Genomic DNA, 64,014 nt, shown 5'->3' with positions numbered 1-64,014 from the left:
CTGGTCCAATTATAAATATTTAAAGCATGTAATGTAAGGTATGCAATCAGGAAGAGCATCTTATGTAGTACCTGTATTTGTTTGAACACTAGTGCCATATTATGCTGATGACTCCAATGAATTAATCCATTTAAACTCAATCCTGGCAATTATTTCTTTCAAGTTAACACTAGGTTCTTATCTCTTGCAGAGCCCAGATGGGTTAACAGTGGTGTCAGCTGGGGCAGATGAAACTCTTCGCTTTTGGGATATTTTTGGGCCACCTGCTACTGATACATCAAAGATCTCACATCTGGATAACCTTTTGTCCCTGAAGATATCCGCATTAAGATAACATTTTCTTTTACGAGCTTGTTTGGTTGCGGACCAAAGAGCACTTGTTGGAGCTTATTTAACTCATTTTTTAGTAGCTCCAACAAGTTCTCTTTAGTCCGTATCTGAAATCAATCTAAACCTGAAAGTCTCATTATTGTTTCCCTACTGATTTTTCCCTACTGATTTTTCTAATTGTCCCTACTGATTTTTTTAATTGTCCTACTGCTGTAGTTTTCAGTTTTCATGATGTCTAATATCTAAATCTTATGTGAAGGTTGATTTTGAAACACAAATTGCTGCAAGAGACTCACAGGAGAATGAAGATGGTGCCCACAAAAAATCAAATGATGAAATCTACTTGGAGGTTGTTGGGGGTGCGAACAAGAAGGGGCGGATTTATGGATTAGGTGCAGAGGCTGTAAAGTTCAAACGTTCTAAGGCCACGTCATCTCTTGGCGTCTCACCCTCAGAGTATGAGACAATGAGAAATCTTGTTTCTACTTTAACAGAGGAGAACAAGAAGCTAAAGGGAAAAATGGAGACATATGATGAAAAATTTGCAAACTTGGACAGATTCTTGGAGAGCTTTCCTCAAAGCATGGCTTCACGCTCTGTTGAACAATCACCTACAAATCAGCATAACATAGATGATGAAGAATTAGAGGATGATTTGGATGGCATTTGATTTAGATGAATATATGTATTTGATACTATGTTTTTAATTATACTTGACATTTTACCATGACTATGTATGGATTCACTACTATGGTTATGTAGGTTGATGAACATGATCTTAAATATTAAACTTCAAATCAATAGTATATTTTGAATTACTTCTATTTGGGGAAAATATTCAAATTGAATTGTTATTGCACAGGGGAAAAAAACTGCTAAAAAAAATAATTTGTCATTTACACAGTGGGAAATTAGCGATGGATTTTGTCCCTCTCTAAAATTTATAAATTAGAGAGGGAACTTTACAGGAAGTTAGCGACGGCCAATTCCGTCGCAAACAGCGACGGAAAGCTACGTTCCATCTTAACTAGCGACGGAACAATCCGTCGCAAATAGCGACGTCATATGTATTCCGTCGTAAAATGCGACGGACTAATCCGCCGATAATAGCGACGGAAACATCCGTTAGTCATGCAAACGCATTAGCGACGGAAAAGTAATACATTTGCGACGATATATTTCCGTCGCTAATAGCGACGGATATCATATTCCGTCGTTAATTGTTTAGCTACGCCCTTTTGCACGGCGGATGAAGATCCGTCGCTAAATGATCAGCGACGGATTTTTGCTTATTTAGCGACGGATTTTGCCCGTCGCTAAATAGCTTTTTTTTAGTAGTGTATTTTAATGATGAGAAATTTTCCTCTGCTCACAAGTGTCCCAATCGACAAGTGATGTTGCTTCAGCTGGAAGAAGTTGATGACACTCAAATTGATAATCAAGAGATGTCGACTGAGGAGGAAAGCTTGTTTGTCTCCAAATGCTATGAGAGGATCAAATGGTGTGGGCACTATTCATTTTACTTGCCAAATAAGGAGCATACAAGTCAAGATACAGGTGGATGGAGGTAGTTCTGACAACTTCATTCAGCCTAGAGTGGCTCTAGTGCTTAGGTTACTAGTGGAACCAACTCCTAACCTTTGGGTTTTAGTGGGAAATGGACAAATTTTGCATGCTGAAGGACTCATACAGTAGCTACCACTGCAAATTCAGGGCCAAGAAATGAAAGTACTTGTATACCTATTACAAATCTCTGGTGCTGATGTGATTTTGGGATCAAAATAGCTAGCAACATTAGGTCCCCATGTAGCTTATTATTCAGCTTTGAGTTTGAAATTCTTCCAAAATGGTCACTTCATAACCTTGCAAGGTGAAAGTATTGTGGAAGTAACACAGGCCAGCTCCACCATTTCAAAAGATTACATAACACCAAGGCAATTGAAGAGTGCTTTGCAATACAATTGATTCAGCAAGATGTTCCATAAGATATTTTGAAAGAATTACCAGCCAATATTGACCCTGACCTATAAATACTTCTGCACATTTATGCCCATCTTTTTGTCGTTCCTACTACCCTACCACCTCAGAGAGCACAGGATCATGCTATACCATTGCAGCCAGGGACATGCCCCATTAAGGTTAGGCCCTATAGATATCCACACACACTGAAAGAACAGATTGAAAGGATGGTACAAGAGATGTTGGATCAAGGCATCATCCAACCAAGTAACAACCCATTTTCATCACATATACTTCTGGTCAAGAAGAAGGATGAAAGTTGGAAGTTTTTCATCGACTATGAAGCATTGAATACCATTACTGTGATGGACATTTTTCCAATGCCAATAGTTGATGAACTGTATGGAGCTCAGTATTTTTCCAAATTGGATTTGAGGTCCGGATAACATAAAATTCTAGTTCAATCTGAAGATCGAGTGAAACCCGCTTTTAGAACACATCATGGACATTATGAATGGCTAGGAATTCCATTTGGCCTTACAAATGCACCAGCTACATTTCAGTGTCTAATGCACAAAGTATTTCAATTTCCCTCAGAAAATTTGTTCTCTTTTTTTTTATGATATCTTTATATATAGTGCTTCTTGGTTGGACCATCTCAAACACTTGGAGTCAGTGCTACAGACATTGAAGCAGCATCAGTTATATGCCAGACTATCCAAATGTTCATTTGGAGCCACAGAAGTGGATTACTTAGGCCACACGGTATATGGTAAGGGAGTTTCCATGGAGACTACTAAGATACAAGCAGTGCTCGATTGGCCTACACCAACTAATGTGAAGCAGCTAAGAGGATTCCTAGGTCTCACAGGTTAATATTGAAGATTTATTAAATCTTATGCACATATTGCTGGCTCTTTAATTGATCTTTTCAAGAAAGACAGTTTTATTTGGAATAAGGACACAGAAGCAGCCTTCGTTAAGCTCAAAAAATCCATTACTGAGGCTCTAGTGTTTTCCTTACCTGATTTTTCTCAACCATTTATTTTGGAGACTGATGCATCGGGTATTTGTGTGAGAGCTTTGCTGGAAATAATTCGCCACCCAATTGCTTACTTTTCAAAGAAACTAGCCCCTAGAATGCAAAAGCAATCAGCATACATCAGAGAGTTGCTAGCTATCATTGAAACTCTGTACTGGACATGTGCAAGAACCTAATATGCCATGACCCTTAATAGTAACAGAAATGGGACCTGTTCTGCAGTCGATAAAAGTGTGTTGGCGAATCATTCTGTCATCAGAGGTCAAACTCAGATTGAGAAGATACTGGTCCAATGGGAGAATGGTCTGAATAATTTTTCTCGTCTCCCTCTCACTAAGACTCTGAGACAGTTTCCTCCAATAGAAGAACAATTTTCCCTCTTGAATTTACTGTTTGGTTACTTGCATAGCATTACATATTACCAAAAGGAAACTAACAATTGTCCTTGTGTTCTTGTGTCTAATATTTTTTTGAAGAGTCAGGCTTGCATGTCATGTCCTTGATGATCCATGGCCCTTCCACCGAATAACTCTGTCTCTGTAATCTTTGGTACTACTGAAGAAACATGCCTTGTGTTTTGTTTTTGTGAGGAGAGAAGCCATGAAGCTTAGAGAATTCAGCCTCTTCATCTTCATGGAGAAGATGATGGTGGTTGTTCTCCTTTACTTATGTATGTACAGGTGTTTCTGTTGTTTTGTTGTTAGCGATAGGGTTAACGTGAAGGAAAACACTACGAGGAAAGAAAAGAGATGATAATCATGGAAGTTATTTAATTAAAACATGAAACCATGAGTTTAGACTCTTAATTAAACTAGAGTTATATATTAGGCTTAATAGCTCCAAAGGCCCCTGAAATTGTACCCGACATGAAAATAAGTCCCTAAATTTTTTTTCCGATTCCCGGTCCCTAGAAAAATTTGTTTGATCAAAATAAGTCCCTGAGCGTGTATACGCCGGAGAAGACAGTGGTTGCCTCCTCATTGTTTCCACAAACCATGAAATAACATGTTTAAAACATTCCTGAACCTTCATATATCTGATCTGGGTGAAGAAACCGAGAAGCTCCATAAATTCCGGCGAGAAGAAATCAACTTGCAACTGACATTTTCTCTTCAACCGTGACGACCCTGTAAGATCAAGTTTTGATCTAGTAGTACAACTCTATGTTTTGATGATTACAAGTTAACCTTTTGATATGAACAATTGTGGTACTCTAACGTGTTTTTCTGAGTGTGCTATTTACAGGCTCTGACCTCAACTCAATCTCACACAAATCAGAAGCACTGTGTATAAAGAGCGACCCAAGCAACGCTTTCGCATTCACCATGTTCAGTATGAACAGTGGAAAAGCTTCAGAAGTTCTGAAGTTATACAAACTCTGATGTGGACTCAGTCACTAGAAGTTCTGAAGATCCAGAAAGTCTGATAACCAAGAAACACTGAAGGCTCAGATATTCTGATGGTGTAGAAGACTCTGAAGATCCAGAAGCTGATTAGTGAAATTCTGATGTCCAGAAGCAAGATACTCTGAAGACCATGTACTTCCCTCTGAGTTCAGAATCAGAAGAAACAATGGTCAGAGGATCTGGGCTTTCCCTCTGACTCTGATCAACCGGCTTCACAAGTTCCAACATGAAGCTTTCTCCTGATTAGAAGTCTCCTAGGTTTAAAGGTCAAGTCGCTATCCAAGTACAAAAGCAAATGTACCTTCCTGACGACCTACCTAATAGTCTCAGACACAGCAGAAGCTGGATTTTCCAGAACTGCCCTCCAACGGTAGCATTTCCCATGCAACGCTCAACCCTAATCCTTGGAGTATATAAAGAGGCTGAAGACTGAAAGAAGCGGCAAGAAGCATTCACATACGCGCAAGAAAAATTCAAATTCTTCTAAGCTTTCTTTCATCTGAAATTCATTGAGTTTACTATTAGCTTTTTAGAAGCAAATCTCTTGTAAACATTTCTTTGATAAACAGTTTGTTTAGTTCCTTTAGGAGATCAAGGTTGATCGGATCCTAGAGAAGACTAAGAGAGTGAATCTTAGTGTGAGCTAAGTTAGTGTAATTGTTAGTCACTTGTAGGTTTCAAGTGCAGTTGTAACTCTTACCTGATTAGTGGATTGCCTTCATTCTAAGAAGGAAGAAATCACCTTAACGGGTGGACTGGAGTAGCTTGAGTGATTTATCAAGTGAACCAGGATAAAATCCTTGTGTGCTTTTCTATCTCTTATCTTTAGCACTTAAGTTCTCGAAAGATTTGTTAAAATCTTTAAGGTGGAAGCTTTATCTTGAAAACGTTATTCAACCCCCCCCCCCCTTTCTACCGTTTTTCATACCTTCAGACCCAGCCCACGAAACCACCACCAATGAGTTCCTGAGGACGAGACGAAGTCGGCCCAACACCCCGGTCGCAGCGCCGCCATGACCACCGTCATCAACCACCGTCTTCTCCGGCGTATACACGCTCAGGGACTTATTTTGATCAAACAAATTTTTCTAGGGACCGGGAATCGGAAAAAAAAATTTCAGGGACTTATTTTCATATGGGGTACAATTTCAGGGGCCTATGGAGCTATTAAGCCTATATATTATATGTGTATTTGAACGATAAGTTGATCATGAGGCCAGAACTGTAATGAGAATAAAAGGTTAGATTACGGAAGTTTCTAAAGTGAAAGAGCTGAATTAGAGGCTTAGTTTTGAGTGATTAAGAGAAAATGGCTAATCCCTTCTTGTGGTAGCTATTGGTCAGTACGAGGATAGGACTTAGAATCATGCATCTTCATAATCAGTAATGCTGAGTTTAATTAAGTATGTATCTTAAAATAAATAGTTTTCTTAATTTAAAGTTGTGTTGCCTTGATCCCGAGGTTTACAGCCTTTTGTTTAAGAAAAAAATAAATTGGCCTCATGATCAACTTATCTATTTATAGAGGAAAATTCGACTAATCTACAACGGTTAATAACTCTCGCCACTGTAACATTCTGATCTAACGACTGATCTCATGCTAACAACACAAGTCTTTTCAGCGCGCTTTGTCCTCACTTACGCGCTTCCTGGAAAACATTCTCACGAGGTCACTCATCCCAATATTTATCCAAGGTAAGCACACTTAACCGTTGAATTTTTATGAGTTGGGCTCCCGAAAAGAAGATTCATCTTGTTCTCATGAATAGTCCCAATCAAATTTTTTATGTCTTCATCAACTGTATAGTCTCATACATATACCGTTTCAGAATACCTCTTGTTCGGGTATGAGATCGGCTCATTCCTGTGTCCCTCCGCCTAGAAGCCTTCCAGGAGTCGCTCCATGATCGTACTTCACTGCACCGGCGATCACTCCCCACCCTCGTCTGCCCTGGGTGTCACAGGCCCACCAGCTTCCGCTTGGTTCATCCCCAAACCACACTGTACTGCGACATGCCAGCTCTGATACAATTCGTGTGCTTGCCTTGGAGCAATATTGGGATGAGTGACCTCCTTGGAATTTTTCCCGAGAAAAAGCACGTTGAAAAGACTCGTGTTGTTAGCGTGAGGCCAGTTGTCAAATCAGGATGTTACAGCCACTGCCCGCGTTTCCCGGAATAGTTACAATTCGCGGGGGTGTTGGAAGTTACTCCCTCTGATCAGCTTAGAAGCTTTGGTTAAGCTGAGCTTCTTGCTTTGGTTGGTTCTTCGAGCCTTAAAAGCTTTCACTATATTCAAGGGGAGAACCATTGGATAGTATTTTTCACGTGTGGGTCTTCTAGAACCTCTGCAAAATGTCTTTGTTGTGGGCTTGGGACTTGTGTACATTTCCTCGATCTTGTCCAAATTCAAGCCTCTAGCCAATTTCTATCCAACTTGATTGGATGCTCACATCCCTTCAGGTAAAGTCCCAAATGACTCGTCTACCACGCTGGCAAGTGTTCCGTCTCGACTATTTTCTAGTTGTTGCGTATTTTTTAAGGCCAACAAGTATATAGAATTTTCACTGCACATTGTTAGAATACGAAAATGTATATAGCCGTTGCGTATTTTAATGCCAACAAGTATATAGCCGTTGCGTATTTTTTAATGCCATCAAGTATATAGGATTGACTCTATCGGTCACCGAGCGACTTACAAAGGGAGATTGATGGAGGACCGGATTGATGAGCATGGAGATTTGACGAAGGGAGTGTTACAGAAGTATACACAGAGCTTTGACCTGCCACCTATGGTGCGTTATGGACCCGATACTAGGATGCGACCACACTTTGGAGGAATGTAATTATAACTCATGGGACAGGATAGGTTCCCGACATTTTTACATTTTGGGACAGGGTAGGTTCCCGACATTTTTGCTTTTTGTGTGGTTCTATGTTATGGGAATCAGAGGGAGTAGTCGGACCTTAGGAGGTCTGGAGGAGGTCGTTTTGGGCTGACTCTCCCACACTTTGGAGGAATGTAATTATAACTCTTACCCATTGAGCATTGGACGTGTACATTTAGCCTTCGGGCGCACTTTCTATCACTTGCAGGTACTTGTGGCACTTATGGTTACAGTAGGGGTTGTATATACATGGTATATTAGTTTATGTTATAAGCTTTGGAGTTAAGTCCTTGTTTGGATAAGTCTTTGTTTTAAAACGGAAAAAAAAAAATATCTTGCATTTTCCGCATATAGTTTTAGGACAGGTTACTATTGCGGCACCCGTCGGGATGTTACAGATCTCATGATTTGAGCTTCCTCTACCCCTCTAACCAGTGGTATTAGAGCATGATTCGTTGTAACTTTTATTGAAGGCATGGTAGAGGTATCAGACAAGCGGAAATCGAGTTCTTTCTTAGAGCAGGTTCGATCCTTGACTTATGTCATCATTATTCCTCTATTGAGAACTCTTTTGTTTCCAACTTTACTCATTGGAAGCAACTACCACTACGCGTGAGCCCATGCACCGCAACTCACCTCCACCCGTCGTCGCCTCCTCCACGTGTAACGGTGCGTCCGACCTCTGTTCCAGCTGGTCAAAACCCAAAGCTGGGTTACCAGCAACCGTTGTACTCTCTACCCAAGAACAAGCGCAGTCTCCTCCTCCTTACCTCACTCACAGCAACCGTGAAATCAAGAGCATCTATGACCTAACAATCTAGAGTTAGATCATTGCCGCCCCTCAGCTCTTCTAATAAAAAGTTTAACTTCAGCACATAGTAGGTTGGTCTGTGCATGCTCCACGCTTCAAGCCCAAACAAGATCTTGCGTGAGGGGGCATATTAGAGATCTCGTACGAGTTCGATGGAAACAAGGTCATCTTCTCATTCGTTCGCGTCAGCGGCACGAGGTCGCATCTTTTCTCCAACTTACCACCGCACAGAGATCGAACCCAAACGGGTTTCAATGAGGATGAGCTTGCCTACTTCTGCCTCTCTTCTTTTCTCTTCTTCTCTAACGCAATGACAACAGTGGAAATTACAATGACTCTCATTAGTTTTCCTTTTGTATCTAAAGGGTATTTTTTTGACAAGCTTAAATTTAAGTTATGTGGAGTGTTAGAATATGAAAAAAGCTATTTTATAATATCTTTTTATATCTCATATTATTTCTTATTTAATTAGATTGAGAATTTAATTAAGTAAATATGAAAAATATATCTTGTAATATCATTTTCATATCTTAGATTGTTCCTTATTTAATTAGGATTAGTCTATCAATTACTATAAAAATGAGTAAGTATTTTATCTTTTAAAAAATCAATCATTCACAATTTAATCCCAGTGCATTCAGCTTCTCTTCTATTTTTTTCATGTTTTCTTTACATTACTTTTATATACATGATATTAAGAGCTTTTACCCACGTGTGATGGATTATGTGTTAGCAATGAATTCAAACACACACATAATATGCTGATACAATGTGAAATTATACCGGCGAAGTTATGATTTGGGGATAATAAATAGAAAACAAGACAAGCTATGTTGAAGAAAATGGCTATGAAAAAAAGCAATAATCAGGAACATGAGTTAGATTAAAGAAGGTTACCTCTAACTTTGAATTTTCTCCACCACCAAATAAGCGTGAGAGTTAAAAGGATCAGAAAAATTGATGCAACCATGCTTCCGACCACAACTACCATTTTATGAGAACCATCCTTTGCATAACCTTTTGATTGAGTGAGAAATGAAATAAAAGAGTTAATGAAAAGAAACTATTAGGCAGACTTAATTTTATGTATCTGTAATTTTCTTCTAAGATTAATTTATTTTTTGTTCCATTCATTATTCAGTTTTATTCTCTATAGATATTTTTAGCTAATTAAATTCATCCACTTTTAGAGTTAAATAAATTTGTCTATTATGATTGTTCTCTGCAAATATAGAGAATTTGACCAAGTGTAAAAGGTGTCTGGTCTAAGGTAGTGTTTGGCCTAGCTTTTTTGTAGCTTAAAAGCTCCTTAAAAATAAAAGTTGGGCCAAACAGTTTTTTAAAGAAGATCTTAAAATAAAAGTTACTTAAAAGTTACTTATTTTTTATGAAGGAAAATTTGAGAAAAGCTCTAAAATTAAAAGTTAACCTGAGTAACTTTTATCTAAAAAGTTACTTTTTTTTATTCATATGCATCTATTCCTCTTCAACCTCCCCTCCACCAAGCAGTTCTGTCTCACTCCCTATTCTTTGATTGTAGTCGCATCCTAAATAGAACGACCTCAATTTCAACTGTTCCCTACAGATCGACGCTGCTCTTTTTCTCGCCTCTCCCAGATTTCTTCTTCTTTCCCTCTTCTCCTTCCTGCCTCCATGTCCCATATTTCTCCATCTACATGTCTTTGTGACTGCAAGTTATTTTTTGTTGTTAAGAATTGGGACGGGTTTCATCAAGACATAAAACCAAAGACAAAAATTTCCCCTAACGCATTCTTAGAATCATTGATATCACCATTCACCATGGTCTGCTATGTTTTAACGAAATTTTCATGGAAGACGGAAGATTATGTTTTTAACCTAAAATTTTCATGGGATCTCCTCCTCTAGATTCTCCCGAGATGCCAGGGTTTACCAACGCAGATTCTAGAGAGGCGAGGCATTCGGAGACAGGGAGTCAGAGCAGGGTCCTATGCCAGAGCTAGTGTCAGTGCCAGCAGCCGGTGAGGGAGTCAGTGAGGAGGATCCGGAGGAGGAAGATCCGAGGGGATGAAATTGTACGGTCCGAGTTTCTGATGATGATGCTTTATGTTTCCGCTTTTGTATTTTGATTATTTGTATCAGACTATGTGTTTGAGGGCTCTGTGTCCTCCTTATGTGTTGTCTGCATGACTGTTGAACTATGTGGTGGATCCGTCCGCCGACCATGCATGTTATGTATGTTTGTGTGGTTTGCATTATCATTCTCCGCGTTCTTAGGTTAAGAGGTCGATTACCTGGGGGTGAAAGGGAATGCTCGAGTACACTTTACTCTTGCGATCCCGACCTAACGAGACAACAGTGAGGTAAAGAAAAAAAATGTTCAAAACTTACGTCGCGTGCTCACTCCTAAGTGATGGAGTAGGGCGAAGTCGTCACTCATGGAAGGGGGACGTGACAAGGGTTGGTATCAGAGCAGTGATTCGTCGGCCTAGGGTTAGAGCCTACTAGGGAGTCTAGAATAGGCAGTTAAGGTCGTAGGAAACTAATCACCTTGTGAATTTCAGGAAAGAGATGGCAGCAATGGCTAGGGCTCTTGAACAACTCACCGCTTTCCTGACCGAGCAAGCGGAAAGAGCCAGGAATGGAAGTGGACGTCAACCAGCAAAAGAGGATGTCTACCACGGATTGGACAAGTTTCTGAAGCGAGATCCACCAAAGTTCGAAGGGGGTTACAACCCCGACGGAGCAAATGAGTGGATCCGGGAACTAGAAAGGATTTATGAGACATTGGTGTGCGCTGACCCACGTAAGGTTGCTTTTGCTAGTTATTTGCTTTCAGGAGAAGCTAGGACATGGTGGACTGGAGTAAGAGGGAGGATTACTCCAGCGGACGGAGCCATATCCTGGGAGATCTTCAAGAATGCATTCCTGGAAAAGTACTTCCCAGCGGATGCGAAGGGAAGGAAGGAGATGGAATTTTTGGAACTGAAGCAAGGTACGATGTCAGTTGGAGAATATGCAGCTAAGTTTGAGGAGCTGTGTCGGTTCCACCCACATTGTAGTGCAGCGGCTGATGAGACCTCCATGTGTGTCAAGTTTGAGTATGGACTGAGGCCGGACATCAGGACTGCTGTGGGACATGACCAGATTCGGAACTTTGCTACCCTGTTGGAAAAGTGTAGGATTTTTGAAGAGAATGAGAAGTCCAGGAAGGAGTACTTGAAGGGACAAGGTGTTAACAAGGCACCGAAGAAGTAGGAGGAGAGAAGGAAACCATACTTTAGACCACCAGAGCAAGGAAGGAATCGGTTCGGAAATCGAACAGGAGGACTTGGATTCCATAATAGGGCAAGCGGATTCAATCCTAACAATCCATTTTGCGTAAGGAGCCGAAGGAATGGACACCGTGCTCAAGAGTGTAGAGCAGTGTTAGGGGAGCAGGCTAGTACGCAGGCTAGCGGAAATGGGAGTCAAAACCCTACCGCCACAACTGGCGAGGGAAATAGCAGAGGTGCACCTGCACCAAGGGACAACCGGAAGTTTGGACGACCCACAAATAAGGGAAAGGTGTTTGCTATGTCGCTGAAGGAAGCGGTTGAAGCACCGGAACTTATCCAAGGTACGTGTTATGTTAATAATTTTCCTTTAAGTGTTTTATATGATTCGGGTGCGACGCATTCGTTTATATCACAAGAGAGGGTCAAAAAATTAGGAATACCAGTGACAAGTTTGGCATGGGACTTGGAAGTAAGTACCCCGACTAAGAACACTAGTAGAACCTCGGAAGTTGTAGGAATTGTAAGTTAGAAACCTTAGGAAGAACCTTTAGACATGACTTAGTATGCTTACCCCTAGAAGGACTAGAAGTGATATTAGGGATGGATTGGCTGACAGCCAATGATGCTACCCTAAACTGTAGGAAGAAGACGGTCACTTTTGGAACTAGTGAGGGAGACGCTTAGCGAGTAAAGCGAACCGATAAGGTAGGAAAAGCGTCCGAGTACGAATCAGACATACTCTTAGGAGCAAGGGAGACGGATAAGAGTGACACAGGTATAGAAGGGATACCCGTGGTAAGGGAATTTCCCGATGTATTCCCTGAAGAAGTGTCTGAGTTACCACCGGAGAGAGAAGTTGAGTTTTCTATAGACTTGGTTCCTGGAACAGGATTGCCGAGAACTCCAAGCAAGAATGATGTTATTTGGGTAATTGTAGACCGACTTACCAAGTGCGCGCATTTCATAGCAGTAAACATGACATACTCACTAGAAAAGTTAGCGAGAATATATGTGAAGGAAGTCGTGAGGCATCATGGAATACCAGCAAGCATAGTTTCGGATAGAGATCCGCGGTTTACATCACGGTTCTGGAAGAGCCTACACAAGGCCTTGGGAACGGACTTGAAGTTCATTTCAGCATATCACCCCCAGACGAACGGACAGACAGAAAGAACCATTCAAACGCTGGAGGATATGCTGCGAGCATGTGCTTTAGAGGAGCAAGGCAGTTGGGAGGACTGTTTGCCATTGGTAGAGTTTTCGTATAACAATAGTTTTCATTCAAGCATAAGGATGGCACCATTTGAAGCATTGTACGGAAGGAAGTGTAGAACCCCGTTGAGTTGGTTTGATGAAGGAGACAAGTTAGTATTAGGACCCGACGTAGTGCAATATATGTCAGAGAAAGTGTAAAGGATCAGAGAGAAGCTTAGGATAGCACAGGATAGACAGAAAGCTTACTATGATCGTAGGAGAAAACCCTTAGAGTTTGACGAGGGAGATCATGTTTTCCTCAGAGTTAATCCAGTTACAGGAATAGGAAGGTCGATTAAGTCGAAAAAGCTTACACCGAAGTACTTAGGACCTTATCAGATCCTTAGAAAGGTGGGAGTATCAGCTTATCAAATAGCACTGCCACCATCTTTGTCAAACTTGCACGATGTATTTCACGTTTCCCAAATGAAGAAATACATCCCCGACCCTTCTCGTGTGATAAAACCTGAACATATACAACTCAAGGAGAACTTAACATACACTGCCGAACCTAAAAAGATATTGGATAGAAGGATGAAACAACTTAGGAAAAAGGAAATCCCATTGGTAAAAGTAGCTTGGAATGAAGGGGAGGATGAAGAAGCTACTTGGGAACTAGAAGAGGATATGAGAAGGGCATACCCTCAACTGTTTAGTATATTAGGATGTGAATTTCGGGACGAAATTCTCAAAAAGGAGGGGAGAGTGTAACATCCCACCAACCAGGTAAAGACCTCGTAGACGATACGAAACCTTAGAGAGTCGGAATAGGTAAAATATGAGATGATAGTATAAATATAATATATATATATATATATGCGTGTATGTGTGTAAAAATATGATATTTTATTGTAGTACTTGATTGCACGTAAATCGAGATGTCGGTCAGTCGACTTTAAAGCGACCCGGCAATAGAAGTACCAAAAACACGGTCATGATAACTCCAATTAGAGGATGAACTCGAGATAGAGGTAGGATAAGGCTAAATAGATTATCTGATCACATCTCTTGACAATGATAAATAAATTGTCTCAGATTGATCGAAACCCAAATCGAGCTAAAAGAGTGATACTTTAATCACTCAAAAGAGATGATATTGAACCTTGAGAAGGGAAATACACTCTAATTTAGCACTAACAGACCTGACCTGAATCAGTGTAATATTTAAAATCCATTATCAAGATATATAAGGCTGGCATTATCAAGATATATAAAATCCATTACCTGTTTCGGAGGCAGCCAATCGAACATACAGATCTTGCCCTGCATCTGGAAGTTGTCTCAAGTCGAATAGATCCCCAAACCAGAGGATACATCCACTTCCTTCCCCAGTAATGTTTGAGTTTGCATAAGCCGTACATGAACAATTTTCCCAGCACTTTGCATTGCATTCATCAAGTGTCATACTTGTATTAATCCAAGATGTATGAGTATCCGGGACCTTGACATTTTGAAATTTGGTGAAACCATCTTTACCCCTCTCTCTGCAGCTCCATGGTTCAGCGCGCAAGCATCCTTGACTCCAGTTGTTTAAAGCCCAATTTTGAGGCGATTTAGGCGTGAATCCACTTAAACACTCACATTCCGGCGGCGGCGGGGACTTGTCCACCACGGAACAGCTCCCAAATGAGCCACAATGCTTATAGCTGTCACACCTATCTCTCGGAACACTCGTATACGGCTGCCATCTTCTGTTTTCTTCATTCAAAGTGAAGCGCTGAAAAGCATAAACAGTTTGGTTGATGACACTTCTTGAAATCAACAACGGGTCCATGGGGTTGTATTTGTAATAAAACTCATCCTTTTCACGCACAAAATACACCTTGAACAATGGAGGATTCTTCAAAGATGGCGTGGCACTGTAGCGACGGCCATTCCAAGGGCCAGTTCTGTAGAGAATGGTTGAGCCATTCCGTATCTCCATTTCAGGAATCTCAGTTTTGAAGAAGCCATAAGTAAGTGTACCAGAAGATGGGTCATCCCAACTCTTCCAAGCAGTTAGGTGCCTATTAAAGCCACTCGTTAGGTTCCAACCGAGCTTCATTCCAGGTAGAAATGTATCAGTCGGGTAGTCAAAGCTCTGCCACAAGTATTCCCCAGAATCACTCTCTTTCTCTTTCTCATCCCTAAAACAAAGTTGCCAGAAACTAAGAGTTGTGCTACAATGACACCTGAACTACCTTTTGTTGTTTGATTTGTTGAGTTGTTGACCAGTGAGCCGTGCCATTCTTGCTGAGAAGGACGAGGTTTCCCTCTTTGGTTATGCTCAACTTGCCTGAGTTTTCATTTGCTAACGGATTGTCTCGGTTAGCAACCCAGACCACTGTTTTCACTGAGACATTTCTGAACCAGATTCCTAAGTAGCGGTTTGTGGAACTTCCTGGACTGAAGAAACCCAACTCATATGTTCCACCCTGTGAGACCAGTGTTGTTCCATCCGGAAGAGACTCAAACTGGGTCATGGTATCACCAGTTTCACAGCAAATTTGGGAGGTCAAGGAGAGTAGCTATACAACAAGAAGCATGAAAGCTAAAATGGCCATTCTGTGGTAATTGTATCACAACCACACAGAGCTTAAGAAATATAGATAGATATTTAAGAAGGAGCCTTTGCTTTGAGTATAAAGACGAAGACTATTGCTTGACTTGTTAGCTAGTTGACTTGACTTGGTCTCTTATGTGTTGGATCGTTTGTCCACCGCATCAGCAGATTAGTACAGTAGGAAGTTTCGAGGTAATTGTAATGGCAAATCCAATTAATAGTTATTTTCAAAAGCAAGAAAGGCAAGACCAATGATTTTAATTCAATAGTTTTATTCACAACAATTTTGTTTTTCCAGGACATTACATAATTGATCTCATTTCTTATTGGAGTTTTAGTCTTTTCCAATTAACTTCTTGTAACAGGTCCAAAAAGAAAAACCGAGTTCTACAAGTGTATATGCCTTTGTATTATAGGGCATAGGTGCTTCTTCCACACTTTTATTTCGCAATTCAAGTTTTTCTGCTTTTCATTAAATGATTGTCCAAACATACGGTTCCTTCCAAGTTGATGATGCCTCCACCGCAGGAAGGGTGAAAGTGAATTATTAACAACAATGTTGCCTGATAGTTGAATTACGCCAAGAATGCATGGCCTATAAAATGCAATCATGCAATGGCACCGTAAAAATGGATATCCTCTAATGTCACAAGAAAATGAAGCGAAACATTGAGTCAAATATCTATTCATATGTATTAAATCCGGTTCATAAGTTTGTCTCTCTTTATAAACATATTACAACCTGACAGTTTGATGCGAAGTTTTACATAAGACCCTGATTCTCGCTAAGACTCATTGAACCGTATTTCCCTTCAATAATTCACTATGGACCGACCCACAGCTGAATAATGGAGGAATTGGATGATAATATTAACTGAGGTTCGAGTTCAGAATATCTACGTTGAGCTGCTTCAGTATCTAAAAAAGGATAAAAATGAAAAAGAAAGGAACAAGAAAAATATCCAAGACACAAGAAAGTTAAATATCCTTAACCACTATCTTCCCCTCCCTCTTCCTCTGCCCCTTCCTCTTCCTCTTCCCCTTCCCCTACTTCTTCCTCCTTCAAACATTGAATGACTGCCATCAGAATCCCTTTCATATGTGAACATACTCATTCTAATATCCTGTGCCTTAGTTTCCTGAGAACCCCTTTGTACCTGAATAACATATAGGGCATTGGAACAGGTGATGCAAGGGTAAGTAAAATGATGGAAAGTAAGACAAAACAGCACGAAACTCACAAACATTACTAAGAGAGATTACACAACTTACCCCAGAATCTTCAAGGTTAAATTGATTCTGAAGCTGCCAAGCAAGATCCTCATCACGACTAACATCTACAACATCGTCTTTAATAGAAGGCTTTGCCTGGGACTTTCTTTTTTCATATTCATCCAGAGTAAATACAACTGGATCTTCTTGTCTCCCTCTGCCCCTATGTTTCCAACCCTTAGGATTCCGACCATCCTGATATGGGTTATTCAGTTTCTGAAGTAATTTTTGGGCAGCAGCTTGATTTTGCACAGGAACAGATTCCACAACTGTAACAGAGAACAAATAACTAACAAAAATGGATTCCATCATTAAAAAGGCATGTAAATTGTTTCATCATTTGAGTGTTCAATTAAATTTCAATGACTTCTGGTTCCTCTACGTATACTGTACACAGCAAGTCTCTTAGTGAATATATCAAACTAAACATCCAACAAGCATATCCCTTCCCAGAGCATTTGGATGCGAGTTCAATTTATTATGTTGACACTCCTTTAACACTTGGCAAGAAGCCATTCCAACCAACAAAAAGTCGTAAGAGGGGGAAAATGTCAATTCCTGGTGCACCTTTTCTATTCAGGTTTTAATTTCAGAAGCAACTCAAGATTACCATATCATACATACAAAAAAGAAGGGGGAAAAAACAGAAAAGGCAGCACCTTCTTTCGGCCTTGTCCCTGAACTACTAGGTTTGTCGTCAGCTCTTTCTGGGGGCAATTTGGATCTTGGATTTACGTCCAACATATCTGCTTCCTGATTAGTGTTTTGTTGGATACTAGTTGGCCTCATCACAGCTTCACCAACCACAGCAATGGGCTTACCACCTCTAGAGTTATATTCTGCAAAACCTGCAAGAGGTCAGCTTCTTCGCCAACTCTTTAAAAACTACTCATGCATTCTGAACCGAACAATCCTTTTCAGGTTTGAAGGTCTATTATTAGTATCACAAATAAGGTATCAATATCTGCTCAAACATTTCATTATAAAATCAAGACTCAAGTAAATTAGACTGACTTCCCTTGAGAGTTATGAAATCTAAAACATAGCCATTAGTTTTGGGTATTAGTTATTACACTGATCTTCCTTGGAGGTTTATAGCAATGGGTGGAAATTGGCAAACACTGATCTTCCCAAGAGATGCAGCAAGCCACTTTGTTAATATCAAATCAACCATTCAACCAGCCAATCCCTTAACAGGGCATTTGCATGTGGGGTTTGAATAAGTTCCGTTTATTATGTTGACACTCCTTTACACTTGGCAACCAGATGCCATTCCAATCAGCAAAAAGTGATAAGAGCAGCTCAAGATTACCATATCATACATACAAAAAAACGCAAAAAATGATCGAAAAAGGCAGCACCTTCTTTCTGCCTAGTCCATGAACTACTAGGTTTGTCGTCAGATCTTCCTGGGGGCAATTTCGATTTTAGATTTACGTCCAGAACCTCTGCCTTCTGCTTAGTGTTCTGCTCAATACCAGTTGTCCTCATCTCAGTTTCACCCACCACAGCAATAGGCTTATCACTTCTAGAGTTATAACCTGCAAAACCTGCAAGATGTCAGCTTCATTGTCCTCAATGAAAACTACTCATGCATTATGAATTGCAAATAATCCTTTTCAGGTTTGAAAGCCAATTACAAAGAATCAAAAATAGGGGTATCCATATTTGTTCAAAGATTGCAAAATAATCGAGACTCAAGCAATTACATTGACTTCCCTTGAGGCTTATGAAACCTACAAAATCACCCATTGGATTTTGGTATTAGTTATTACAATGATCTTCATTGATGGTTTATTTAATGGATGGAAATTGGTAAGGAGAAGGTGTCCATGTTTGAACCTTGTTTCTCTGGAGAAAAATGCCCGGAGATAATTTAACAGGAGTTACATGTATCATAAAACCCAAAAAGGAGGAAAATTCCAAACAAGACGGTTTGTTCCTGTAAGTTTCCCAAATATTGGAGGTTGTAATTTACTCCATCAAGTAGTCCACACAAACAATAATAACACAATAATGGACTGGTGCGAACAGCAGTATCTAATGCCAAAAGTATGAAAAAACTGGAATAAGAAAATATACACGCAAGATGCAAGAAAAGCTTTGATTCTTTATTGCAAGACCCATAGAATGGGAAAAACATATTACACCATAATATCCTGGTCTGGGTACTCAAAACTCCAGGTCTCTCCCAAATCTATTATTTTCGAACCACATGATCACTCCCATTTGAATTGTTTCACAGACTAACAATAGTTAGTTATCCTCAGTGGCTTTCCCTATTATGATTTACATAGACCTTCGTAACTGGGGGACTTTGCCACTATTAATACCCCTCCCTAATATATCCACACTTGTCCTTAAGGTGGAAGAAATGGAAAGCTGCTTACTCACAGCTGTTCTCACACTTGAGTGTGTGGTTCCGTTTCAGTAAAACGTCTCCAAATCACCAGCTGAGTTGACCCTCTGCTTCTGTTTTTAGTTACAAATTGCAATTAGGGATGAAAATAGGTAGGGTACTACCGTACTCATTCCCGTACCCACATCTATAAAATAATTGTAATACTGGGACCCGAACATATACCCGTGTGGTTGCAACTTCAATTGTCATACATTAATCCCCTGAGTACCTATCAATGTTGTTAATCGCGGTCGCGGATCGCGGACTATAGCGGTAAGCCAAGAATCCGCTATTTTCAGCCTCTTAAAGCGGAAAATAGTGAAAAAAGCGGCTAATAGCGGGTAATCGAGAAGTAGCGGTAAGCCAAAAAAACGCTACGCTATAACCGCTATTTGACAACACTGGTACCTATATATTTGTACTAGGACAATTACTTGTACTAGGGTTAGGTACTATACCCACACCAGAACTCGCAAAATTAGATAAGTAATTACCCTTACCCAAACCCATTTGATGGGTAAATACCAATGTTATCAACATCGGATCTTACATAGGTGGTCAAAAATAGTAAATTGTGTAACTGTAGATTGGATTGTAAGATCCCCTTTTAGACATGTAAATTATGCTTAAAACTTATACATAAGCAAATAAAATTACATAGATAAGAAAAATTACTAGAGTAAACTTTCAGTTTGAATTCAGTAACAGTTTCCTGTTAAGCAAAATTCTGTTACAGTTAGTTTCCTGTTAAGCTTAATTCTGTTAGCATCTATTGTAAGCTTTTGATGTAAGCTTTAGTCTTCAGCTATCTATACAAGAGCTTCCCTCGATCAAGTTAATCAAATGAGATATCAAAATTTCATTACGCACTCAGTTTTCTCCCACTCTAATTCTATCTCAACCTAATTCCCCTTCTTCTCAATATGACATGAAGAGCAAGGTTCAGTCCTTGATCCATGGCTTCCATCGCCAATTCTCTTTCTTGTTCTAATAACAGAGCATCATCAAATGCTCCTATAACTTTTTCTCATTCGATCCGCATAAAGCTTGATGAATGATGATGATGAATCAAACTTTTTCCTAATATTCATCTTTGATTTCTCACTAAAGAAGACAGAGAAAATGATCAGCATACCTAAAGTGGGAACATCAAGACTGTGCTCTTTACTTCGTTACTTTCTTCACATTCCGATTCTTTTCTTCTTACAGTTATCAATTGTAATCATTCTTGGCAAGTTTGGGAGGAGATTCAAAACTTCTCCCAAGCTCAATCTCAAGCTCAGTCCACACAACTCAGATCTCAACTCAAGACTATTACCAAAAGTTCGGGATCTACTCATCATCTCAAAAGAATGAAGACAATTGTTAATGTTTTGATTTCTATTTTCTATTGGAGATTCAGTAAGTCACAGCGACCACCAAAATGCAATTTTCAATGGCCTTCTGATATGCCCCTCCTTGATGCAAGGGCTGAAATGGATCGTCTAGGATTGCTTTGGTGCTAAAAAAACTCTGAATTGTAAGGAGGAATGGAGATGAATTGCGACTAAGAAAGAAATGGATAGAAAACGAGATGAATTTTAGTGGAATAAAGAGATGAAGACTTCACACAAAGGGTGATTATCCTTTGATATGTCAAGTTCTTGAATCACTCAAGAAACCAAGAGTATCACTCTAGAGACATGAATTTCAAAAATTCAATAAGCTTTTCATTCATAATCTGAAAATTACAATGACAATGTGCTCTTTTTAAAACTCTTTCTTAACACTCATTCCTTTCTTAAAACTCTATCTAGGCTGAAATTTTCTCCTTTAAAAAGAGCACATTGTCATTGTAATTTTCAGATTATGAATGAAAAGCTTATTGAATTTTCGAAATTCATGTCTTGAGAGTGATTCTCTTGATTTCTTGAGTGATTCAAGAACCTGACATATCAAAGGATAATCACCCCTTTGTGTGAAGTCTTCATCTCTATTCCACAAAAATTCATCTCGTTTTCTGTCCATTTCTTTCTTGATCGCAATTCATCTCCATTCCTCCTTACAATTCATAATTTTTTTAGCACCAAAGCAATCCTAGACGATCCATTTCAGCCCTTGCATCAACAAGGGGCATATCACCTTACAAAAGAATTCAGCTCCATGTTGACTGTCTTTTTACAATCGAACTTCTCCATCTTCAAATCCAGAAGTTGAAGCAATGATAATTGCTCGTGAATTCATAATTGATTGTACATAGAAACGGCAGATTGGAGATGCTTCAGCTTCAGTGCTTTTGGGAACTTTAATTCGCAATCATATCCTAATTCTGGTGTATCTACACAGGCAAATTGTTTCTTGAGTTTCTCAACATGGAGGCAGTAACTTTCATCCTCGCGATGGTTTTGGCAGCCAGTTAGGTGGTCCAGTGTTGTTAATGGCGGATAGCGTCGCGTAGCGGCGAGCCCAAAATCCGCAATAGCGCTATAGCATGTAGCGCTATGGCCGCTACGCTGAAGGAGGAGGAGGAAGAAGGAGGAGGAGGAGGAAGGAGGAAGGAGGAAGGAGGAAGGAGGAAGAAGACAGCAACAGATCTCTGTTTTCATCGTGAAAAACAGGGGGAGAATGCAGAAGCAAGGTTGAAGAAGAGTAAAACGCAGCGTTCCATTTAAAGAAACTGTGACAGCCTCAGAATGCCCTTAAAAAGTTTACAATTATGTTTAAATCTGAGGGCATTTTGGGGTTTTCTCCCTGAACAGTAGGGTTTTTATCCTCACTTGAAACACTGCGTTTCACTAAAGAAACGAAAACCCAAAATTACCCTTAAAAAGTTTAACATAATGTTTAAATATGGGGGCAACTTGGGGTTTTCGCCCTGAAGATTAGGGTTTTTCCTCCTTTCTTCCTCGCGCCGCTCCAGACGCGATTGCAGCCGCTACCGCCGCGACGCGATTTCTGCGCCACAACGACCTCCAGCGTCGCGGTCAACCACCGCTCCGCCACGCAGCACCGCTATTGCGCCGCGATTGCGCGCTATTGACAACACTGAGGTGGTCGCAGTCGCCGAGGAGGCAAAGGACGTGGAGGTTGCAACATGCAGTGCCAGATCTGTTACCGGTGTGGACATGATGCAGCACCTTAATACTACATGAACTCTAGTCTAGTGGACACTCACAGTTTGGATCTGCACATCAATTCAGGCCTATTTCAAATTGGCCTTACTCCGCAGTTTGGGCCGTGTAATTTGGGACAGTTTCCTTTTTCTTCTCCAGCTGCTTATTGCCCCAGGTTTTCATATGGACATCCAGTTTGGCCTCCTATTTCTGATGCAGCATCTTAATACTACATGAACTCTAGTCTAGTGGACACTCACAGTTTGGATCTGCACATCAATTCAGGCCTATTTCAAATTGGGCTTACTCCGCAGTTTGGGCCGTGTAACTTGGGACAGTTTCCTTTTTCTTCTCCAGCTGCTTATTGCCCCAGGTTTTCATATGGACAGCCAGTTTGGCCTCCTATTTCTGGCCTAAGACTACCCACCCCACCTTAGATGATTAATGTTTGGACTCCACAGAGTTCATCTTCTGACTTCTAAGTCTACTACCAACAGTCGATTCCAACAAGATTTCTTCTGGTAGTTTGGCAATAATAATCAACAAACTAAGTTGTCGAAAGTCGATAATCATCAAAAGTCTCATGCACCTAATCAACCAGATCGGAGCTTTGATACCATTTGAAAAATCTGGAATCAGAAAATACACCCAAACACACAAGAAGCAAGAAGGGCTTTGATTGTTTACTGCAAGACCCAAAGAATGGGAACAACAATGGTACACCATAATCTCCGGGATACTCATCAAGTCTAGGCCTCTCTCAAATCTGTTATTTTCTCACCACATGATAACAGTCTTCCTCCTACTATTTATATTGTTTAACTAAATATATACTCTAACTAACAGTAGTTAGTTGTCCCCCTATGGCTCCCCTAATTTGACTGGTTTTATTGAGGGTCATTGCCTATCAAAATACAATGGCCATAAAAAGTAGTAGTGCATGCACTAGCAAAGAAAACATCAAGAAATGAAAGATTATTTTTTGTTGACCTGATGAAGATCCAACCTGCAGCTTCACAAATGAAGGCGGACCACCTGTATCACGATCCTCTAACTGCCTTACAGATGATCGGGAGAATACTGAGTATTTTTTGTTCATCTGCCATTCTTCATAAAGTGACTCAACAACACCTCCTAATACAGTCAAAACTTTAGGATTTAAGCAAGCTATGCCACTATGAACCGCAACTTTATTTTCCAAACGAATCTGCCAAAGGAGTACAAAAATAGTATCATAAACTGTAAAACGTATTTAAGAATGAATAAAATATATAAGTACAGATCCACATAGCGGAGAAAGCAACTTCTTTTACATACTTGAGCACATAAACTAACCTACCAACTAACAATGTAAATAACTAACTTTCAAATCAGTAATCTAGTAAAGTCTATGTAACAACTACATGAATCATAATATCATAATATTCCAAACATGCATCAACCCACGACAAATCCTGCCCTCAAAATCTACATTGCAATAAGCTAACCAACATAATTTTTTAAAATTTTGTGACATGATTGCTAACGGAAAGAGAAACCATGCCATGCCATCTGTTGTAGGCTCATAATCATGACAAATAAAAAATGGTATTACCTTAGTACCCGGAACCACATCATCGGGTATAACTGGAATGTGAGAATACTCTACAGCAGTGATCTCGGAGTGACCATCAGTAAGACATAGTCTAAGAAGTCTCCGGCCACCCGAACTTCCACCCACACTGCTCTTAGAAATGTCCCTCACTGAAGATATCTGTAACAACCAACAACTATAAATTATCCCATTCAACTTTGAGCCATAAATACAATATTCGCAACAACACAAACAGAAACCGAATACAAATGAAAAATTCGCGAAATTGAAAGAAGATGACTTTGCCTGAAGGACTTTGGGGCCGAGAAGATGCGAAGAAGGGTTGCGAAGAAGAGAGGGATGGGGCAAGGACTTGGCTCCGATGGATCTAAGGTCCGAATTGAGAAGCTCCGATTCAACGAAATCTACCACCTTGGAACGGTCATCGGCAAGTGCAGATTGAATAACGATGATGGCTTTCAATTGGTCTGTGTCTTCCAAACACCAACCTCTTCCTCTTAGGGTTTCTAACACCACCGTTCCTGCCTCTGAAACACTCCGCGAATTCTCCTCCATTTCGAATGCTCAATCAGCCTCAACAATCTCTCATGGTCATGGGTAAACCCTAGTTCTTAAGTTTTCTCCTGTAAAATAAAACGGTAGGGAGGGCGGGGGACACAACATTCAATAAGCACCACATTGCGGTTTGCACTATATTTTTTTTATAAGGTTGTACATTTTTTTCTTCTTTTAGAAAATAGGTTGCACATCTTTATAACTATTTCTTTTTAACAAAAGTTGTACGACGGAGAGGAAACACTTCTAGATTATCAGGGCAGGACATTAGTAACATGTTGGATAGGCCTCGACTTTTTTGTAGAAACCTCACATCGGGGGATCCCAATATGAAGGATGACCACCAACTGGTATTTTATTCAATGTAGAGGATTTGAAACCTCACATCTTTATAATATTGCACGAGTTTTATTTTTTTAATACATCAGAAAACTAAATGGTACGTCGTAATTTCTCAATTGGAGATCACATTAGCAACTCAACAAAGTATAGGGGCTAGCTTAGAAATTTTTTCAAAAAGGTTATAAATTTCGAAAATCAACTCATTATCACTCAAGCAAGTGCATCTGAGAAGTTCTCAAGAAAGTGAGGTAAATCACTAGGATATCTTAATTACTCGTACCAGGGTTTTCCTAGCCAGAACAATTCAATAGTTCATCTCCCAAGTTTAGACAAGTTTATTCGTCGCCTGACTTGATAACACGGCTCAATTATAAATTTTCAAACATGACTTATCTTAAATTAAGATAGTGATAAATACTCATATAAAATAATATAATAGTAATTCGAAAATTTTATCTTGGCCCCATGTGCTTCAACAAAATTGATAACCCGAGGTTATATGGTTCTTTGATGTGGTAATTTGCATGTTTTGTGGGGTTTAGTAAAGTTATTTCATTATTTTTAGTTAAGTATTTGCATTATTTTAATATTTTGTTATTTTAATTATTTTTATTATTATAGTTTTTAGGTTATTTTTATAGATTTCTTTAGGATTTAATGGAGTTATTTTGAAGTTGTTATCTTTTTCTATCTTTTAGTTAATTTCGGTTATTAGTTTTTAATTATTTCCTTTTTTTATTTTAGGTTAAGATTTAAGGAAATCAAGAAAAGAAGAAGATATGGAGTGGCTGGAGATTTTTGCATGAAATCCGTGCAAATTTAGCTTGTTTCTCGCGCAAATGCTTGAGCATCATAGTTGCTAGAATTTTTTGCGTGAAAATTCGTGCAATTCCTTCCTTATTTCGCGCAATTGCCGTTTTGTGTTATTTTTGCCCGAATTTTCATGCACATTTCTATGTTTCCTGGCGCAAATGCGCCAAACTCCGCTGTAAAGGGTATAAAACCTGATTTTAACCTAATTTCTTGTACCTTTTCACGTTGTAACACTTTAGCTTTTGGGATTGCAATTGAGCACGAATCTCTTAGGGTTTGCAGAGCTTTTTCAAGGCTTCTACTGGAGATTCTAGGTGCTATTTCTTCTCTCTTGTAATCTTGATTATGATCATGCTTGGATAAACCCCTTTTAGTACTTGGGTTGTGGATCCTTTTTAGGATTATGTTTTGATTCGAAATTTTGCTTCATATGAATTATATTTTCCAATCTACGTAGTTGTTTCAATTTATCTTTATTATACTTGAATGCATGCGAGTAATTTACTGATTCTTATGAGAACGGAAGTTGATTAGAAATTAGAGAATCAAGATAACAATTAGATTAGTTGTTCCCTACTGCTTGATTCAAGAGTAGAACCTAATTGTGTTGGCTAGTTTAAACAGGACTTCATCTTCAATTCCCTGGTCTAGGTGCTGGTAAACAGACTTAGTAATTGAATTGAAAGTCTAGGGGTGTGAGATATCAACATCTTAGAACATAGGTTAAATCGTCGTAGAGAATTTTATTGGATTCATATGAACATTGTTAGAATGAAAGTATAAGCCGAATAGGTGAAACAAGACTCAAGTACTATCTTCTCATCTAATTTCTTAAACTATTTTAATTTCCGTTCTTACTTTTTATGAGTGATTGCTACAATCTGCAAAATCCTTAAAATTGGTTTTTATTTTCATAATCTAAATATTAGAAGTTCAGAGAATTAGTATTGAATCACAATCCTCGAGGGATCGACAATTTATTACTACGAGCAACTTTGTATACTTGCAAAGGAGCTATGATACAGTGGAAGTCGTACTAGGATTGCAAGCGCAAATCCTAAAATAAAAGGTTTCTGGAATCCACCAGAAAGTAAGGGATAACAAGCACTGAACCCTAAAAAGATAACTCTGGAATCTACCTGAAAGTCTGGAATCCACCAGTAAAGAGATAAAAATCTCAAATTTGATTATCAATAACTTCCTATGGCTCATGCCTTACAACTGCTTAAATAGAGAAATATGAAAACCCTAATGAAACTAAAAATATTCTATTCTAAAATTAAAAGATCCTATTCTAAAATATACAAATTAAAAGACCCTATTCACAGAATAAAAAGATCCTAACCACGAATAAATAAAATTACTAAAATACTAAAAATATCCTAAAAAGCTCATACATCAGTCTCCTCTTCTTGTGAAGAACTCGACCCCGAGTTCTCATCACGATAAAGGACTTCAGCTGCCTCAAAACACCAGGATCAAAAGGCTTCCAAATTAAACCAAGGAGAGTGAGTGTTGAATATCTAATAAAAGCACATGGAAATGAGTGTGGAGACTCCTGTTTTGAAACACTAGCGTCCATCTTGTTGATACCTATAACACCCCGATTTCGGTGGCATCACTTTAGTAACCAAAAAGAAACTTAAAGCGGAAAAACGCGAATATTTTTTTTTCAATAATACAATCAAAGACTGAAAGAAATAAACTCCCCAACAAAAGATAACAGAACTAATATACAATAATATTTACAGCCCCCGCGTAAGTAACAAACCACGTCACGAGTATCCTCCAGTGACGAGAAGTAGTAGAAAGTAGCGCCCGTAGGCAATATGAACAGTCCAAAGGAAAAGTTAAGTGTTCGCAACACCATCCCTAAAAAAAATGAGAATAAGTTAGCCCAAACGGCCTAAAACAAGACCCCCTAATCCAACCAACTCTCTGTGATTTCCGTAGAGAAACCACACAAAAAGCTATCGGCAGGAACTACCCTGTCCCCAACTAGAAACATGATGGTCAGAGCTAAGACTCTACTCCTACACTAATCCTATCTTGAGGAGCTCACACCAGCACTCAATCCTACATGCTAGCGTGATCGTCGTCCGAATCGGAATCCAGAACGACCAAGTCTATGTACACCATCCTACCCCCTCTCGCTACCCCGATGCGCTCCGGTGCTGGCCTCACGGGCTTAGGGCCCAAGCCAAGATCATCGATGATAGCGATGGTGGGTGAGCTAGACTCCGCAGAAGTCCCTCCCACATGCTCCTCCTCTAAGGGGTCCTCATCATCAGAAGATGACGGTGGTGGTGGTGCTCCCACTCCTGGTCCGCAGTGCACGTTAGGTGGCAAGTTGAAGCTCACGGTGTACCTCCTCAGCACTCCCTCCGTCACCGTCAGGTGTCCCAGTCGGTCGACGCGGTCCTCCATAATCCTCCCCGAATAGATCGCACGGTGGCCGGCGGGGTCGACCACCCATGAACCGGGGTCATCCTGGTCCAGCATCTCAAACCGGGTCCCCCCCGAAGGGTGGACCATCGTAAACCAGTCCGCCATAGACATCTGACAATGGGCGTAGTCCGTCAAAGCACACACAGAAGACGCGAGGGTCAACTCCAAAGAATTATGTAAATAATAAATCCAATAGGTAAAGATAAGGAGTAGCCACTTAGGCTTATAAGTTAGAGATAGCATCCTAGGGTTGTACAATTCACAATGAATATAAAAGATGATAATAACAATTAGCATGCATCAAATAGATTTAACAAGTATCAATCACACTCAGCGACTAAGTTAGTATGCGTGTTGCATGAAATGCAATGCTGGTTGACAAGATGCATTCCGGAAAGATGGGCATCAACGAGTCAGCCCTAACACCAGCCACGGTGGGACCATTTCTGCTCGCGTGTCTCTTACACCACACAAAGCGTAGTCAGATCAGCAGTGAACCCGAAGGTCTGCCATTTCCGTCTGCTACTAAGAATCACCGCAGTGTTCTTATATGGAAATCCGGGTCTTATGACCATTTTGGAATCCACTGAGGTCCGGTATCCCGCCGTGTATTAACCTCAAAATGAGTGCATGAATGCAAAGTGATTAGCCCAACAACGTCTCCGACCTCACTCGACACGTCGTCACGTGTTCTAACTAACTTATTGTCTCTAGAAAGAATACCTTAAGGTAAATGTCGATTCTGCGACAAAATACAATTATTCATAAAGAAGAGTGCAATCACTCACGATAACTCTTCGAGTCATCAATGCTTTCACGAAGTCTCACGCTTCAGTGAAGTCTTATAAAATCACGAAGTCTCACGCTCCAGTGAAGTTTTATGCTTTCACGAGGTCTCACGCCTCAGTGAATTTACACACTTGCACGAAGTCTCACGCTTCAATGAAGTTTCATGCTGTTCACGAGGTCTCACGCCTCAGTGAAGATCCATGCTTTTCACGAGGTCACACGCCTCAGTGAAGATTCACGCTTTCACAAGGTCTCACGCCTTAGTGATTCTTCTCGGCTCATCCCTTGGATGGCTAAACAAACTGCTCAAAGAGCGAAGGAGTATCAACATACTCAGAACTTACAATTTCCCTAAAACTTGGATTCGACGACACTTCTCATTTTTCAAAACTAAAATTCAATCATAAGCTTGCATCCGAGATTGTTATCATTATTTAAAGGTTTAGAGGTTGTTTAATGTCTTATGAGTTTTCCTTGTAAAAATAGTTTCCATTTAGTCTTACCGTATTTTCCTATGAGTTTCAAAGATCCCACAATCCCAAGTAATTCCCAGAGAATGTCTCGATCCACTAAAACATAACAAGGCCCAAACTCCGTTCGTCCTGTCAAACTCTCTCAAAATCTCATAAAAATTCGGCATGACTTGCCCGTTATTCTCACTCTCCAGTACCACAGATATATGAGTAATAGCATAGTTAAATCAGCACAGTCCAACAATCATAGCTCATATATAAACACATCCTAGATTAACCACGTAGCACTTAGCATATAGAGCAGATATCACACATCCTAGATTAACCATTTAACACATAGCATGTGATTCAAACTCAAAAACAGTCAATAGATAAATAATCATCATTGTCAGCCGAAGCCTCAGAAAACATTTTCTCAGTCAAACACAAACAAGTGCATAAACAGTAAATCAAGTCGAATGCGTCGACACCTAAAGCATTAGCTAATAGTTCAGTGAGTAGCTCTCACCTGTAGCTCCTCCAGGGTTCTCTTCACACGCTCCTTCACAATCAACTCCTTGTTCTTCGGGAAATTCCTCAAAAGAACCTTTAGAGCAAAAACCACAGAAATCAATCACAATGAGTCAGAAACTCAGCAAACAATAGATACTAGGGTTATACGAAGTAGCATATACTCCGAGGTACGATAATCTAACGAAATCGGACAAGTTTTCGAAAAAGAAATTCCCCCCCCTCTAATGAGGAGCTCTCGGCCACTATGCACAATTAGGTGGGCCGATTTTTCTTCGATCAAACTTGGTTCCTAGGTTATTATTAGTCGTAACTAAGGTGAATTGAAACTCGGAAAAATTATCGGATCGAAAACTGTTGCAGGGGTATTTCGGTCATTATTTTCAGCTTATAATTTCAAAATTGAAATTTCGAAAAACAATTTTGATGGGGACGTCAACAACGACGTTTATGACGACTAATCCTACTAGCACTAAGCTAAGTCGATAGTTTTCAGCTTAAAGGTTGCAACTTTGCTTAAAAATGGGTATTTCCCATAGAAATTGATTCCGGCGGCATTTCGGCGACATTCGGCAAAATGTAATCCGCTAGAAGTACTCTTGGGCACGTAGGGAAGATGTTTAGACACTAAAATCAAGCTATTTGGACAGTTTTACAAAAAGCTCCACACTTTGAGCACAGAAAAACATAGAAGAAGTCGACAGAAATGACGATCAGATGTGAGGGATAGTAACTATACCTCGTAGTCTTCAAGTAGCAACAAACTGTGAAGCAATCGGGCAAGAAATGGCGAAAATATTATCTTCTCCCTCTCCTCTCAAACTCGCGGCCTCTATGGTGAAAATGGGGAAGTTTTTGCAAATTTTCTCATTTTCTTACTATTTATAGGTTTTGGAAAATGCAGAAAAAATGAAAATTTCGCGATTCCGATTTTTCCTGCACGTTCCTCCGTGAATTCTAAGATAGGTTTTGGCGACAGAATTCCAAAACTCAAAAGAGGTTTCTTGGAATTAAGGTAAACGATTCAAAGTCGGTGTAAATCTATTTTACCCGAAAAACTACTTTTTGCAGTGAATGTCGGAAGAGAAAACTTCCTTCTGAAGAAAGATTGGAAACATCAAGAAAAATGGGTGTACGCGTGTGGAATCTTCATTTGAAGCTCCGAATAGAAAAAGTCTTCATCGTCGGTTGATTTTAGGATTCTTGAACTATCAGGGTTTTGGTTTCGGCAAACCTTCGAGTATTGGAATTTGACGTTCGTACATTCCGGGGTTTCGTATCGAAACGCTTGTTTATAGACGAATAAGAGAAGTTCTAACATTTCTCTGAAGATTTTTGGAATTAGTTTCCATCATGTCTTAAAGTGTAAATTAGCTATTTACTAGGGTTCTTGACCTAGGTTTAAGCGAATACTAATCGTGCTATAACTTTTATCAATTTTGATACAATCCTTAGACTTTTCCTGAACTTTCTCCTTCATAAAATCTATTTCATTCAATAATCTCTTGTTCAGGTTTCCCTTCACAATACATCAACCTAATCGTGAATAGGAATTTTATTCACTTATCCTAAACTTAAAAACTTGGGTCTTACAATACCAGGATCAAATTGTTTTCGCTGAATACCATTAAATTGAAAGAGTGTGTTTTCTAGATGAACAAGCAGTGATTGAAACAACTTCCAGTGGCATGGAATCAATTGTCTGAATTGCGAGTTACACAAGTTGGATTGCACTTCCTCTTGCTCAGGCATATTATCAAACAGATGGGGTGCAAACTTGGGAACAAGGACAGATCGAACCTGAGGCACAACCATAAGTGTTGGATTGTAAGGTGTGACTACTGCCTCGATGCCCAAATTGACAGAAGTGTCTGCCTCAGATATAACATGGGGTGCAGCCTCTGAGATGTCGTCATATCTAGGTAGAAGAGAACTGTGTGTTGGTGTGCTCTCGCTGCACAAATCATCCAGCAACGTCTTTGCGTGGACTGTACGCACGATAGTATTTACTTTTCGGAAGTCCGCCGACGCTAATTTCTTTGCTTCGAAACCCTAGTTTTGAGCGATGGATGAAGACTTTTTCTATTCGGGACTTCTAACGAAGTTTCCGTCCAAGTTGCCAGATTTGTTTCGACATTTCCAATCTTTTTCCAGTACAAAGTTTTGTCGTTTGAGCATCACAGCAAAAAGTAGTTTTTCGGGACAGATTAACTTACACCCGCCTTTGGGATTTTAGATATCGTTTTTCCCAAATCTTAGGTATTTTTTTTGAGTTATGGAATTCTGACGCCAGAATCTCTCTTAGAATTCCTCGGTGAACGTGCTGCAAAAATCGGAATCGTGAAATTTTCATTTTTCCGCGATTTCACCCGCCTATAAATAGGCGAAAAAGCAAAAATCTTGCCATTTCACCCATTCAAGGCCGCGAGTTTAAGGAGCTTGGGGGAGAAGAAGATTTTCGCGAAAACTGGACCAATCTTCGTGCAGTTCGTCCCTACTTCTAGGTATTGATGTAACTAGCATGAATCCTACCTCTGATTACTATTTCTGTTGCGTTTTTGTAGTCGTTTCTGTGCTCACAGTTTTGAGCTTTTTGTAAAATTGTCCGATTTCTCTGATTTCTTGGTTGGGGTTTGTTCTCTAGGTTCCCAAGAGCCTAAAACCTCTGTCAGTAAACGCTGATTGTGATCCAATTGATAAGGATCTGAAAAACTGATTCAAAACCCTTTTTGTCTCACATTTCGAAACTTTATTGTCGAAAAGCTGTAATCTGACTTCGTGCCTTTAGGATTTTTTGTCACGGATGTCATAAGGATCAATGCTGTCGAATTTGTTTTCAGAACTGATAACTTTGAAGTTTTGAGCCTTTATTTTGGACCAAAATGCCCCTGGATAGTCGTATTTCGACCCGATTGTCCGAAAATTGTTCTGACAGTTTCTTTGCCTTAGTTTTACCCTAAAACTACCTTGTAAACAAATTTGATCGGAGAAAAAGAGCCGAAGCCCTTTTACCTTTGAGGCCGTGGGTTATTCCTTTAGGGGGGAAGTTTTTCGTTTTCGAAAACTTGTCTTTTCGTACCCGGATGTCGTATTCTGAAGCTTTAATGCTTTGTCTATCGTTTATGTATTGTATTGCGATCGAACTAATCGATTTTGTTTGGATTCTGCTTTGTTTTCTCCGAGGTTCAGTTGAAGGAACTTTGGAAGGTTCAGAGCACTTGAGTGAAAGAGCTTGTGATTTCGAAGCTGGATCAGCTCGAGGTTAGGGCAACTTACTGTATTAGCTATGATTGCATGATAGGCGTCGATAAATTTGACTTATGCTTTATCTGATGTTGTTTATGATGATGAGTTGATGTTATGATGCTTTTCCATAACTTGTGGTGTTGTGCTTTGGTTGGATTGTGCGTTCTGACGCAATTTTGGAGTGGAGATTCATTGATCTGGTGATCTTTGATATTTCGGGTTGGATGAACAACCCTAGGCAAGTCCAAATGTGGGGTTTGAGACTTAACCATATGTTGGAATTCTTAGACATTCCCCGGGAAATGTATTTTGGGTGGTTGATCTTTGAAAACTTAGAACGATAGAGCTTTGAAAACTAAAGACTTGGGAAACTTAGACTTTGAGAAATAAACTCATAACCTGACTAATGTGAATTGAAATTATTTTTGTTAACGAATAATCATAGGAGAAACTAAAGGGGAAAATATTTACGAAAGACGGGGAAAAGTCGACTTTGTGGTGGGTCTTGAGAGTTTTGGAATTGGGAAAGCCACTAAGGTGAGCTATGGTGATGATTGAAGGTCACTGAGTACTCTAGTACTCTTGGGAGTGTTGCTGGAGCCGTGTTGTATTGACCGACACTTAGTGCTCTTGTTGTTTGGGCTGTGTTGTATTGACCGACACTAGACCCTTGTGTATTCTTGTTGGTGGAGTTGTGTTGTATTGACCGACACTTACTCCGAGTTGTGTTGTATTGACCGACACTAACTCATGGGTTTGTTTTGAGTTTGGGTTGTGAGCTAAACACTTATGTGGTGAGGACGATTCGTTGTTTGGCTAACCATATTGCATCAATTGGGTGAATAACAGGACTGGTTCACCTGTGCATATCATGGTGAATAACGGGAATGGTTCACCTTGCATAAATGATGAATAACGGGAATGGTTCATCCAGGATGAATAACGGGAATGGTTCATCCATAGTGAAGAACGAGAATGCTTCACTTGTGGCGAACGGGAACGCGTCACAAATCCGGATCATATTGTGCATTTCACGCAGACATTCATTCTGACTTGAATTGTGTGCTGTTTGTTTATTTAAGCATTGTTAGAGCCATAACATGTTAGGATTGTTTATATATGTATATATCAACATATATCTATACTCCCTATCACATGTTGAGTGTATATCTACGTATTTCTGTGAGTTGACCCTAGCGCCTTGGCTTTGTTTGTATGTTTGTGTTTGGACGGTCGGCCTGCTGCCAGATGTCGATGGCCGACTGGTTCTCGATGGTCTCTCCCTCGGGGGGGATCAGATATGAGCTTGTGGATCAGGATGCCCCCACCGCTTGGGTGATCGATGTCCCTGGTCACCGAGCGACGTACAAGGGAAGGGTCATGGAGGACCGGACGGATGAGCGAGGACGCCTGATGAGAGGAGTGCTACGGCGTATGGAGCTGAGTTTTGACTTGCCGCCCTCAGTTCACTGTGGACCAGGCACTGGTCATGGACCACCTGCACCACCTTCGACTTCACCTTCTGTTGAGGAGGACCCGGCGGAGACCGAGCCTGCTGTTGCTGCACCTGTAGCGCCACCTCCTGCTACTGCCATTGCCCCTACCGACGTGGCGTCGTCCTCTAGGCTCGTACAGCCGAGGAGGGAGTCTGTTGTCCCATCTGCCTCACGTCTCTTATCTTTCTCTTCACCGCACGGCTACCGTGTGGACCCCTTGATGAGGGTGGTGGAGGAGGATGTTCTTACAGGAAAGGTGGACGTGGAGATCGGCTCAACTAGGGCGGTGCGCAGGACAGTTAGGAGGGAGGTCATGGATTTGGACACCGAGATAATTACGGTGGATTCCGACTCTGACTCCGAGAGCAGTGGGGAGAGCTACTCGCCGAGCAGCGATGAGGAGGAGGAGGATTGGTGAGCTGAGCTGGGAGGGTAGGTTAGGACTAGCGTCATTTTTTGTGTAGAGCTCTGATCGTCATACTTTTTGGGACAGGGTAGGTTCCGATGTGTGGCTTTTTTGTGTGGTTCTTTTGAGGAGGATCACAGAGAGTCTGTCGGAGTATAGGGGTCTTTTGTTCAGGCCATTTTTGGGTGCCGACTTTCTCTGGATAACTGTATATTTTGATACTTTTACCTACAGTGCTGGTTTGTATATATTTGCTTGCGGGCGTACTACTTTGGAGTCACTGTGAGTGCGCGTGACGGGAGAGTGCAGCTGAGGCTGTACATGTGCATATATTGTATATCGGTTAGTTTAGTTGTTGGGTTTTGTCTTTATTTCTTTATCGCTTTTATTTAAAGGAATCAAATGAAAAAAAAAATTACCTGTTTTCCGCGTAAAGTTTATTTTTGGTTACTAAAGTGACACCTGGAAATCGGGGTGTTACAGTTTTTGTTTCTGAATAATGTGAAAAAAAAAATAGCAAAAGGGGTATAAAAAACAAAAATTAGAGAAATTGGGTAGTGTTGGCCACATGGAATGGTGATGTGGCTCGGAGAAGATATAATTCGCAGGTTTTTTTGAAAATTACAGAGTTCGCATGTTTTTACGTGAATTGAGGGGGATTGAGGGACTGACTTAATATGCAATACGCATATATTGTTGTGAAGTATAAAATGTTAAATATATTAGATGCTAAATGGCTTAATAGATCTTTTGGTCCCTCACTTGTCACAATTTTGCACTTTTGGTCTCCAATAAAAAATTCACATTTGGTCCTCCACATTGCTTAATGTTTTGCAAAAATAATCCCTATTTGCCACTAAAACGACAAAGGTGTGTAAATGTGAGGACTAATTTTACTAATTTTTTCTGGAGGGACCAAAAGTGCAAACTCGTGATAAGTGAGGGACCAAAAGAGCTATTAAGCCATGCTAAATTAAAAGTATCAAAATAGTAGTAGTTCTAGTGATAAGGACATTTTTAATTATCCTAGAGGTCCAAGGTTCAACTCCTTCTTCTTGAATATTTTTATATTCTGGCTATTTCTTTTTTTTTAACAAAGATTTTTTTTTAAATATTTTAACAAAGAGTTTAAAATGTTATTATTTGTTTTCTCTACTACTCATTAAATAAAATTATATCCCCAAATGATAACTCAAGTGGAAAGAACTGGGGACATATGGGTGGGAGAAGATCCCGAGATCAATTCTGGAGGTATCATTTATCTTTCCGATATACCAAAAAAAATTATACTATAACCTTTTAATATTTTAAATAGTCATCGATGAAATTTTATTAAAATAATGAGCATAAAAAATAATAAATTTAATATTTCTAATATATGTCAAAGTTGAAAAAAAATATACCTACTCGATCTTAAAAAAAGCTCTAATTAAAAAAAACGTATTAGTTGTTTAAATTATATCTTTTCTTTTCACAAAATCTAAACACAACACTAACCCTATCATGATTTCTCTCCACAACGGGGTTTACGCTAGGGGGACCTTCTATCCCCATATTTTTATTTTTTGTGGTGAAGTTTTATCCTCTCTAATGAGAAAGGTTATGGTGGACTCCTCTTTCCATGATATTTTGATTGCAAGGAGTGCTCCTACTGTGTCACATCTATTCTTTGCCGATGACAGTATCATTTTCACACAGGCTACAGTTCAGGAAGCGCTTGTGATATCTTCTATTCTTTAAACCTATGAACATGCGTCTGACCAGAAGGTAAACCTTGACAAGTCTCAGCTTCTCTTCAGCCAAAATGTCCCTACCACCAGAATTGATGAGCTTGCACCACTTTTGATTGTTAAGGAAATATAGAACTTTGATAAATACATTGAACTTACTACCATCATTGGTAAATCAAAGTCACGAGTATTCAACTTTGTCAAAGATAGAGTTTGGAAAAATACGAAGGGATGGAAGGAGAAATCACTATCATGAGCAGAGAGAGAGAGAGAGAGAGAGAGAGACCCTAATTAAATTAGTAGTCCAGACAATTCCTTCATATGTGATGAGTTGTTTTGAACTTCCAAAATAAATATGCAGGAAGATTGGAGGAATGATTGGCCGGCTTTTCTAGGGTGGGAATGTGTAGCAACGACCCCTACATTGGATGAGTTGGGAGGGGATGGCAAGACCAAAAACTTGTGGTGGCTTGGGGTTCTGGATTACATCTGCTTTCAATAAAGCTTTTTTAGGAAAACAATGGTGGCGCCTTTTGTCTAGTCCTTACAGTCTTGCGGCCAGAATTAAAGGCAGAGCATTGCCCAACCTGTTCTATTCATGAGGCGAAACTCTCAGGAAATGCAAGTTATTTTTGGTGGAGTATCTATGGGGCACGATGGATTATAGATCAAGGGGATCTTTGGAAGGTTGTCAAGGGCATGCAAATAAGGATATGGGAGCAGTATTGGATTCCCACAAATTCTGACTTTGGTTCACACACATGCTCCATCTCAGCCTACGATATCTTTGGTTTTTGAACTGATTAATAACGAGCTTTGGAGGTGGAACCTTCCTTTGCTTCGTTCCATTTTTGGAGTCGAGGAGGTTACAAGGATATGTTCAATTCCCCTCTCTATTCGCAGGCCTCCTGGTAAATTTATCTAGAATGACTCGGTTAATGGCGAATATAATGTGAAGTCTGGATGCAATTTCGCCATGGCTACCCGGTCTCTCCATAGTTCTTCTTCTTCCACGATGCCTTATGGTAATGACCCGATATGGAAAAAACTATGGCATATTATGGGGCCTCCTCGTTGTTGAGACGTTTTATGGAGGGCATGCCATGATATTCTACCAGCTAAGAAGAATCTGCTCCGGCAAGGTATAACTTCAAATGACATTTTCCCTGTGTGTGGGTTGGAGACTGAAACATCTTTACATGCATTATTTTTATGTGTTGATGCTAGGGGGTCTACTTTGCTTCCCAACTCTTAATCCGTGTTCCTCTCTCTTATCTGGCCTCTTTTCGTTCATGGCTGGAAGGTCTTCTACGGTTAAATGATCAATGGGAAATTAGCCATATTTGATGCACAAATGATGATGCGTGATGAGGTTAAGTTGTTGTTTTCCTGTTGATGCATGAGGTATGACATTTCAGGATGCACATGATTATTTTTCATTGTCTTCAATAGATCTTCAAACACTAATTGTTGCTTCTAGATTCCTAAAGTCTTTAGACGATGCTTGTGGACTATAGACTGTTCAACTTGTAGATGTAACATCCTGACTTGGCGACTGACCTCACTGTAACAACACGAGTCTTTTCAGCGCGCTTTGCCTCACTTGCGCACTTCCCGAGAAAACTTCCCTGGAGGTCACTCATCCCAATATTACTCCAAGGCTAGCACACTTAACCATGGAGTTCTTATGAGTTAGGCTCCCGAAAAGAAGTTGCAACTTGTTGTCATGAGTAGTACCAATCAAATCTTTTATACCCTCATCAACTGTATAGTTCATCCCTATACAATCTCGGCCGCAGATCACTCCCCGCCCTCGTCGGCCCCGAGCGTCACAGGCCCACCAGCTTCCGCTTGGTTCGTCCCCGAACCACACCGTACTGGGAGAGGTCGGCTTTGATACCATTTGTAACATCCTGACTTGGCGACTGACCCCACTGTAACAACACGAGTTTTTTCAGCGCGCTTTGTCCTCACTTGCGCACTTCCCGAGAAAACTTCCCAGGAGGCCACCCATCTCAATATTACTCCAAGGCTAGCACACTTAACCATGGAGTTCTTATGAGTTGGGCTCCCAAAAAGAATTAAAGTTGCAATTTGTTGTCATGAGTAGTACCAATCAAATCTTTTATGCCCTCTCATGTACAGTCCATCCCTATACATTCTCGGAATACCTCTTGTTCGGGTGTGAGATCGGTTCATTCATGTGCCCCTCCGACTAAAAGCCTGCCAGGAGCCGCTCCTTGTCTGTGCCTCACTGCACCGCAGATCACTCCCCGCCCTCGTCGGTCCCGGGTATAATGACGAGGGGTGTAAGACCCGAATAATTTATGTGATTAATTAACTAGTTATTTATCGGTTTATGGCGATAAACGCTATTAAGCTTAAGTTGATGTGTTAATTGTGCTTTGTGTGTTTATATAGAATAATTGTATTATTAATATTATTATTATTTCTTCCTAAAAAAAAGAAAAGAAAAGTTCAAGTTTGAGAAAGAAAAACTAAGAGTCACGTGAGTGGCTTACAATGAACTAGAAGAAAGCAACAAAATTAAAGAAAGAAAAAGATGTGTAATTAGCAAGTATATACGTATATTTAGGTTGTTAACACTTCTACATTCGATCACATAAATTTGTTCAAAGTGATCTTAAATTATATTATAGAGTTCCTCATAATTTTTATGATTTTGATTCATCTTCTTAATATTTTTCGCAGAGTTAAATCCTACACTACAGAAATTAACTCAAACATATTTTTCTACCGTATTTTGATGAATCGACGGTGTTTAGAATGATCAATTATTATTATTCCTTCTTTCTCCACCTTACTCACACATAATCTTTCACATTTTGGTTTCCAATCATCACATGATAGTGAGAAAGCTACAGCTCCTATGTACATCTTAAAACAAGTATATTAAAGTCCATTCTTATCCTAAGTGAAGTCGGTTCACTTCTGTCATGATGAAGCACTCTGCACCCAGAAAATAGAGGGCATGATGTGTTAGATATAATGTCATAGAAACCAATTGAAAAAAAAGAGTACCTATTGATGTGTAGAACAGGAAAGGGTAGGAGTCGCAATTGTGGAATTTATATGGGATTGGGATAAGGATGTTCTGCAATTTTCAGAGTAGAAGATAAGTACTGCAAAGCGTGGATAAGAAGCCTAAAGCATGACTAAGCTGCCATCATCCCAAGTGACCCTTACACCACCAGCTTTGTAAACTATGATTGGCATAATGTCTTCCACCAAATGCTTCATTGCACCTCATGCTTCGTTGCATATGCTGCAGTACTTTTTTTAAGCCTCCACCACGCTATGTTTCTGCATGCTTCACACCCCATAGTTGCTGCATGATTCACACCTCATGGTTTATTGCATGTTTCTCTCGGCTTTCCAGCTCCTACTTTGGTTCATGTAACATAGCCAGCTTTGATTTACTTCATTCTTAAGTATTTAATTGGTTGAGGCTATATATATGGAAGCAATGGCTTTGCAGAATATTAGCATAGACACGAGAGAGGATTCTGAGCAACACACATTGACAAAGCAATTGATTCACACACAAAAATTCACAATAGCATTAGCTATTTGAGTGAGTAGATTTTGGTGAAAATTCTTGAGTGTTTGTTTTGAGTGTGAGGAGAATCTTAAGTTTTGGAGCGGAAGCTAGGATCTTGAAGCTTAGCATTTACGAAACCAATTAATTTTCTAAGGTAAGGGCACTTCGGCCTCGGGCTAGTTATTGTTTGTGTTTGTTTATGCCTTGCTATGGAATGTTATAATGAGCATGATAGTAGGATTATCAATGATTGCATATGCTAGAAATGATATATGAATGTTGATGCAAGAAATGCTAGTTGTTGTCATTATGAACATGCCTATGTGATTAGGATGCTAGCCTTATTTATTGATATGCATGCAAGTTATATTTCAATATGAGATGATGTTCATGGGATGAACATGTAAGGCGGGGAGTCTTGAGATGATGACTAACTTGCGTGGCATGAGTCTGTTATCAAGTGACCGGGATCGGGCTTGAGGGCCAAGACTGGTGACTTGGATTGGGCTAGTCTACGGCGAAGTTCAGGGGATGGACCTGAACGAGGACAAACATGAAACGACAGTGCGTTAGCGAGCGGCTAACCCCGATCGTGGAGTTGTGGGACAGCGATTCGTTGGCTGAGTCGACCCCGATCGTGGAGTCGTGTTTGTCATTCCTTTCCATGAGGGATTGGTTGAATGGATATCCAAAGTGTTTGTATGTATATACACGAGAATCGACTAACTATAACTTAGAACTATGATTTAGTTCCCCACAGTTGTGAAATCTAGAGCTGAATATAGTTCCCCTATTTGTGAATATAAGTTTAGGGAAGAACTTGTGATTGGTAGGGCAATATACCCTACTTATGATATGTTTGTGTTAGAAGTTGACCATTGCTTGTTTGTTGTTTGTTGTTTGGGGCGCTTAACGCCTAGACAACGAGCATGCTTGTGATCAGTCGAGACGCGGTCCTACACCTGCTTGATGTGGACAACGACAAGGCTTGGGACATCGACCGCGTGACTGATGGTTCAGCTATGGGATCAGCGAGAACAGAAGATGCGAGGCGATTTGATGCGAGCGTGGGATGAGGCCATGGAGGCACGTGGATTATGATTCGGGTATTGGGTGTGATAATTGAGTCTGTTCTTGGGGGTGAGCCGAGTTTGTTTATAAGGTTCGGACCTAACCTAGAGACCTTCTTGTTGTGCTGGCTCAAGGGCGGTCGAACACTAGTTTAAAATTATGTTTTAATTTGAAAGAACCATTGTACGCTTCCGAAGCTTTTATTAATAAAATGAAACTATTCAGTCCACTTGCTCATGTTACTACTCCTTTATTGTTAAGCTATGTTTCAAAAAGGTTCTATTTCGACTAATATTCACCCACGTTTTTGAAAAGGTTACTAAAGCGTGCGACCCTCGAGAAATTGGGGCGTTACAGTAGGCAGATGTTATATCCTAACATTTGTTGAGTTGTACTTGCATGCTTCGGTTGACTTTGATTCTTAACCTTTCTCTTCAACCTCAGACACTTCTTGCTTACTCTTGTCTTCATGTTGATCTTCATAAGAGTTTTGTTGCTTTATCATCAAGCTTCATACTGGTCTTTGTTGTTTTGACATTGTCTTCATTGCTTTGTTTTGATCTTCTTTGTTTTGCCACTGTCTTCATTGTTTTGTTTTGGTCTTCGTCATTTTGTCGTCATTAAAACATATGTTCTTATAAAGGGAGAACTCATATAGAACTTACTAAAGATCGATTAAGACTTATGGCTCACTAAAAGAGGTAATCATGTTTTCTTTATTCTTGTTTCGTCATGTTGTGAAAGTCAAATGGTAACTTTATATCACTTTCATGTACCTAATCACTTTCTTATCTTCTAATGCATTTGAATTTCCCACCACTCTTATGCATCCTCATATAAGTAATTACACACATAAAAAACATCACAAGATTATAATTAAAATCACGTTGGGAAATACCCACAGGTTGTACACACGCATAGTGCACAAGGGGTTCTTCAACAACGACATTATTTTCCGTCGTCGATAAAATTAGGGAAGTGGAAAATGTAATTTACCCAATTAAAATCATAACATATCACATAAGCCACATTATATTTCCTGCCTTTATGGCGCGAATAATAATTCAGAGATAAATATTCGATAAAATAGCGCAGCACGAAAATCACAAAAATTAAATAAATAAATTATTTAATTCGGGTTTAATGTTCTAATGGTCGTTTTTGTTGGTGATGGCTTCCAAATTTATTATTGGTTTTGGGTAAGTGATCAATATTGAGTATTCTGGGTAAGGGAGAAGTTTATGGGTTTGTTTCAAGGATGATTATGGGATTTTTTTATTATCTATAAGAATACTCACTTTTGTTTTAAATATAATTAACTGGTTTAATTAATTTTTTTGGTTAATGGTCAAATTAGTCCCTGAGTTTGTAAGCGAATTTGATTTTAGCCCCTCTGAGGAAAATGACATTTAGTAGCCGTCATTTTTACACAGTTAATGACACTTTTTGACCGACACTAAAAGTCATTTTTCCTCAAAGGGACTAAAATCAAACTTACTAACAAACTCAAGGACTAATTTACTATTAGCTCATTATTTATTTATTTATTTAATGAAGTAACATCCTAGTGTCACGCCTTATCAGATCCACATCATTAAATGATGCCCACATAAGCTAATTCGTCTGCTGATTAGGCCAAATTAGCGGAAGGATAAAAATCGAATAATCATGTTACTAGTAGGTCTGAAATAACTCATTTTTTTAATAGGGACTACAATCACATAAATAGTGTTACTTCAAGGACCAAAGCTGCAAGTAAACCTTAATTTATGTAAGTGCTCTTTGAGTCCGATCCTTTCTCTACCTTAGATTAAAACACCATCCTCACACCCTAAATTTCCTATGATAAAAACATGATTTTTTTTTTGAAATATGTGTTGTATTTCAACCACACATTAAATAGTTGAAATGTTCTTTAAAAGAAACTGTTTTTTTTTATTCTTTAAAAGAAAATGTTGGAAATGAACGACTTTTATTTTTTATAAATTTTTTTGCAGGCCTTCTAATTATTTTAATTGATTCCAACAATGAATTATTAAATAAATAAATAAAAGGATTCAGTATAACTTATAAGTGCCAGACCAGCAAACAACTTTCCATTCTGTTTTATTTCCTTTTTCCATTCTTCCTACAAAACCTCCTTTCTTGCCGGCACTGCTATCCCTCTCTCTCTCTCTCTCTCCATTCCTCACACTCTCCCCTATGCTTTCCTCCATGCCCCAACATTGCCAAAACGATCCCATTGTTTTCTACAACCGCCGTCCTCAGCCGTAAACCGCCGCGTAAAAACCAAAAAACAGAGCACATTATCATTATCATCATCAACATCATCATCTCAGTCTAGCTAGTATGGCATTGATTCTGCTCCGCCCTTGGTGGGTGGCGGCGGCTGTGATATCCTTCATGGCGGTGGTGTGGCAGCTGAGTGAACGAGTCAACGCGGAGCCGACTCAGGATAAACAAGCCCTACTCTCTTTCATATCTCTCACGCGGCACGCGAACCGGGTCCAGTGGAACGCGTCCGACTCGGCCTGCAACTGGTTCGGAGTCCAATGCGACCCTTCACGCTCCTTCATCCACTCTCTTCGCCTCCCCGCCGTCGGCCTCGTCGGCCCCATTCCGCCCAACACAATCGGCCGCCTCACTCAGCTCCGCGTCCTCAGCCTCCGCTCCAACGGCCTCACCGGCGAGATCCCCGCCGATTTCTCCAATCTCTCCCTCCTCACCAACCTCTACCTACAGAACAACCACCTCTCCGGCGAGTTCCCACCCAGCTTGACTCAGATGACTCGCTTGACTCACCTCGTTCTCTCAGCCAACAACTTCACCGGCGAAATCCCGTTCTCCATCAACAACCTCACACACCTCACTGGTCTCTTGTTAGAAAACAACGGTTTCTCCGGTAAACTCCCGAGCATCACGGCCAAGCTAGTCAACTTCAATGTCTCCAACAACCGCCTCAATGGCTCGATCCCCGAGAGCCTCTCCGGTTTCCCCTCATCGTCGTTCGCCGGGAATTTAGATCTCTGCGGAGGGCCGTTAAAGCCGTGCAACCCGTTCTTCCCCCCTCCGTCGGCGCCGTCACCTTCACCGGCCAGTAAGAAGCCGAAGAAGAAGCTCTCCACAGCCGCCATTGTGGGAATTGCGGTAGGTGCTGCTGTGGCTGCATTGCTGTTGCTGGCGCTGCTTCTCTTGCTTTGCTTCTGCCGGCGCAGGCGACCTGCGAAACCACCGCCGGCTGTGGTTGCGTCGCGTGCTGTTCCGGCTGCGGAGGCCGGTACCTCATCTTCCAAAGAGGACATGACCGGGTCGGCGGAGGCGGTGGCGGAGAGGAACAAGCTGGTGTTCTTGGAAGGCAGTGGTGTGTATAGCTTTGACTTGGAGGATTTGTTGAGGGCTTCCGCGGAGGTTTTAGGGAAGGGAAGCATGGGGACTTGTTACAAGGCGGTGTTGGAGGATGGGACTACGGTGGTGGTGAAGAGGATGAAGGATGTTGTAATTACCAAGAAAGAGTTTCAGATGCAAATGGAGGCTCTTGGGAAGATTAACCATGAGAATGTGGTTCCTCTCAGAGCGTTTTACTACTCCAACGATGAGAAATTGCTTGTTTACGATTACATGACTGCTGGGAGCTTGTCTGCTCTGCTTCACGGTACTACATTTTTCCATTTTCAATTTTCAAATTTCAAATTTATTTATTTTTATTATTTGCATTTTTGTTCACCATTTTTCCTTGCTGGAATTGACAACATTGTTTATTTTGTCCTGCAATTTTGATTAAATTCATGATCCAGCTGTTATTGTTTTTCAAGTTATGATGTTTGGTTGTTTGTCTATATATGCATCTTAATTTAGTCTGCTCTATACTAATGGAGGTGGGTAGTGTGTAAATTCGTGTGTTGTTTGCAGTGGGATGCATTATGTTGTTTATGTTAAATTATTAAGTAGGTGGGATTTGGTTTTGGGTGGGGATTGATTAATTGGAGAGGATTAGGATGATATTTTAAGTTGCAAGTTTCTGATTGTATGCTTCTGGAGAGAGCAAACATTCTTTATGTTCTCAACTGATGAGTGCCTTTCTTTAATTTAACTAGTCACTTTCATGTTCATTCCGCCAAACATACGCAACAAGCACTCACGATGTTGGAACAGTACTGGTACGAGTGGTCTCCCCAAAACTGTTTCATGTCTTTCTTATATTTAGGAATAGAAGATACTTATAAAGCAACTTCTAACTTTCTAATGATTAATGAAAGAAGAAAAAAAAGACCTTACATTTTAAAAGAAATGTATGTTCTTATGTTATTGTGTCACTAGTTTCTGTTTTTGATTGGTTGAGATTATTTTATACTAAAACACAACATCAGAATTTGCAATAACTCATAAACTAACTAACGTGTCTATATTATTGTTTTGATTAATGACAGGAAGCAGAGGTTCTGGAGAAACGCCACTGGATTGGGACACACGAATGAGAATAACATTGGGAGCGGCAAGAGGCCTAGCGAGCCTCCACGTGTCAGCAAAATTGGTCCACGGCAACATAAAATCTTCCAACATCCTCCTTCGTTCGAACCATGACGCTTGTGTTTCGGATTTTGGGCTCAACCCAATATTCAAGAACTCTGACCCGCCCAGCCGAATCGCAGGATATCGTGCCCCGGAGATCCTAGAAACCCTAAAATACACCTTCAAATCTGATGTGTACAGCTTCGGCGTGCTGGTGTTGGAGCTGCTAACTGGGAAAGCGCCGAACCAAGCCTCACTAGGGGAGGAAGGGGTCGACCTTCCAAGATGGGTGCAGTCGGTGGTTCGCGAGGAGTGGACCGTGGAGGTATTCGACGCAGAGCTCATGAGATATCAGAACATCGAAGAGGAGATGGTTCAATTGTTGCAGGTCGCAATGGGATGTGTTTCACTCGTGCCCGATCAGAGGCCCACCATGCAGGAAGTGGTGCACATGATTGAGGAGATTAACCGTAGCGAGACCGATGAAAGGTTGCGTGGGTCATCGGATGATCCTTCCAGAGGATCTGATGGTCACACACCACCTCAAGAGTCTCGGTCTACACCAAAATCGGACACGTCATAGTCAAAAACCTGTAAAGAGGATATAATCATATAAAGAGAAAAGATAAAATTATTGATTTTAAAGTAAGGGTTGAGGGGAAAGAACGGGTGAGGTCTTGAAAATGTGAAAAGTAAAGTAAATAAGTGAGTTGTCATTAGTCAAGTTTATCTGTAATTTTTCTAGTATTTTTTATTTTTCTATTAATTTCAATTATTTTTTACAAGTAAGAGACTTTGAATTGTTCATGGAGTGAATCTGTAAGGGGTTGGGGAGTTTCATGAAGTGATTGAGATTGAACATTTCATTTACTTTTGTTCTTATTTTTTGCTAACTTTTAATTGTAGTTATTTTACATTTTTGTTTAAGTTTTATGTTTTCTAGCTGTTTTGGTACACGTCTTGTTTTACTATATCCATTTACTTGTTCTTGTAATATTGTTTTATTACACGATAGCAGATAACCTAAAAAATTAAGATTTGTCACGTGATAGTAATATTTTTGAAACTAATCTAAATTGTTTAAAATAAAAAATGATTTGTAACCGCTTCCTATGATCGTGCTCCTAGCTGCGATTCCCATGTACAGATTCACGTGGATCATAAAAATCTGGTGGTGGGGATGCCTACAGTTTGGTCTTTATGGATGCTGAGGAATGCTATCATATTCAGGGATGGAGATCGGGATAAGGATCATATTGTGGATTTAATTCAGACGCGCTCCTAGCACTAGATTAAGGCAAAGGCGAGAGATTTTCAGAATTCTTTGTTTGAATGGAAGACAAATCCAATTGTTTGTTTATTAATTATGTATTTTGGGTGGGGAGTTTGAGTTTGTGAAGTCTTGCATCTTATAGGGCTTGATCATTTTGGTGGTTCTTTGGTCTTGGCCTCATTTATTGGTTGTGTTTTAGTGGTTGGCCATTGACTATATTATTTGCATGTTTTTGAACTTCTAGACTCTTTTTTTTTCCTTTTCTTTTCTTACTTTTTTGTATTTGAGTTTACCAATACAAATCTTTGGCTTATAAAAAAAAAACTTCATCTTCTACGACATTTGCTATCATTATGCCTGTTATGGACATTTTACCACACACCTCCACTACATGGAGCCAAGGAGGTACGAAAATGACAAAGGCACTCTTAGTTTTTGTAACTCATGGTGGGGATGGAGACAAAAAAGTTTTATGTTCTTTCTGGTTTTCCAATTATTATAATCATACATGCCCAGAATGTTTTGAATTCAAAATCATGATTATCGAGACTGTATGAAAGCTAGGGCTGTCCAATAATTTGAAACCCGACCGAACCCGACTGGCCCGCTACAAAAAAAGGCCACCTCGGTTCGGGCGGGTCGGGTACGGTGGCGGGTTGGGGTTGGGAAAAAACCGGCTCCCCATGGTTTGGTTCGGTCGGTTACGGTTTGGAGCCCAGTCCGACCGAACCCAATATATAAAAAAAAACAAATCAACCGACCTAAGTTTTTAAAACCCAAACCCTTTGGCCCCAAACCCAAACCGGCCAAACCCTAATATCTCATCCTTCTCCTCTTCTCTTCTCCTCTTCTTCTTCTCCCCAAACCCAAACCCTACCTCAGTTACCTCCTCACCGCCGCCACCTTCTCCTCTTCTCTTCTCTTCTTCTTCCCAAACCCAAACCCTACCTTCTCACCGCCGCCACCACCACCCTTCTCCTCTTCTCTTCTCCTCTTCTTCTTCCCAAACTCAAACCCTACCTCCTCACCGCCGCCACCACCCTTCTCCTCTTCTCTTCTCCTCTTCTTCTTCCCAAACCCAAACCCTACCTCCTCTCCGCCGCCACCACCCTTCTCCTCATGACCTGCGCCGCCACCACCCTAGTCACTCCACCACTGCATCTGCATGGCTTCTTGCCTTCTTCCTCCATGCTTCTCTGGTCCGAGATAGCTTGTTCATCTTCATTTTGCCTCAATCGATTCTGATATCGCAAGATGAAGTGAACATGCTATTTCGCATGAGATAAGCAATTGAAAACTTGTTCTTGACTTCTTGGTAAGTTGGTAATGGTATATCCAGATCTGATCTATGTTGTTTTTGGTTAATTTTTTTGATGAAATTGAATGAAATTACTCAAATTAGGGTTCTTTGCTCTTCATCTTTCTATTTTCCGCAAAATCCGGTGGAACCGACCCGACCCGCCCGTTACCCGACCAACCCGAAACCGATCCAAACCGACACATCTCATGGTCGGTTACGGGCCCAGTTTTATGTCATGCGGGTTCGGTCGGTGGAGCTTTTTGGGCCCGAAACCGACCGAACTCGACCAGTGGACAGGCCTAATGAAAGCGTGAAACCCAGAAAGGTGGAAATAAGTTGGTTGCCTCTACCGTGGATTTTTTTTGCTTTTGGCCCACGATGGTCCAGAAAATATATCACATTCAATTACAACAATAACCTTATTCTTTTTTCATTTTTCTTTTCATGCCACGATTTTCTCTATTCGGTCGCTTTCCCTGTTTTTCTATGTCCGTTGTTTTTTCCCGTGTATCTCTGCTCTTTTTTTTTTAGTTTTTTATGCGTGCCCTGTTTCTTTCCTCTTTTCCTCTGATTGTTACTAAGAGCAACTCCAATGGGGGTTGCTTAACCTGGTTCCTTAAGTTAAGGTGCGTTCCTTATTTTTCTCCCCCATTGGAGCTTGCTGAGGTGGCGTTGCTAATAGCCCAAAGTTAAGCAACGTTGCTTAAATAAGCAACGCTCCTTAACTTGCTGAAGCTAATAAAAAACTATTTTTTCTCTTTACATTCAGCAACCGAATAATCGTTAAAAGAAGAGGGAAGAACACATCCATGAACAACAATCCAACAATCCATTAAATTTCAGAAATTTCAACAACAATCCAAAATTTCAGGAATATATTACAGGAGGGGAAGGGAGAGGATCTGTGATACAAATTAACAATTACAGAAATATATAACACAGATTTAACAATTAAAATACAAAAGAATCAAAAAAATTACACAAAAATTGAGAGGATCTGTGATGGCGACGGAGATGGTCTCTTGCATGTCGCCGATCTGATGGTTGGAACCTCCGATCATAGGAGAGGCTTCGATTGAGAGTGAGAGAGAACGCGGATGGAGGCAGAAAGAGGGTTTGAACGAGGGTTGAACGATGAAGCTTCGATTTTGAACGACAGAAAGAGGGTTTGACGGGTGTGAATGATGAAGCTTCGATTTTGAACGATTTTGATGTGAGTTTGAGAGATGAAAGCTTCGATTTTGAACGCGGATGAAGGCAGAAAGACGGTGAGAGATGTGAGTTTGAGAGATGAAGAGAGAAAGACTGTTTGTGGGTTTGACGTTTGAGAATGAAGCTTCCAGATCCAGAGAGTGAGAGAGAAAGAGGGTTTGTGTGGGTACTGGGTAGTGAAACCGTAGGAGAAAAAAAAAAGAGAGTGTGAGAGTAAAGTGAAGGAAGCTTCGAGAATATGAGGCGTTCTGTTGCGTTTTGAGATTCATTGTGAGTAGGTCGGTGAGTTTTGAGCCTCATTGAGTCTGGGTCGGTGCGTTTTATGCCTCATTGTGAGTGGGTCGGTGCGTTTTGGACTGAAATGTATCCGTTTGGCCCAAAACAAGGAAAAAAAAATCATTATTTTCAAGTATAAATAAGATGTTTGTACCATTTTTTTTTTACTTTATTACACAACTACACTTTCACACAATAAGATGTAATGCATTTTGTTTGAATATTTTTTTTAAATACCATGTCCAATTTTAAATATATATATATTGTTATAAATATTAATTAATATTTAAATTTAAGTCATGCTTAGTTGGAAATAAAAAATATAAATATATGAGGTACAGTGGGGTCCAACTAAAAGTAAAATAAGCAATCATGCACTGGAGTGAATTATGCATGGGTTGCTTATGAGTTGCTTAAATCCCATGTGGCAGTCTGGGCCCACCAGAATAACATTTAAGCAACCCAATAAGCAACCATGCATTGAAGATGCTCTAAGGGTGGCACCCTAGTGCATCTAGATTTTTGGCATTTTTGGAAGATAGTTTCTGGGTTTGCTGACATAGTAGTGGGTGGGAGGAGGACAATGCAAATAAGATGGTTTGATACATGACATGAGTACCAGAGGCTAATAAGAACTCAAAGTGAGTAAAACCAGACTATTAACCAGCTCTCACACAGAAGAAAAAAAACACCCAAATTTCTACCCACAACCCAGAAAAATATAGATTCATAAAAGAACAAGAAGATGAGGGTGGAAGTAATCAAATCCCCAAACCAGAACAACCCAGAATCCATCCACTGAGACAACATGACGCCCTCCACCATGCAGCACCATGAAGCCCTCCACGACAGCACCGTGAAGCCCTCAACCTTGCAATGGCAATTTTGTTTGCTTGAAGAAGCCCACGATTTAAACTTTCTCACTCTCAACCTCCTCCTCCTCCTCCTTCCAGCAAACCCTGCAACCTAGGTCCTCAAAGGCCTAACCTCCAACACAACATGAAACTAGATATGCACCATCCTAACCCAGCCATGAAGCAACAACCTCCGATTCCAACCTTAACCCAACCTCGAAACCCGTAAAGGAGATGCGATGGTTGTTATGGGTAACCCGTATAGGAAGTGGAAGGGGAGTGAGAAGATGATGGTGGCGTAGAGAGTGGAGGAGGTGATAACGGCGACATAGAGAGTGAGTGAGGTTGAAGAGATTTCAGAGAAAACATGATGATTGCAGGCTTGCAACAACAGAATTGAAGAGGGTAAGAAGATTCTGAAGAACGGTGAAAAAGAAAAGGGGATTAGTGTAAATTCAACACTAAAATCACTTGAATCTACACCATTCATATTGTTATTAATTTATCTGATGATGTTTGATAAACTCGATCACGGTGAGCCAATTTTAAAATTGGCACGGGCAAAACCAAAGAGTCGCAAAGATTAAGAGATATGGGGTGTGGAAAAAAGAGAAAGAGGTTAGGGAAGGAATAATCGAACAGTGAACGTGGGGAAATTTTGTTTTCAAATTTTTATTTCAAAAGGTAATTTTATGACGTGACACTATTTTGAGTTTGTATTGGATGCTTGTGTAGACCGTGCAAGTTCATTAAAATAACAAAAATTACATCCATCGTGTTTTTTCTCTTATATATTTTTTCCAGTTTCATCACAACATATATCATGTTTTATTATTTTTTGCATTCTATTCCTATATTTAGATGTTTACATAAAAAATTGGTACATCAATCTTTACTCTTTTTGTTATGTCATCATATTGAAGATGCGACGGTGCTGGATCGGGTTCGGTCGACGACACCGCGATCCTTAGCGGTGACACAAGTGAAGATCCAGGCAATTTCAAGTGAGGACGAAGTAGAGAGAATGAAGATGATCGAAGATCTGAACATGAAGGTCAAAGCTTTCACCTTTTACTTTTGAGTTTTGAGACATGACCTTCACTAGTTAGCAATGGCTCAAATTTGAAAAAAATAAGTTTAAGGCTTTGCAATTTTTTTACAAGTGGAAGTTTTTGCCTCTCTTCAATCACCAGTAAAGGATTGGTTTTCACGTGTTCTCGTCATAGATCTGTTAACCCATCTCCTTCCTCTTCTTTGTCATCATAAAAATGGGATAAATTTTTGCGTTGCAAAGGTTTACACTGTCTGATAGAAATGGATGGATTCATGGTTGTTGGAGGCCAAGCCTTGTGATGCAGTGGTGGCTTCGTAACTCGGATGCGACATGATAAAAGACAGAGGACGGCGTCGTTGAAGCGATAGACAACAGGGAAGAGGAGTGGAAAAGTGGTTTAGGAGTCTAGGAGGCAGGGATGGGGAAGCAACGTGGGAGAGAGAAGGAGATGAAGGGACAATGTCTAAGATACCCCCGCGCAAGTGTACCAAAATTTAAAACGTCCACACTAGTCTTTGCCTCTATTTTATATATGACTAATTTTTAACAAATATATATATAAATAAAAATAAAGGGTCAATTTTTTTTAAACAAATAAAGGGTTAATTGAAAATAGTTTGTGTAACAAGAGAGTCTGTGGTATCAAATCATATGGGCAAAGCCGGGTTTCTAACAATATGCTTGTTTTCAAAAGAGTTAGAGAATAGATAAATAGGGAAGCAAAGTAGAAGAGAATGAGGTTAACCACCTTATTTGATGGGAGGCAAAGAAAGAGAGGAGGAGGTTCAGAGGTGGGTCATGCCACTTTTTGCGGTCTCCCCAAAATGAGAAGAGATAGGGTAGTGTGTGAGTTACTTTTTTGTTTGTTACTAACCGCTAGAGTGTTCCTTCAAGGCTCAGGTCACTAGTAATGGTTTTGTTTTAATGATGTGCGTTTTTTTTAGCAAAAGAAGGTATAATTAAAAAAGAAAAAAATAGAGAAGTGAGAGCCATTATTTGCTACGAATAGTAAAACGTTAAGAGTTTAATGAATATGCATTGTCAATGTAAAATATTTTTACACTGACAACCAATCACACCATGCCACGTAGGTGGAATAATAAATTTCACCTTAAATTTTAATTAAAACCATAATATATTTGCTAATGTGGAGAAATTCAATTGGGTGACTGTGTAAACAAAATTTACACTGATAGTGCATACACCAAAATTAATTAAATTTATATTGTACTAGTGGTATGAACATATGAATTGTCTTAAAGGTCCAAGGTTGAACTCCTTCTTAATGCTCTTTCTATATATTTTTTAACTGTTTAGGAAAAAGAGTACAATGAAGTTTTAGTTGTTTTAGTGGTAAGGACATATACAATTATTTTAAAGGTGCAAGGTACAACTCTTTATTGATACTTGTTTAAATTACTTGCTCCCACATTATTATTTTCTTTTTTAACGAAAGAGTTAAAAAATGTTATAATTTGTTATTGGACTGGGCGGGTATAAAGACTCTCATGCCCGCCCGAAACAAGCAGTCAGCCGAACGAAGGAAGACATGGCGGGAACTGGTGTAACACTGAAGATTCTCGCCCTCCCCTTTAGACGGACCCGCAAGCCAGCTGAAAGATTCTTCTAGATTTGTCTTATATGCATAGGGATTTGGGCCCTGGTTGTCAGGCCCAAATGTAGGAAAAGTCCATATCATGACCATACCCTCTATAAAAGGGAATGTCATCACCTTGTACTGCAGACTTTTGAACAATTAATGAGAATATGCCTTTTTATTACATCTTTACTATTTTAGTGCTCTGCTAGGGTTTGCTTCTCTTTCCTCTTCTCACGTAAGCTTACCTTAAGACAGAACATTGGCGCCGTTTGTGGTTCTAACCTAGATCTACCAGTGACGTAGAGGGTGAGAGTTACGATTCATGGAAATCCGTTCGTGCGGTGTGGGCCGCCGTGATCATCGCCGGATAGGTGGTGGTCGTCAGGGTGGACGCGGCGGCGGACGAGACAACAATCGTACAATACTTCAAGAGCAAGAGCAGGAGGCTTCCTCAGAGGGTGTTCACTCGATGTCGCAGTCACCGGCGTCGCTGGTGAATTTAGCTCCGGAAAATCCCTCAGATCTGATAGCCAAATCAGATCCAGGTGTCAGGCAACGATCAACACCGCCTGAGTACGTAAACTTAGAGGATCTCAAAAACAGCGTTCCAAGGAAAACACAAGTGATAACGGGTATCACACCCGTGGCTTTGAAGCAAATGTTGGATACTTTGCAAAAGGTACAAAACCAAAACGAGCAGTTACAAGCTCAGGTGGAATATTTAACTCAGAGGCAAGATTTTAAGCAAGGACAACGTCTTGAGGCTGAGGATGTCGTCGAATTTCAACCTTTTGTTCCAGCCATCACACAGGTGGACATACCAAAGCATTTGCAAACAATGGCATTAGACGCCATTTCGGGCGATTCTGATCCCATGGAACACTTGAGGTACTTTAACACCAAAATGGTAATTGGTGGGGCGACGGACGAGGTGAAGTGCAGATTGTTGCCTTCAACATTCAAGGGAATGGCGATGCAGTGGTTCATCAGACAACCGCCCTTCTCCATTGACAATTTTACGGACTTGTCTACTAAATTCTTAACTCAATTCTCCGCCAACAAAACTACAAAAGCAACCATGTTTGACCTCATCAGCATACATCAACAGCCAAGAGAGAAGCTAAAGAACTACATGGCGCGCTTCAGTAAGATGGTTGTTCAACTGGAGGTGGATAACCAGATGTATGTATGGCGTCTTTCAAAAATGGCCTTAGGGCGGGGGATTTGAATCGAGATTTAACAAGACGACCAGCGAGGGACATGATGGATCTTCGCGCTCGCGTTCAGGAATTCATCTTAATTGAGCAAGACGATCAGAAAAAGCAAGAACGGGAGGAGGGGCGAAAACACGCCCAGCCCGGCGGTGTTTCGCAGGAAAAACCCAAGGCTAGAAAGGAAACAAGGATAGCTCAAACTCCACGTATACCAAGGCCAGGTCCATATCAAAATTCCAAACCTGGATTCCAGAATACATGGCACAGAAATCCCAAGGTACCACTACAGCCTCGGCTGGTCAACATGGTGCCTCGCCAACTCCAGTTCCACTTAGTAAATTGAATGCTCCCTTAAGCACCATCTTGAAAGCAGTTGAACAGACAAATGTTGTGCAATATCCGCCGCCGCCTCGGCGACCACCAACTAACGTGGATACAAACAGATGGTGTGAGTACCACAAAACGTTGGGACACACCACGGATAATTGTTGGAATTTGTGGCGGGAGATTGATCGGCTGATCAAGGCTAGCCATCTGGCAAATTTTGTCAAAGAGGCAGCAACAACGGAGGCCACTAAGGTAACTCAAGGGGACAAAGGAAAAGGAAATGAGATAGTTGAGGAATTGGGCGACCCTGTTGGGGAATGCTCATCCATTGCAGGGGGATTTGGAGGGGGCACGATTTCTAGCAAGGCCAGAAAGCGTTATGTGGCGGCAGTACATTCTGTGCACGAGGCATACAAGGGCGAATGTTGGTTGAATCACTTTCCAATTATATTCACCCCTCAGGATTTTGCACATGAAATTCCTCATGACAACGACCCGATTGTAGTAACAATCAGGGTTAATAATTACATGACGAAAAAAGTGTTTTTAGATCAGGGATCTTCGGCGGACATCATTTATGGAGATGCCTTTGATCGCCTGGGGTTAAAGGAGTCAGACTTGAAACATATAAAGGAACCCTGGTGGGATTTACAGGGGATCGTGTCAATGTGCGGGGATACGTGGAAGTACCAACAGCTTTTGGTGAAGGAGAGTTTGTCAAGAAATTTCAAGTGAAGTATCTAGTATTGGCGTGTAGAGCCAATTACATCGTACTTTTGGGGCGGGACACCCTTAACAAGTTATGCGCTGTAATTTCAACCGCTCATTTAACTGTCAAATACCCAGCCTGCAATGGGAAGGTCGGGGTCCTTCGCGTGGATCAGAACGCAGCGAGAGAATGTTACCTAAGAAGTGTGGCGCTCTATGGGCGAAAGGCCGCCAAGGAAAGCCACCGTATCACAGAAACTTTTCCACAAGAAGGGTTTAGTTTAGACCCAAGAGATGATGCTGATGATTTCCGCCCACAACCTTTGGAAGAAACTAAATCGGCGCAAATCAAGGATAAGGTTTTGAAGATCGGCAGCAGTTTAACAAAAGAACAGGAGGAAAGGTTGATCACCCTTTTGGGCGACAATTTGGATCTCTTTGCATGGACAATTAATGATGTACCAGGGATTGACCCCAACGTGATCACTCATAAACTGGTCATACGGCTAGGGGCGACCCCAGTCATCCAGCCAAGGCGAAGGATGAGTGATGAAAAGAACAAGGCGGTGCAAGTAGAAACTGAGAAGTTAATCAAGGCCCAATTCATCCGAGAGGTGCAGTACCCAACCTGACTCGCCAATGTAGTGATGGTCAAGAAAGCCAATGGGAAGTGGAGAATGTGCACGGATTACACAAGTCTGAACAAGGTGTGTCCCAAAGATTCATATCCTCTTCCTAATGTTAATAAATTGGTGGATGAGGCTTCTGGAAATGAGCTTTTAAGTCTCATGGATGCATACTCTGGGTATAATCAAATCATGATGCATCCCTCGGACGAGGAAAGTACAACATTTATGACTAATCAGACGAATTATTGTTACAAAACTATGCCTTTTGGTTTGAAAAATGCGGGAGCTACATACCAACGGCTCATGGATAAAATTTTTTCAAGCCAAGTTGGAAGGAATATGGAAGTATATGTGGATGATATGATTGTTAAGTCCGCCAAGTCCAGTGACCACGACGACGATCTTAAGGAAGCATTTGCTCAACTAAGAAAATATCAAATGAAGTTAAATCCCAAGAAATGTTCATTTGGGATTCAAGGGGGAAAGTTTTTAGGATTCATGATAACATCAAGGGGGATTGAAGTGAACCCAGATAAAGGCAAGGCGATCTAGGAAATGAAAAACCCAACAAATGTCAAGGAAGTACAACGATTAACAGGACGCATGGCTGCCTTAGCACGTTTCTTGCCAATGGCGGGCGACAAAGCGGCTCCGTTCTTCACTTGTTTGAAAAAGAACTCGAAGTTTCAATGGACCGAGGCATGTGAACAAGCTTTTACTAAATTGAAAGAATCATTAGCAACGTTACCGGTACTATCCAAACCCACGCCAGGCGTTCCTTTGACGCTCTACTTGGCAGTCACAGATCGGGCGGTCAGTACTGTGTTGCTTCAGGAAGAAGGGAAAAAGCAGAATGTTATATATTTTGTGAGTCATACTCTGCAAGGTGCTGAATTGCGATACCAAAAAATCGAGAAGGCGGCCTTGGCAATTCTAAAAACAGCGAGACGCCTTAGGCCATACTTCCAAAGTTTCTTAATCAGAGTTAAAACTGATGTTCCCTTGAGACAGGTACTCCAGAAACCCGATCTGTCTGGGCGATTGGTCAGCTGGTCAGTCGAGTTGTCTGAATATGATATATAGTATGAGCCAAGGGGACAAGTTACAATCCAAAGCTTGATTGACTTTGTGGCGGAATTAACACCCACGGAAGGTGAGAAAACTCAGGGAGAGTGGGTCCTGTCTGTTGATGGATCCTCCAACGACACGGGAAGTGGGGTAGGAATAACTATTGAAAGCCCGGCTAAGATGGTCATAGAACAATCTTTGAAATTCGAGTATAAGGCGAGCAACAGCCAATCAGAATATGAGGCACTGATCGTCGGATTAAGGCTCGCCATTGAATTAGGCGTTCAGAAATTGTTCATCAAAGGCGACTCACAGCTGGTTGTTAAATAGGTAAAAGGCGAGTATCAAGTGAAGGATCCACAACTTTCTAAATACCTGGAAGTGGTACATAGATTAATGATGGAAATAGAGAAGATCAGAATATAACATGTTCCAAGAAGTCAAAATGAAAGGGCTGACGTACTAGCAGTGTCATGCTCAAAAGATGATCCGGATAAAATGTCACCATCTCGATGGATGAGACAAGCCAAGCATCTCGCTCCGCTAAAGCATCTCGCTTTTATGAAGCAGCACGCTCCTGTGAAGCATCTAGCTCCATTGAAGCATCTAGCTCCGTTGAAGTCCTATCTGAGATCGTCCTTCGGAAAGCAGCACGCTCCCCAAAAATGTGTGCATGAATGCAATATGGTTAGCCAAACAACGAATCTTCCTCACCAAGATACGCGTGTCTAGCTAGAATACATTGTCTCTACAATACCCTAAGGTAAACAAGGAAGTGCTAGTCGCACTTGGTAACTTTCCTAGTCACTTTGGCTCACCGTCTCGATGGCCAACCAAACTGCTCAACGAGCAAAAGAATGCATCTGGCACTCACTGACTTTTCAAGTTACTTTGGCTCACCAGCTCGATGGTCAAATGGACTGTTCAACGAACAAGGAGAATGCTGCTCGCACTCAGTGACTTTTCAATTTACTCAGGCTCATCAGCTCGATGGCTGAAAGGCTGCTCAATGAGCAAAGGTGGTGCACTCGCACTTGGGGACTTTCCAATCATCCCTGGCTCATCCTTTGGATGGCTAGATAAACCGCTAAAGGAGCAAAAGGTGCTATCGCACTCAAGGTTTTCCTCACACTTAGATTGTCGACCCTTCCCGTTTTCCAAACCATTTTCAGATCCTAGGTCTTTTCCAAGAAATTGTTATTACTATTTGAATATGTTCTAACTTTGGTTAATGCATTATGAATTTCTTTTATGAAGTCAAGTTTCGTTTCTCTTTTGTTCCAAAACTCTATAAGTAAAAAGATCCCAACAAACACAAGTAATTTCCCCGGAAAGGTCTCGATCCTAAAATGACTATGGCTTAGACCTCCGGTCAAAGCCTGCCTAACATTTCCCAAACCTCGTCATTAGCATGGCATAACATCACGTTTTCCCACGCTCCGAAATCATATAATCATGTACTATCTCAAATCAGTACAATTCAATAGAGCATATGCAAAACATCATAAACTCAGCAGAAATAATGGCATATAGCTCAGTTCAATACCAAAATCAATATAACAATAACTCAGTGCGGAAATCATAAGACGGAAACCAGTAAACGGCCGAAGCCTCTCAGAAAACGAAGACGCACGTCTCATATAAGTTCACTCGGCCGAAGCCTCCAGAAAACATTTCCCAGTTCAAAGCGATAAACAACATTCAATGCAATCTTCAATATCAAGCAGTATTCAAGTCGAAGTTATCGATGCCTACAATACAAATAACTAGTAAGTAAGTTACCCTCACCTCGAGTTGTTCTAGTCTCGCGGTGCAGGTCTCGCTCACAAGCTTGCTCAGTCAAGCCCAAGGTTTCCACAAACGAACCTTAGAGCAAAATCACAGAATTCAATTACAATGAGTCGGAAACTCAGCAATAATAAGTACTAGGGTTACACGAAACATTATAAACTCCGAAGTACGACAATCTAACGCGTTAAGACAAGTTTTCGAAAAACGAAATTTTCCTCCCCCTAGGAGTGCTCTCAGCCACACATCATAATTGTGTGCGCCGATTTTTCTTCGATCAAACTTGGTTCCTAAGTTATCATTATTCGTAACTAAGACAAATCTAAGCTTAGAAAAATTTTCGGATCGAAAACTATCGCAGGGGTATTTTGGTAATTATTTTCAGCTCAGAATTTCAAAATTGGAATTTCGAAAAACAAATTGGATGGGGACGTCACTAACGACGTTTATGACGACTAATCCTACTAGCGCTAAGTTAAGTCATGAATTTTCAGCTTAAAGGATGAAACTTTGTCCAGAAATGGGTTTTTCCAACAGAAATGAATTCCGGCGGCATTTCGGCGACATTCGGCAAAATGTAATCCGCTAGAAGTACTCTTGGGTACGTAGGGAATATGTTTAGACACTAAAATCAAGTTATTTGGACAGTTTTACAAAAAGCTCCAAACTTTGAGCACAGAAAGACATAGAGAAAAGCGACGGAATTGGCGATCAGAAGTGAGGGATAGTAACTATACCTCGAGGTCTTCGTTTAGCAACGAACGGTGAAGCAATCGGGCAAGAAATGGCGAAAAATCACTTCCTCCTCCTCTCCTCCAATGCTCGCGGGTTTGGGTTTCAAAGGGGTGGGTTTTGTGAAAAAAATTCATTTCTTAGCTATTTATAGGTTTTGGAAAATGCGGAAAAATGAAAGTTTCGCGATTCCAATTTTTCCTACGTATTCCTCGGAGAATTCTAAGATAGGTTCTGGCGACAGAATTCCATAACTCAAAACAAGTTTCTTGGAATTAAATCAAACGATCAAAAGTCGGTGTAAATCGGTTTTACCCGAAAAGTTACTTTTTGCAGTTGATGTCGGATGAGAAAACTTTGTTCTGAAGAAAGGTTGGAAATGTCAAGAGAAATGGGTGTACGCGTGTGGAATCTTCTTTTGAAGCTCCGAATAGAAAAAGTCTTCATCGTCGGTTGATTTTAGGTTTCTTGAACTATCAGTGATTTGGTTTCGGCAAACTTCCGAGTATTGGAATTTGTCGTTCGTACATTCCAGAGTTTCGTATCGAAACACTTGTTTATAGACGAATAAGAGAAGTTCTAACATTTCTCTGAAGATTTTTGGAATTAGTTTCCATCGTGTCTTTAAGTGTAAATTAATCGTTTACGATCCCTCTCGTTCCGAATATAAGTAAATATTAATCGTGCTATAACTTACATCGACTTTAATACAATCTTTAGCCTTTTCCTGAACTTTCTCCTTCATAAATTATTTTCATTCGATAAACTTGTTCAGGTTTTTCCTTCACGTTACATCGACTAATCGTGAATAGAAATTTTATTCGGTTTATTCTAAGCTTAAAAACTTTGGGTCTCACATTATAGAATCAGTGAGCAAGACTAGTTCACAACTAACAAAGACAAAGAACAACTTACACTCTTAAGAATACTTGATCTTCAAGGTGATTCTCCCAATCTCCTTAAGCTTCAGGTCTTTGTCTATATATATATATATATATATATATATATATATATATATATATATATATTTCAGCAGAGGCGGCTAGGGTTTATTTGGGCTGAAGAACACTTTGATCCAACTCATATCAGTAGAGAATCTTCCAAGATCTGATATGAGTGATCAACAAATAAAATAGAAACAAATCTTTTAATCACAGATTTGTTCCAACAATAAACAACCCGCAATTGGCTCCCAACAATCAGTTACTTGACCTTCAAGTAAGCACAAAACATACCATAAAACATAGCCATAGGGGACCCACTTGCATGCCAGCAGGGGCGGATGTCCTGGCCTTCACCAAGGCAGATGTCACAACATCGGCTAGGACATCAGGTTGTTTTTAACAAAATTGATGACAACAAGGGAACAACAATCTCCCCTTTTGTCAAATTTTGTCTAAAAACAACTTCACTACCAGAGAGGGAAAAAAAACATCAAAATCATCAGAGTCAGCAGCAGAAATACTCCCCCTCAAACCAATGCATCCAGAACAGCCAAAACATGGAGGAACTCCCCCTCAAAAGATGCATCCAAATAAACACTGCCTGAAGTATATAGAAACCATATGCATAGCAGTACAAACTAAAACAACCACACTTGGTAACACTTGAACAGAAGCTAGCTTGAAGCACTTGAACATAGAAGATCTCTTGAACTTGTCTTCACAAAGCTTCATACTTATTACAGAACATAACCAGAATACCAAGTCTTCAAAAAAAAAAAAACACTACAACACAGAAAGAAACAAACAACACACTACTACTCCCCCTTTTTAGCACAAATTTGGCAAAGGTGGAAAGAATTTAAGTACAGCCAAATAAAAGTCAACTAGCACACAGACTAGGACAAGCACTAAATACTAGCAGAAGAGGAGTTTTCCTCATCATTTTCTGCAGATCCTTCCTTCTCAGCATCAGCTGCATGCTCACCCTCTTGACCAGCTTCCCCCTTGAGAGTTTGGATGAGAGCATCCACCTTAATCTTCCTAGCAGCAGCAATCCTGATGGTCTCTTGAAGTTCCTTGGAAATGGCCTCAAGTTCAGCAATGACACTGTGAGTTCCTGAGGCAGACATAGAGACAGGAACAGATGTCCTACTGGATGGCAGATCAATGTCCAGGACATGAGGTTCCAGGAACAACCGTTGGTCCAAAGTGATGGGAGTGCCTTTGGGCACAGGAACATCATCAACAGTGAGGATATTAGGATGCTGTTTCAGAATGATAGCAGTCAGTAAAGAAGGAAAAGAGATGGGGAGTTTCACAGCACATGTCTCTGCATGCTTCAAGGTTTGGGAAAACACAAAGTTGCCAAAGTCATAAGCAATTTCAATCCCAATGCGATAGATAAGCTTGGCAAGCATAGCAGAAACAACAGAAGTATGGTTAGAGGGAACCCAATTCACCACTCCAATCCTATTCAAAATAGCATACTTCACACTCAGAACCCCAGTTGACAGAAGCTTCTTAGCAGGCCACTTCTTTACTCTTCCAGCAGTCAATTCCTCAGCAACCGTATCCAGAGAAAGTTCTTCTTCAACAAATTCAACCAAACTTCTTTCAAGAGTTTGGTTGATGATAGCAGGAGAGAAATTCACACACTTACCCCTGACAAACACTTTCCTGAATTCAGGACTGGCAGAATTATTAACATCATCAGAGAGATTGACAATAAACTCCTTCACAAGCTTGTCATAGCATTTTCCTATGTTCATCACAGTCTTCCTCAACCCTGCTTTTGCAATCAAGGCAATGATCTCTTTGCAGGCTAACACATCAGAATCAATCTCCCTCTCTTTGGCAACACGCCTTTGATAGACATATTTCCATTTGAAGGCATTTTCTGGAGCATGAATAGACACATTATCTAGAGGAACATTAGGAACATCTGAGGGAATGCGCTTACCAGAGAACATTTTCTTCTCAGAGGCAGTGATGTCCAGGACATCGCCTTCAACATCTGATTCAGTCTGCAAATCAACTCTGGAAACTTTCTGCTTTTTCCCAGTAGTCTTCTTGACTTTCTTCCCAGACGATTCCACAGCTTTCTACTTGCCTTTCCTTGACACATCGGTTGCCCTTGATTTTGAAGAACCCGTAGTGATCTTGGCTTTCTTCTTCTGGACAACAGGAGTTTCTTCAACGGATGCTCTTCTTCGTTTAAGCATTCTGGCAGCAACACTCGCCAGAGGCACATCCTCTGAATCTTCATCATCAGAGACATCATGAACAATGGGAGGGGTCTTCATCGACTCCTCTGACAAAACATCCGTTGAGTTTGCAGCCTTGGAATCAGAACTCTTGGATGAAGAGGAAGAATCCTTTGAGAGTGAAACTTCCTTGGCAGGCTTATCAGACAATGTCTCATCGGAGCCATGGGAAGATGTCGCGACATCGTCTTCATCATTTGCAGAGACAGAAGTGTTTGAAACATCCTCAAGCACAGGGGCTTCAGGGTTTTGCATTGGGGTTGCACGAGACTTGTAGTGCTTCTTGGAAGGAGTTCTTAAGTTCTTCTTGGATTGAGTGGAAGAACTTGTGTGCAAACTCATAACCCTAGCACCACCAACAGTTCTCTCTATCTTTCCCTTCATAGACTCTTTCTTGCTTGAAGACATGATGAAATGGTAAAGCAAAAAGACAAATACAATCAATTGAGAAAAATGTAAGTGATGAGAAACAGAGATTGTTAGAGCAAGATTGGCAACTTGTTGTGAGATTGTGATGAAGCCATTGATGATGATTATATAGCAGTTGAGTGAGAAGGAAGCAATGATGTCACAACAACAGTTAATGGTAGTTACGAGGAAACTAGCCGTTAGACAGAAAAAGGGGCTTTAATTGCTATGCTCCTTCGAAGAGGCAAATCCCAAGATTTCCTCTTAATTTGTCAAATGTAGCAGCATCTAAGGGCTTGGTAAAAATGTCAGCCAATTGTCTCTCTGTGGTGACATGTTCCAAAGTAACAATTTTATCCTCCACTAATTCCCTGATGAAGTGATGTCTGATATCTATGTGTTTGGTTCTGCTATGTTGAATAGGGTTCTTGGCAATATTGATAGCACTCAAATTGTCACAGTACAATGTCATGACATCTTGCTCAACTTCATATTCCTTGAGCATCTGCTTCATCCAAATAAGTTGAGTACAATTGCTTCTAGCAGCTATATATTCAGCTTCAGCT

The 64,014-nt window shown here is 40.4% G+C and overlaps 5 protein-coding genes across 8 annotated transcripts in view; 2 read left to right on the top strand and 3 right to left on the bottom strand.

The window, feature by feature from the left end:
* The window catches only part of LOC130727628 (uncharacterized), a 3,633-nt gene extending 2,479 nt beyond the window's left edge, over positions 1-1,154 (top strand). For both annotated transcript variants that reach the window (XM_057578920.1, XM_057578848.1), the window contains exon 6: positions 191-1,154. In XM_057578920.1, coding sequence (XP_057434903.1) covers positions 191-334 — 144 coding nt within the window. In that variant the 3' untranslated portion in view covers positions 335-1,154. The remainder of the gene's footprint in view (positions 1-190) is intronic.
* Positions 1,155-9,130: 7,976 nt separating this feature from the next.
* On the bottom strand, positions 9,131-15,796 carry LOC130727561 (G-type lectin S-receptor-like serine/threonine-protein kinase At4g27290). Its single transcript, XM_057578750.1, has 2 exons — positions 14,171-15,796; positions 9,131-9,452 (listed from the first exon to the last, which is right to left on the bottom strand). The coding sequence occupies exons 1-2, from the start codon at positions 14,988-14,990 to the stop codon at positions 9,319-9,321; spliced, it is 954 nt and encodes a 317-aa protein (XP_057434733.1). The 5' UTR covers positions 14,991-15,796; the 3' UTR covers positions 9,131-9,318.
* A 361-nt stretch (positions 15,797-16,157) lies between these two features.
* LOC130727381 (uncharacterized) lies at positions 16,158-24,536 on the bottom strand. 3 transcript variants are annotated; one of them, XM_057578526.1, is made up of 7 exons: positions 24,133-24,536; positions 23,848-24,006; positions 23,244-23,460; positions 18,122-18,310; positions 17,420-17,608; positions 16,761-17,029; positions 16,158-16,645 (listed from the first exon to the last, which is right to left on the bottom strand). In XM_057578526.1, exons 1-7 carry the CDS (start codon positions 24,400-24,402, stop codon positions 16,484-16,486), a joined length of 1,455 nt encoding a protein of 484 aa, XP_057434509.1. In that variant the 5' UTR covers positions 24,403-24,536; the 3' UTR covers positions 16,158-16,483. The 3 variants fall into 3 exon arrangements, with proteins under 3 accessions (XP_057434509.1, XP_057434638.1, XP_057434579.1); XM_057578655.1 differs by having other exon boundaries at positions 17,420-17,599; positions 24,133-24,535; XM_057578596.1 differs by having other exon boundaries at positions 18,122-18,301; positions 24,133-24,534.
* Positions 24,537-43,390: 18,854 nt separating this feature from the next.
* LOC130726893 (probable inactive receptor kinase At2g26730) lies at positions 43,391-46,667 on the top strand. Its single transcript, XM_057578394.1, has 2 exons — positions 43,391-44,940; positions 45,716-46,667. Exons 1-2 carry the CDS (start codon positions 43,638-43,640, stop codon positions 46,378-46,380), a joined length of 1,968 nt encoding a protein of 655 aa, XP_057434377.1. The 5' UTR covers positions 43,391-43,637; the 3' UTR covers positions 46,381-46,667.
* Positions 46,668-62,878: 16,211 nt separating this feature from the next.
* LOC130736180 (nuclear localization sequence-binding protein-like) overlaps positions 62,879-64,014 on the bottom strand; it is a 4,660-nt gene continuing 3,524 nt past the window's right edge. The window contains exon 3 of the mRNA XM_057588028.1: positions 62,879-63,437. Within this exon, the coding sequence (XP_057444011.1) occupies positions 62,879-63,437 (559 nt within the window). The remainder of the gene's footprint in view (positions 63,438-64,014) is intronic.

Source organism: Lotus japonicus, chromosome 1 (genome assembly GCF_012489685.1).
Source record: "Lotus japonicus ecotype B-129 chromosome 1, LjGifu_v1.2".
In the NCBI taxonomy this organism is placed as follows: Eukaryota; Viridiplantae; Streptophyta; class Magnoliopsida; order Fabales; family Fabaceae; genus Lotus; species Lotus japonicus.
This window is presented reverse-complemented; position numbering and strand designations above follow the sequence as displayed.

Excerpts from the sequence above, each read along its gene's own strand:
- LOC130727381 (XM_057578526.1), bottom strand. The coding sequence starts at position 24,402 with ATGGAGGAGAATTCGCGGAGTGTTTCAGAGGCAGGAACGGTGGTGTTA. Across the intron at positions 23,461-23,847 it reads ATGTGGTTCCGGGTACTAAG|ATTCGTTTGGAAAATAAAGT; the intron begins GTAATACCATTT and ends CTCCTTTGGCAG. Across the intron at positions 16,646-16,760 it reads TTAACCTTGAAGATTCTGGG|GTACAAAGGGGTTCTCAGGA; the intron begins GTAAGTTGTGTA and ends TATGTTATTCAG.
- LOC130726893 (XM_057578394.1), top strand. The coding sequence starts at position 43,638 with ATGGCATTGATTCTGCTCCGCCCTTGGTGGGTGGCGGCGGCTGTGATA. Across the intron at positions 44,941-45,715 it reads CTTGTCTGCTCTGCTTCACG|GAAGCAGAGGTTCTGGAGAA; the intron begins GTACTACATTTT and ends GATTAATGACAG.
- LOC130727561 (XM_057578750.1), bottom strand. The coding sequence starts at position 14,990 with ATGAAGCTCGGTTGGAACCTAACGAGTGGCTTTAATAGGCACCTAACT. Across the intron at positions 9,453-14,170 it reads ATTGGCTGCCTCCGAAACAG|GTTATGCAAAGGATGGTTCT; the intron begins GTAATGGATTTT and ends CTCAATCAAAAG.